The sequence below is a fragment of the Elaeis guineensis genome, chromosome 2, assembly GCF_000442705.2.
Source record: "Elaeis guineensis isolate ETL-2024a chromosome 2, EG11, whole genome shotgun sequence".
Classification (NCBI taxonomy): domain Eukaryota; kingdom Viridiplantae; phylum Streptophyta; class Magnoliopsida; order Arecales; family Arecaceae; genus Elaeis; species Elaeis guineensis.
This window is the reverse complement of record NC_025994.2, coordinates 104,007,810-104,063,813: the sequence shown is the minus strand read 5'-3', so window position 1 is coordinate 104,063,813 and position 56,004 is coordinate 104,007,810. Positions and strand designations below refer to the sequence as shown.

The following is a 56,004-nucleotide window of genomic DNA, read 5'->3' as shown; positions in this document are numbered from 1 at the left end:
ACTATTAGAAACGCGTAGGCTCAATTCTGAAGTCAAACAGGCTCAAACTGTAAAGAAGACAGGCATGCTGAAGATGAAAATGAAATCAATGCCATAATTGGACTCTGAAAGTTCGATTAAGTTGCATATGGATGCAAGGCACGTTTCAAAGATCAAACTAGTTCTTGGTTGGCTGTGTAAAATATGGTTCATAATAAGTGTCCTATTCTGGCTGAATATTTTACGTGTGATTGAAACTAGTTTACATGAAGATATTATATATGTGTGTTGCAAAAAATGGTTGTGATGTCATAGAAAAGAAAGAAAAGAGTTTGAAAGGAGAAGCAGGACTATTATGTGGGACGTCCTGCAAGGTATTTTGTCTGCCTTTGATGTTCCATCGCAATGGTGAAACTTCCCCCTCTTGCCCATAGCTAGGCGGGCGACAGTTCTACTCTTTATAAAAATCCCATGAAAGTGGTTAAACTAATGCCTCAGATGTAATCAATCTGTTCATAATGTAAGATGTGGTCGGTAAACTTAGGGAGTTGGTACTCATCATGAGAAGGCGCTCAACAAATACAGACACATAAAATAGGAAACTAGAATAGAACATGACCTGAAGCTAGGTTTAAGTTTCGTTCATAATCGAGCCATCGCTGCCAGCTTCTTCTTGTCGTCATCTTTTGAGTACCCTTATTTACAAGTTGTATGGCTGGACTTTACTTATATCTGAGTTCTACAAATTATGTATTGAAACTGAGATGTGAATTAAACAATAAATCGAAGGGACTGTAAGTGTCTCATGAAAGCTACACTATATGTAGCTAAATCACATTGTGACTTCATGGTTTAAACTGGTCTTAATTGTGATATGATTAGAATTAATGATTAATCTTTCCCTGAAAACAAGACAAGGAGGTGGTTTGGACCTGCAAGCTTTTGATAATCTTGTTATTTGATTGATCAATTGTTGAACACAAGCACTCTCGATCCAAAGAGAGAAAAGAAATAAGATCTGTACATTATATGGTGCCCCATAAATTGGAACTAAGAGTAAAATGATCTAGTGTAATGCATCAATAGCCAATTTTCAGATGTCATATGCATCACTAACGGCCCTCGTCCAACTACAACGCCCTGCAGGTCATGCCGTCAGGGCGCACTACATTCCTGATTGTCGTTACGTCAAACTAGCCACATCTATTAGCATCAACTATGGATTATTATTAAAGAGATGCTTGCTGATGAAAAACATGGCCTACAATGGGTTCATCTATTGGTTGGAATCTGACTACTAGCAGAAAGTTGACTCTTTTATGTGTTTATCTCAAGCCAGGATGCATCCCCATGATATTGCTCTCTTATTTGAATACCTTTGTACATAATTAGGTGGTATTCGGTCAGTTCCATCTGGGAACTGCGAACCACATCACGCTAGAGTGAATCTTTTCTTAATACATATGTAATGCTTCTTCAAGACTCCGAGAAGCTAAGGCAGCCCAACTACTACTATTATTTTTTGGTGACAAAAAAAAAAAAAAAAAAAAAAAAAAAATCATCACCAGTCTATATGTTTATGAAGAAGTCAACATCTAGGAGCATTAGGAGTCAAAGAATAGGACGGTCATGGATGAGCTCCCCAAATATACCTGTGATTAGATTAAAATGTTTTTTAATCATTCACAGCTTGAGAAGAAGGGAGCATTTTCTTGGTAATTGATGCTAATGATGGAGTACATATGCTCTTATTTCTTAATTGGGACTAGTTAATCAGCATATCGACTGTATTAAGACTTAAGCACGTCAAGCTAACCTTAGTGCATCTAGTATGTTCTAGGTCGTTGTTTTGCTATATTGTCCTGCGAGAAAAGGGAAAATTCTTCATCGTATGCCCAAAAAAAAACAGAAAATTCTTCCTCAAAAACAAATATTTCCCTTGGAGGCCTTGCTTTTTAATATAATCCTTGAATTTTTAATAGGAGAATTTTTATTTGATGAATTACAATTTGTATTTAATAGCAACTTATGGATTCTTCCTTTTTTTTTTCTTTTTTCTTAATTTAAGAATGATGGTGGGAGCACCATCTTTTTGTGTTTCGCATGGACCTCTCCGCAGCGCAGGTGCCAAGTAGAGGGATTCCAGGACAAGCAATGGTAGGGTTGAGACGGTGAGTTGGTCTAATCATGATAGGTAAACATCTTTAAGTCCAGACCGTGGAGGTGAGAATGACCCCGAGTCTCGTACCTTTATTATCCCATATTTTGTAATTCCCAGATTGTGAAAAAGGTGGAGCGGAATTTTGGAAGTGTAGCATGCCACTTCACCTCGCATGGTGAACGAAAATAATAGCAAATCGTGACCTTTTTTTTTTTAGGTAAGTTGGATAAATTAAATAATACAAGTATAAATATATAGTGATAATAAAAAAATAAAATATTTAAAATTGAGGAGGAAGATAGATGAAAGAATCACAAAAGATGGTCTCACGTAATTTGTCATCAGTTTACAGCATTATTTTCTTCCCTTAAATATGTGAAATCTTAGTAGAGAGCAAACATGCATCATCCACTAGCAGTTATATAAAAGTGGATAAAGTTTGGCATCAATAAAAGATGCACTTAAAAACCATCTAATAAATATCAAAGAATCCCAACCTAAGTGTGACTTTAAGGCGAAGCTTCGCTTATCACCTTTCATTAGCATTTTAGCAAAAAAGTCCTATCTCTCTAACCAGCCACACGTGAGCCTTTTTTTTTTTTGCCTACTCCATCCACCCATCAGTCTTATAACCCAAGGAGTGACAGAGATAACTACTACTTGACCCGCACAAGAAAAATTTGTCCCTCTGGTAATCATTAATCAGTAACAGAGATTATTAAAAATAGTCAGATAGGTACCTTTTTTTAACTTTTTTTGGAAAAAGTTATTTTGTAATTATGTTAGAACAGTCCAAAGCCACGTAATTATGCCAATGTGACCCTACCCAGTCGATTCATTTGGCAAGCATGGCTTAACTTAAATATATAAATCAGTTTTCAGTTAAAAATTGCTGAGACTAGGAACCGTGAGACCATTCCACTCCCAAAAAAAAAAAAAAAAGTGGCCTTACATCTGGCTGACATTGCACTTGATAAATGTCTGCTCACTTTAATTTTTTCGTGTCCTACACCAACCTCATCTTACCGCATCATATAAATACATCAGAAATTGCATTGCATTGTGCATTTTTTAAATAAATTTTTAAGAGACTTTTATAATAGATTTAACTTTTACATCACCACAAAAAAAGCAAGAATATTTTCTCAATTCATATGATCATCTTCGTCAAATAGCTAAAGTGGATCACTTGATCTCACAAACATTTGTATAAACCGTTCAGGGTTTCATATGCTTTCTTCAACAAATCCATTAAGAAATTATATAGATTCCATGTATTTTCCCACCTGTAGTCTCTACTCTCCAGTTTGTACTTTAAAAAAACCATATAAATTAAAACATGTTAGCCAGAAAACATAAAGCACAGGTACCTGCACATAGGGTTATTTATAGGAATAGCCAATGGTTCGCCGAGGACATGTAAGCGTGTTGGAAAGGAGGTAGGAGCACTCGATGCTCCACGCACATTCTGTTTTCAACGGTTGGAAAGAGACAAGTTTAAGCAACCACTCCCGATTGGTGCCGTTCTGACCTCCTCCCATTTGTTATTGTTCTCGCAGCTGCCCCTCCCTCGGCTCGCACTCCTTCGTCCTTTTGTCCTTGACGAGACGAGCCCCGTAATAATGATTTGGGCTCACGCCTTCTCCTCGGGTCCTGCGCCCTCCATCACGTCGTCCCCTGGACCTGAAGTTATTCATTACATTTGAACAATAAAGCATAAATCCTTTTAGGGTTTGGGTTGCACCTTTTGGCCTGAAAGAATGGCTGTTGTTGTTTATTATTATTATTATTATTATTATTATTATTATTATTTTATTTTTATGATACGAACCATCTGTCCATACAGTATATAAATTTTAAAGCACTCTATACTTTTTTTTTTTTTCTCGACTTGTATAGATCTCGTAATAGTTATTATGCAATTCAATGTTGTATGTTGCGGCAAAAAAGATAAATCATCTTTTTGCATGAAAAAAAAAGATTTGAGCTCATGCTTAATATCTTTGACAGGAGAAATAAGCTCCAAATATTTTTTTATTAAAAAAATAAAGTGAAAAATATTACCGACTCTATATTGAAAAGAACTCAAGTATGAAGATGCATCTCTTTGTATAGCGGCATGGAGAAAGATTACTATAATAATATAACAATCACTGTAATGATTTCAAAGAGACTTGTACGTTATACAATAAAAATTTAAATGATAATAATTATTCTATATAATAATAATAATTTAATTGTTGACCTTATCTTTTGATAAAATAATATTTTTGTCTGAAACAATAGATTAATCCTTATATCCATCGTTTGGACAAATATGCTATTGCTTTTATTATGGAGCAATTTTTGTTAGAACATGACTAATATATCAATCAGTTACAGTTTTGATGTAGGTTGCTAAAACCTTACGCTCATAATTGTCCATCTTTCTCTCTTTGTCACGCTTGGTGGGGGAATTCATATGGGAACAGCCTCAATTTGCTGGTGGCTATCATTATTGTTATATATTATGCCAACCAACCCGTAAATAAACAAAGAGAGAGGGGGAGGTAACCCAATGGGACAAAAGATATAGGTTTGAGCTGTGGGGGTCGCTCGCTTGGAAGTGAGGGCCCACAGTACCGGAAGCATTCTAAAATAGGCAACCTTCTGCCCCTTTGGAAATCAGAAAAATGGGTAATCCCTGCACTAACCGTTTATTTTTGTGGGTACCATGTTGGCCACGCCATCTTCTATAAAGTAAGATAGTAATTAATTAATCTCTTCTCTTTCACTGTTTCAACTCCAAAAGGCCACAGCACATTAAGATGACGAAGATTGTGACATTGGAGATGATATTATAATTTATAGAGGTTTAGTGTCGCGATGGTATGCGGCTGTCCAAGAAGACACCTTTTGGATAATACCATTTTTTTTTTCTTTTTTTAAATTCAATGTCTTCTTGTCCATACTAAGATGCTGAAGTGCCTAAGCTACTCATGCAATCAAGAACCATAGTTATTATTACCTTTAAGCTTCCTTGATGTAACAGTGGATGACACCATCAAACTCTAGTTGAAGTCTAACTCAATAGACTTGGACATAATTTATTGCAGTTGTAAAGATTCTAGCCTTTTAGTACATGTTTGTTGGCTCCATGGTCAGTGAAAGACCTTCCCTACCAAAAGAATATTAATAATAATTAATATAAAATGGTGTGTTGAAGGTTCCACTTGTCACCACTCTCTCCATCCCGGGAAGACTTGTGCCAATGGAAACTCCACTGCGGCTGCAGCCAAAAATTTTATGAAGCAGCAGAAATTTGCTGCAAACCGGTGTCAATTTACGGTCAACGAAATTGAACTTTTAAGTCCAGACTCTTCTGAACCATGGTACCCATCTCATGGACTACTTAATGCTCTTATATTAAAGCCACAAGTTATTTTTATAATCTTTGTAAGTCAAAGGGGACTTGGCATGACGCATTACGATGTAAGCATGGGTGCAAGAACATATAGTGATGAAAGTTGTTGATGGAACAATCGCTATCTTTAATCAGCATTTCAGCATTACATGGATGACAGTTTGCGTCCTTAAATTTATCTTGCCACGTAGCAATAAACAAGGTTAAGACATGTAAGCAACCAAGCATCACTTTCCACTGGTTGAATTTTTAATTACACTCTAGCTAGAGCATTCAAAGTTGCACGAGAAAACAACCAAGAGGCAAAATGTTGAAGGGGCAAAGTAATATGCATGCCATTTTATATGCAAAACTAACTCACCCCACATTTCATATTGTAGAAAAGTGGACAATTCTGGCATATATACATGAAACTGAAATCTGCGAAGTTAGAGTAATTATCAAATCTAATCGCATCATACAACAATCTATACAGAAACCGACGATTCGCAATCCGCTCTGTTCTTTAGCTAATCAACAGCATCCACATACGATATTTACTTTTGCACACCATCTTAGGACATGCAAACTTCCATAACAAACAAACAAACAAAAAGGATACCATTATAATGGACTTGATTGAAATACTTGGGCAGCATTCTGGAAGGGAAAGCTATATGCAATCTCGGGGTATTAAGGCTGGTATATGAATGTCATTTTTTATATGCAAAAATAATTCGAAGGTTTCAATAATAGCATGATTCTATTATAGTGGACTTGAATGAAAATGTTAGTGACTATTGCCGTGATTATATATAATAGCCTTTATTTATCTCAAAAAAGTAAAATTTCAAGGTTTAATCACTATTACAATGATTATTATAACGGAGTTATGACAAAAATGATGCCATTTTTCCTTCACCATTTGCTGGATGAGAAAAACATTATTTTCTGAATGGTCACTTCTGGAGAGAAATTTGACACAAAAAATTTAATTTTGTAATAATATTGTATTAATATAAATTTATAAGTCAAACAACAGCTGTATTATGCATTATAACAGATCATTATAGTACTAAATAATGCATTAGAACAGCTGTCATCTTTTCTCCTCTCATTATATATATATATATATAATGGTAGGAGGCAGAAATGTTATTGTAACCATCTAGAAAATGGACAATTCTATCATAAATGAAATTGAAACATGGTAAAACCTGAATTTTTATTGCATCTAACCATATCATGCAAAAATTTGCCCAGGAAACTGATCATCGCTATTGCTTTTCTCTCAAGCAAATCAATAGCTAGCATCCATATACGTCATTCACTTCTGCAACAAGTTCCAAAGAAAAGCAATGCAACATGCATGTTCTGCGAAGCTAATTCAATGCCGGTTGGAAAGATAAAATACTTAAGAACTAATAGAGCTAAACATGCAATCCACCAATCAAACAAATAAAAGGAAAGACTTGAGGGAAAAGAGATGAAATCAAACAATGTACTACTTTGGGAAAAGCGCACACTTTCTCATTCTCCATGCAGAAAATATTGCATCACTAGGCTCAAGCTTTTCATGTTTTAGGCAAGGAAAATATTTTGCCATGCCGCTTATGCACATAAAAAGTTGTTCAGACTCGTATAATGCGAGCATGTTAACAATCATGTTCAACTAATTCATTCATTCCACTAACAAGAGGAATTCATGTGCAACAAGCGAGTCTGGCAGGCAAAAGGCCAAATTATTGTTTATGATGACAAACTTGGAAAATTTGGCTTCATCCAAACTCGGGCAAAGCAAACAGTATATAAGCCACCTTCTTGCCAGCATAGCATGTTAATATATCTTGCTTGGATGGAGCATAAAGCAGGAGAAATTTTTGGTTCCGGTTGACTTCACATCTAGTAGAATATCACCTTAAAATTTGAATAACAGATGGCAGGCAAATCGCTTTGCAACGGCTTCTTATGAGGAAACTTGTATAATATCTTCTTTGATACAATTGGCATCAAGCAATAAATAGCCTAATACAAATTAATTTGAGTTGGAATAGGTTTTTTCTTTGGGGCATGATTGGCAAGAGCACAATCATCCATCAAAAATCAGAAAAAAAAAAAAAAAAAAAAAAAAAAAAAAAAGCTCCTGAGTCCTTGCATAGTAATCGTGATAGAGTTCCATTAATCTGACCTAATATCATTGATCATATAGGAGGTCACCCAATCTATCGCTCTATTACATTCATGATAAATAAGTGTAACCTCAAAGCTAGACAAACCAAAATTAACCCTCAAAATGTCAAGAAGTAGAGGACGAGACAACATAGAAAAAGTTTATTGACATTAAAAGCCAAAATAATTAAGTTGTACCGCCTCATGACAGGCACAAGTTAGGCCTAGCTAATTAGACCAGTCTGAGTTGATTTGGCTCAAACCTCGCCATGTCTTGCATATCCCTGCCCCGCCATATGCTTCCTCACTGAATTGCATTCCGATATTTTATTAGGAAGTATGTTTTCCATGTTGGGTAAGCTTCCAAGATAACAGAAATATCAAGTACAGAACTTGTGAAGTTTAGTGCGTGCAGAAGCTTTTCCTTGTCATTCCTGATGACATGTACATGTAGTGGCACCTGCACGATGAAAGTGTTTCTCGCCATATCATATTCAAAATTGGCAAGATCCATTGACATTTGGGCAGCTCTAAGAGGACTTCCTTATCTAAAATTCCTCTATAATAGAGAACTAAGGGTAAGTTCAGGGCAATTGAAGGACCATGACGACAACTACCATAATTAAGACACAACCAGCCATTTTAATTTCTCACTCCTTCACGTCTCTGATCAGGACACCTACAGCAACAGGCAGAATTGTCTATAATCCCCCTACTCTGGATTTTAATCAAGTTAGGTAGGTGGCATTCAACAAAGAAGACAAGTTAATAATCCAAGTGCACCTATTGGCCAATTAAAGCCTATCACATATCAAGATCTGGGAAATTCCTACAACTTGGGCTCCGAGGATCTGACGTTTATAAAACATCCAAGGTGTTTTTATCAAAAGTTCAGGTGACCTTGTGGTGTTGATTACTTGGCATTCTACAACGAAACACGTCTCCTGTTCGGCCTTCCTTTCAAATCTTTTTCAATAAGGGAGAATTGAGAGTTCTTTTTGCTTCATTTTCCGGACTGTTGCAAGCCATGGGTGAAATCTGTCGCTTGTCTGTTTTGTGTATAGAAGAAGACCTTTTTTCCCCATTGTACTAGAAAGCATGGTGGTTGTTAAAATTACGGATTTGGTGTCATGGAAGTAAAATATCCAAGCTTGAGCATTTTCAAGTTTTATTGAGGCCGAGGCCTAGTGGCCGGTGGATATCTTCATACCTAAAATTCTACATGTCGATACACACACGCACATACATACAAGAAAGGAAAAAAAAAAAAATCCACATGCAAATGAGATGCAGTCCATGATCTCCCCATATTAATTTTACTCATCCAACAAATCAGGTCACTTTCCCTGTGCAACATGCACAATAGATCGAGGAGCCAAGTTAGTGCATGATCATGGAGATCGATCAGGAGATTAATGAATTTTTTTTTATATCAGTTATGTATTTCAAATTATGGCCATTCTTTCTTGTTTGTTTCCCATTGATTTTTTTTTTTTTTTTGAAGTTTTGATTAACGTTATATATGCTTCTTCTGTGAGACTGTGACCGCTTCTAAATGGTAGAGACAACATTTGATGGTTATGGCCGTGCACTTCTAGTCATAAATGCACCATGTTTATTTTTGAAATTTATGTTTACGGACGTATATGTATTTTTGAAATTTGACATGTTGCCGACTTGCTACTTGTCGCAAGCATATTGATTGTCAAAGTGGATGTACTTGAGCATCATGAAGGGAACGTGTTCCTTGCACAAGGAAAATATCTAAAAACGTATGGTTTCCCTTTTCACTCTTTGTCGTTCTAGTGGGTGCCTTCGCATCTGAGGAATATCTCGAGAAACATTCTTTCCTTGGCGCCTTCTCAGAAAGAATCCCCTCCCTGAGACTAACCACCTCTACAACTAGGGCTATCTTGATCCATGACGAAGAAGAGTCACCATCCTTAAGGTAAGATGGAAGTTCTTGGCATCTTCCTCAAAGGAGAGCAAAGTAATAGCAGATAGCGATAACCCTCTCTTAGCTCCCTCCATGTCCATCACACTTCTTGTAAGGCAATCCAATGTCCCTTTCATCTCAGAAATGAGAAAAGGTCGAATTTAATCCGATCATGGGGAAAAAGATTCCAATGATTAATAAATCATAGATAAACCCCACATGTGTACCCCAACAAACACATTGATCGCCTCTCCGCTCCTACAAGCACAACACGAATGTCTACTTCGTTGGAACAGATCCACCACAAATCTGTCGCTGAGTTAGTAGACCAATTCAACTGCGAGGCAACATACATGGAAGTGTGTGTATTACGTTCTTTTCCAATTAATTGATCCCTTGTTGCTTCGTAGTTGGACTGATCCATCGGTCGAGTGATGGATCTGATCTAACCGGTGATCAAACCTAATTTAGTAGGATCTTACTCGAATTGAGCTTCCTCTTGGGAGTAGATACGTGCAAGCGAGCGCGATCTCTTCATCCAATTTCCCCTGGCCCTCATGCAATGATTGCCCGTGCGAGGGGGGGGGGGGGGGGGGGGGGGGGGGGCGTACATCAGCTTGTGGTGCAGCACCTGCCACAACCAACCAATCACCATATGGGCCAAGAGAAACTGCATTAAATGTGTTGAAACATCGTCAAATGCAATATTCGAATAAAGAAAATAAAGCAGCGACTCTTTCCGCACCTAAAAGCACAAAGCATCGTGGCAAAGCGAGAAAGAGGACCCATGGTGGCGGCAGGCTGATCGAAGAATACACGCAGTCAACCGGATTCCCTTGTTCGGATGAGGCTCAAGTTGGCCAACACTGATACTCACTACCTCCATGCTGGTCTAGTCAAGCAGTGGCCACCTGTGCTATTTGCAAACGAACCAAGCCCCCCATATTCCCAACCCTGGCCTCTCCCGCATTTGGGCTGATCCCACAGCACTGGGCATGCTCATTTTTTATGTTTCCACTTATTTTATCCACACACACATGTAAGCACAACATGAGCTTGCAAGGACCGAGACAAACTATTTAACTCCAAGGATCATGACGAGGGCTTGCTGATTTATCACCCTTCTATTATCTAGCTTCTTTTTTATATTGCTTCGGGAGAGAGGCAGGGGAAGAATAGAAGCACAAGCTGCAGAACACAAACCGATATTTAAACCCATACGCATGGTCTTCGAAATGATTAACCTAGAACTTAATTAAATAGATAGGAGAGGGGTTAGCTTTTATATATATATACACACACATATGTATGTGATGCCTGGAACCCGTTATAAAGAGTTAGCGTGAGCAAAACAGGGTCAGTGAGAAGACAAAAGGGAAATAGTGTGTGAGAGACCCTGGTCCATGGTCCAGAAGAACAACAACAAGAAGAGCATGAATTGAGATAGCTGGCTGCCCTCTGCTGCTGCTGCTGCGCTTATGTGAAATGGCAGTCCCTCTTTGCCCACCGTTTTGATTCCCTTTGTACTGAATGAGATCATTAGCAAACACTTGGCATTTCAGTCTCCCACCTCCACTACACGCTGTATCGGATTCTCTTTTCGGCTTCTCTCCTCCATTCTTTGTTCTTCTTCTCCTTCCTCCTCCTCCTCTTTACAAGATTATAGAAAAAGAACAAAAAAAAAAAAAAAAAAATTGCAGCCATCTGTTGACGGGTCATCACCAGTCTATATGAGAATTTTATTCTCCAGAAGCGGCGGCAGCACCATCAGCGCTCTTCTCTCCCCTTTACTCCAGGGTCTCCAGCGGCCCGTGGTGGCGGCGGCGAAGTTCTTATTCCGGCAGCAGAGCGTGATGACCGCGGTGGAAAGCCAGAGCAGCCTCCACCACCACCTCCTGTGCCTTCCCCGGAGGGCTTGCAGCGGTCGCCGAAATGACAGCGTGGTGGTGGTCATGGGTGCAACCGGGACCGGCAAGTCGAAGCTATCAATCGACTTGGCGACCAGATTCCCATCCGAGGTGGTGAACTCCGACAAGATCCAGGTTTACCGCGGCCTCGACATCACCACGAACAAGATCCCTCTGGCCGACCGCTGCGGTGTGCCGCACCATCTGTTGGGGGAGCTCGACCCCGCGGTCGGGGAGCTCCCGGCGCTGAAGTTCAGGTCCCTGGCGGCGTCCGCCATCGAGAGAATCGCCGCCCGCCGACGGCTCCCGGTGGTGGCGGGAGGGTCGAACTCCTTCATCCACGCGCTGCTGGCGGCACGGCACGACCCTCTGGTGGACCCGTTCGCGGCGGGGGATAGCCGGCGAGGAAGAAGGGAGAGGCTGCGGTACCGATGCTGTTTTCTCTGGGTGGACGTGGAGCCGAAGGTACTGGCGGAGTACCTCGACCTACGGGTGGAGGAGATGGTGGCGGCGGGAATGGTGGAGGAACTGGAGGCGTACTTCGCGGGGGAGGGAGCGGAGCCGGGGAGGCACCCGGGCTTGGAGAAGGCGATCGGAGTGCCGGAGTTCCGGGAATATTTCAAGAAAGGGAAAGGGGCGGGGGAGTACGCGGCGGCGGTGGCGGCGATCAAGGTGAACGGGCGGCGGCTGGCGGAGGAGCAGGTGCGGAAGATCGGGAGGCTCGGGGAGGGTGGGTGCGGGTGGGCGCTCCAACGGGTGGACGCGACGGCGGCCGTGCGGGCGCGGCTGGGGGGATCGGCGTGGGTGGCGGCATGGGAGCGGGACGTGGTGGGGCCCAGCGTCGCTGCGGTGGAGGGGTTCCTGGAGTCCTCGCTTTCGCCTCCGCTCGGTAGTTAGTTAAGCGAGTTCGTGGTTCTCCTCCCAGCTCAGAACGGCTTTTTTTTTTGAGAATTTGGAAAAAGGTGACTAAATATACCAAAAGGAACAAAGGAAGGGTTTTAAGGACTTGAGCGAAGCCTGTGATGTTTTATTCCTTCTAACTTCTAAATTTTTGCATCAGAGAGAGGGGGTGAGGGAAATATTGTTGGGATGAGGTGGGAGGAAGTGAGGGCGGAGGAGGCGGCCAATTTTGGTGCTTGAGGACGCCTCTGACATGAGCGTGGGGGCCGAGCGAGTGGTGGGGTTGGGGACAGAGAAGGGACAGAGTAGTGAAGGGCGGGGTGCAGAAGCAGGAAAAAAAAAAAGAAAAAGTTATACAACACGAGAAGGGAAAAAAAAAAAACAGGTTGGGTCTCAGAACAGGGAAGAGAGAGCAGTGAAGGATGGGGTGCAAAACAAAAAAAAAAAAAGAAAAGAAAAGAGTTATACAACAGGAGAAGGGAAAAAAAAAAAAGAACATGCTGAGTCTAGATGACGTTATCTTAGTTACTGTATTATTTTCTTCTGGTTCTCCATTTTTTTTTTTTTCATCTTTCTTTCCTTCTGAGTGTGTAGGTTTGGAAAGGGAATCTCAATCACATTTTGGGTGTGAGTTCGAGACAGATGCCCACTTAAGAAGCGTGTTGGGAGGCATGTGATGCGGGTGGAGGCAAACACCGACCCCAGCACAAGTGTGAATAACTATTTCTTCTCTACAATCAAATATGAAAAAAAAAAAAAAAAAAAAAAACAGAACTAGTTTTTGTATCTTTTGGCCTAGAGAGTATTGTCAACTATTATCCCTGTCCACGGGCATTTGTATCCTGGTCCATTGCATATACTAACTAATTTTGTTTAAAAAAAAAACGTCGCCTCTTTTGGCCTTGTCCACAATTATCTCTTTTAGTTCATTCTCTTTTGGACTTGATATATTTTGTATATTAAACTTGTACTTATTGTTGTGATTACTGCTGCTGGCTTGGCACCAAGAGAATGCCTTGGCGGTGGTTGAGTCAGTGAAATTCGAGCTGTTGGTGGTCTCTAGAAGTGGCAAAATCATCGTTGCAGCCGTGGGAGGGCTGCGGTAGTGCCGGGTCTCCTAGTTTGCTCCTTTCCCGGGCGTGGAAATTGGGAACATACCGGCAGTGGCAGTGCTGCTGGTTATTCCCAAGATGCCCACGCCGGTCCCCCCTCTCGCACGCTTTATGAGCTGGAGCCAGGCGGTAGGTCGTACCCGATGACGAGGCGCACTGGTGGGACCACGGGTTACCAGGGTCTGACGGCACCTGCGGCTGTGATCGTCGGAGCGTTTGATGATGTCCGATCAATCTCTTACTCCAGAATATGGCTGATGGATGGGACGTGACCTCGTAATCCCCCAGGCTTGCCGTGGAATAACGGTCGTTAGAATTCAATGACGACGGACGGTTGTTCTGCTTTCACGGCCGTTAGTACCTCGAGTCTAATATATTGTGCAGAAATTAATTAAACAGGTACTTGGAAACCTACATCATGGATGAAATATAGGCAAGAGAGGCCGCATAGAAGCTTCTATGTTGTTCCTTTACTTGCGATCTACTTAGCTTGTATTCCATTCATTTATGCTCCCTTATGGATATCTAATCAAGGCATCATCTTTAAGAATCTTTTTGATACCATACAATGTAATAAAAAAAATAAATAAATAAAAAATAACTAAATACGTGAATCAATCAAAAAAAAATTCGCTTCTACGGAGCATGCAAATTTCACTATGAAAAAAAATATTACAAGAGAAGATCTCATCCTCAATCCTCGTACATCTAATTTTTTTCTCACAGAAAGTTCTTCCTCATAAAAGCTTTCTCTAGAAAGACCCTCCTGAATCCCTAAAGCGACCACTGTCCGCTATCCAAAGCCTTCCTGCTCCTCTCAATGTCGCATGCTCTCTCTCTCCATGGATCCTTTTCTCTGGTTCACACACGGAGCCATCCGCACGTCCACAAAACCAAGCCACCGAACCACACGCAAGTTCCTGTTCATGTACAGGCCCTTTTAAAGGGCTAAAACCCAATTAGATGCTTATTAGGACTCCTAATCAAGCCCATATAAGGATCTGGACCGTTGGATCATGATCGAAAACTACCCATACCCTCCGATCGTGTGGACCGCAAGAAATGCGTGGAAAATATCCACGTAGTAGACACCCTCCTTTGTGCACCGCTTGGTCCACGGTGGACCGGGCAATCGGGCTCCCAGTGCAGTGCCCTGGGCCTGGGCCGCACGCACCTAGGCCTGGACCGCACCCCGCGCACCCGGGCCTGGGCCGGCCCATGCGCCAGGGCCTGGGTCGGGCACCGTGTTGGGAATAGTTTCCCAAAGCCAATCGTCAGCCTGTTGACGGTTGTGCTCCTTTTTGTATTAGTACATGAATTATAAATAAATAAAAGTTATTTTGGTATTTTTTTCATCACAAATATTTCATCTTCTAATGAACTCTTGTGTTGTGGTGAAGTCCTTAGGACTATTTAGACTCGACAAAGGAGGATTTGTCGCTTAGTCCTTAAACATGTTCGCGACCAAATGATACGTTGTTACCAAGGACGACAATGTTTATCGAGCATAGGTCGTTGTGTGCCATATGGGTTGGTTGTCCTCATAACCAAAGAGTGTGGAGACACTGGTATGGCATACAGGTGAGATGTAATAGTACATCTGCACTGAACGTGACCAACTCCGGAGCTATTTCTGCTGTCAAGATTTGCTCCGATGGGATATGGGTATAAATGTCCCTCCGACCTGAGACCGCCACGGTGACTTGCAAGTAACTCACTGCACTTAGGCACTGGACTACCTGAATTTCTAATTCAGTGACGGAAGGTTGCTGGGTGTAGTCAAGTACTTGACTTGTCGGTGCGTGTGTCAAGATGGGATTGACCACTCCAGTTTAGGAGCTGTGTACAGTCGTGTTTCAATTTAGCAAAATCTTGACCAGGGTAGTCCTAGTGAGGAGTCACAGGACTAATTGAGTTGAGCACGATTCGGATGATATCATCAGGGTTGACAGTTTAACCTTGAGTCGTCCTAAACACAGGGGTCAAAAGGGATGAATTATACGGTAACCATATTCATGTAGGTTCTGAATGTTGCGATTGCGATTATTCGACCTATCCGATCGTCGGGTACCATTGCTAGATGGTCACTTCGATTAGTACAGGAATTGGTTCCTGTGCTACCGGTTTAGGTTCGAACCTGCGGGGTCACACACATTAGAGGTTCCTTTCTGATCTGATGGCTGATTATGAGTCTTATCTATCTGGGACTCTATGATTGAGAATTAGGATTCTCTAATCATGAGTTCCATACATTTTGGGTATCGGGGTCAAAATTTTGAATTTCAAATTTTGAATTTGAAATTTGAACTCTTTGATCAGGGTTTCATATCGATGGTCTCTGATGCCTGATTGCCCATCGGATTTGGACTCAATATTTATGAGAGGTTTAATTAGTGATTTAATCACTAATTAACTCAATTTGATTGAGTAATTATTTTTGGATCAAGTCCAATTGAATTGGATTCAGTTTGGATTGACCCGATTAGGTTAAATGTTGACCTAATCGCTAAGGTGGTTTAGTCCCTGATTTGATTAGGGGTTAGATGTAGTTAATTTCTGATTTGATTAGGATTTTATTGAGCCTAATTAAGCCTAATTATGTTGGGTTTAATCTGGTCTAATTGTGCTTGACCTATTTTAAACTAGGTTGGCTCAATTTGAATCAAACCACCTTGTTTTAAATTTCCTGCGACACCCAACTTTCTTGCACCCATTTGAATTCACGAGAAGAAACTTCTCATGAAATTTTTCTCACGCAAAACCCTTCCCCACGCCCTCATTTGTGCGCCATATGGATGGATAAAATAATTAGTTAGCCATTCAAATTCAAAGCATGTTTGAATTTGAATGGATAACTTATCACTTGCCCTTTCATCCTTATCCATTTTGTGCGCCACATTACTTATACGAGAAAAGGTTTCTCGTGAAACATTTTCCACGCACAAAGAGCCACGCCCCTTCTCTTCTCACGCCCAAAAGGATAGGGATAAGTTGGTTTTCGTTTGAATTCAAATTTGATTTGAATTCAAATGTGTAACCTCTTATCTTTATCCTCTCACGCGGATAAGACACGTTCGACGTTGTTTTAAAAAGAGGAGAAAGGTGGGACGTGCGTAGAAATTTTAGGAGAGAAACTTTGAGGCGTGAGGAAGGCTTCTGCGTAAGGTGAAGGTCCAAAACCTTCTGAGAGAAAAAGAAAGAAAAGAGAGAAAATTGGGCGCAGGGTTTTTGGTGTGTACCCTAGGGTTTTTACCTAGGGTTCGGGAAGTGAGATTGGTGTGCCATGAGTGTCGTGAGTCCACCAAATTTCAGGGAGAGATCCATCAGCCTCTTAAGCAACTGTGCAGACGATCTAGAGCATCCAAAAAGTCGGCACACATCGATCGAAGGAGTTCGATCAACATCTGCCATCAAAAGGGTGAAATCACGAACTAGCATTCGTGAGGAGCTGATCAGACGGGAGCTTCGTGTGGACGATCCGCAGAGGTCAGACATTTGTGTGGCTACGACATGATGATCAGAGCCCTCCGACGGTGATCAGATTGCGGTGATCGACTACCCGCAAAAGGTGATGTGTTCTGAACACAGTACTGTAAAACGTTTACTGATTCAAATTTGAATTTCAAATTTAAATGCATGCTGTTGTATCATATTTAGATCCTAGTGTAGGATTAATTAGTATTAATTAATGAGATTAATTAATAATTTCACTGTAAAATAGTAATTTTGAAAAAGTTTTAAAATTACCATTTTGCCCCTGCACTAAATTTTCGCTTCAAATGGTATCAGAGCTCACCCATGTCATTAGGTAAATCAGTGTGACTGATTTAGGTGCTCCTAATGCCAGCTTTAATTAATTTTTTTTTTAATCTGACTTGATGAAGTCAGTGGGAGGATTGAAATTGGCTGGATGATTTCTTCTCTACTATTCTTTAATAAAATCTTCAAAATTATTAGATCCCTAAAATGATTAAGTTATAATGATAACTAAGTCATAGCCTCCCATTAAGTGAGTGATAATGAGTCCATTAGTTCAATGATCATTGGAGGCCCAAAGGCCTGGTGCTCATTGGCTAATGGAATTATTATTCATAATATGATAATTTGATTGAGTCTTTCTGATGGTGGTTAGGTTGGCCGGCCAAAGTCGGGCCTGATCATTTATTGGTCCGATTCACTAAATTAAGTCATGTTAATGGTTGGACCTAACCAAATCTTTTCAGTGGAGGCCAAAGCCTACTGATTAGGTTCTGGGGCAAAATCAATTACTAGAAGTTGTTTAGAGAAATAACTGGTTAAGAACCTATCCATAGATGCACATGGGTTGACCAACCAAAGTTGAGCTCGTGTGTAGTCTGTGTGGATTCTAGTACCCATTAAGGAATTAAAGTAATTCCTCGAATTGGAGGATGAGGCTACCAGTTCGTAAAAATATTGGAAAAAACTTTAGACTAAAATCTAAGTCTTTAGTATTAATTTATGTACTAATAGAGGTCTCGTTTTTCTTTAAGCAGCTATGGCCACTACCCTGTCGCTTCGGTCATTATTAGATAATGACAAGCTCATGGGACCCAATTTCGATAGCTGGTATCGAAAATTGAAAATCGTCCTTGAGCATGAGCGGATCCTTTATGTAGTAACGGATCCAGCACCTGAGGAGCCAGCTCCGAACGCTAGTAAGGCGATCCGAGATACTTACTTGAAGTGGCTCAATGACCGCACCACCGTTCGATGTATTATGCTGGCAGCAATGAATGACGAGTTCAGCCGAAGGTTTGAGAACGCCCAGCCACAGGAGATGCTTCAAATATTGAACGACTCCTTTGGCACGCCTGACGACATTGAAAGGCACAAAACTAGTTGTGCCATTTTCAATGCTCGAATGAGGGATGGGGCCTCAGTCACTAATCATGTACTGTACATGATCGAGATGATTGAGCGCCTAAACAAATTGGGCTTTCCTCTGCACGAGCAGCTCGATAAGGATGCGATCCTTAATTCCTTGCCCAAGTCCTTCCTCCCATTCTTTACTCATTTTCGAATGACAAAGCCTGTAGTAAACTACCACGGATTATTGGGGTTGCTGCAGAACTTTGAGAAGGATCACCAACTCCATAAGGAGTCGGTGAATGTAGTGGGAGGGTCTTCTTCTCGTCGTCAACCCTTTGGGAAGGGGAAGAAGAACAAGAAGAAGAAAAATAAGAAGGTGCAATCTCATGCTGGGACAGTAGCACGGGGTCAGACCAAGAAGCGCAAGCACGACCAGAGCCAGGCGGAGTGCTTCTTTTGCAAGAAGCATGGGCATTGGAAGAGGAACTGTCCTCAATACATTGCCTCCCTGGACCCGAACAGGCCAAAGAAGAAGCAAGGTAATTATATGATAACTCCTTGCAACTTTTCGATTTGTGATACTACTGCCTGGGTATTGGATACCGGAAGCCCTTATCATATTTGTAATTCGATGCAGGGTCTGCAGGTCAGTAGGAGATTTGATGAAGGCGAGAGGTTCCTGAATATTGGAGATGGAAGCAAAGTTTCAGTTCTAGCTTTAGGAATCATGAGTCTTGTAATCAATTCTCGTAATGTAATTCTGAGTGAATGTCACTATTGTCCAAGTTTTTTATTAAATATTATTTCTGTAGGCCTTTTGGCCATGTACGGTTATGATTTTTTAATAAAAAAATATTTGCAATATCATTTTGAATGGTGTTATAATATTTGTTGGACAATTAAATAATGGAATTTACTTACTATCACAGCCTGTTAATGTGGTTCAAAAATTTGGTAAACGCTCTAGAATAGATAATGTGTCAGAAGTCTACCTTTGGCACTGTAGGCTAGGTCATATCAATAAGAACAGGATAAACAGGTTGGCTCAAGAAGGAATTCTTGAAGTTAGTGATTGTGAATCACTTCTAACCTGTGAGTCCTGTCTTCTTGGGAAGATGACCAAGTCACCTTTTACTGGAAAAGGTGAGCGAGCCAGTGAACTCTTAGGTCTGGTACATTTTGATGTATGTGGACCCATGAGCTCAAGTGCAAGAGGTGGATTTTTCTACTTCATAACCTTCACAGACGACCTATCTAGGTATGGGTATGTCTATTTAATGAAGCATAAGTCGGAATCATTTGAAATGTTCAAACTATTCCGAAATGAGGTAGAAAAACAAATTGGAAAGTGTATTAAAACTCTTCGATCTGATCGAGGAGGTGAATACCTTTCCAATGAGTTTCTGACATATCTAGGAGAGAATGGGATTCTCTCTCAGTGGACTCCTTCTGGAACACCACAGCATAATGGTGTGTCTGAAAGGAGGAATCGGACCCTGTTAGACATGGTTCGATCCATGATGGGGTTGGCTGGTCTGCCGATCTTCCTCTGGAGATATGCGCTCGAATCGGCTTGTTACTTTCTAAATAGAGTTCCGAGTAAGTCTGTAGCCAAAACGCCATATGAGATATGGATAGGACGTAAGTCAGTACTCTCGCACCTTAGGGTTTGGGGGTGTCCGGTTTATGTTAAACGTTTAATTACAGACAAGCTTGGACCTAGGTCTGACAAGTGTAATTTTATAGGGTACCCAAAAGAGACCAAAGGGTATTATTTCTACCTTGCTGATGAGCAAAAGGTGTTTGTCAGCCTTAAGGCAATCTTTTTAGAAAAGGAGTTCCTTAGTGAAGGAACTGTTGCCTCTAAAGTCGAACTTGATGAAGTTCGACAGGTGAAAAAATCGACATATATTACTGAACCTGAACCGGATTTGATTAGATCAGATCCGGAGCCCATTGATTATGCACCCTTAAGGCGGTCTGGTAGAGTACCACATCAACCGGACAGATACTATGGTTTCTTGGTCCGGGATGGTGATCCTGTCGAACTTGATGAAAACGATGAGGATCCGATCACCTACATGGATGCAATGCAGAGACCTGACTCTGAGAAATGGCTAGAGGCCATGAAATTCGAAATGGAGTCCATGAAGGTCAACGATGTGTGGACATTGGTTGACCCACCCGAAGGAGTAAAACCCATAGGGTGTAAGTGGGTCTTCAAAAGGAAGAGGGGCGCAGACGGAAAGGTGGAGACCTATAAAGCCCGTCTGGTTGCCAAGGGATATCGTCAACGTTATGGTATAGACTATGACGAGACGTTTTCTCCTATGGCAATGCTCAAATCCATTCGGATTATGCTTGCGATAGCTGCCCATCTGGACTATGAAATCTGGCAGATGGATGTGAAGACAGCTTTCCTAAACGGAGAGCTGGACGAAGAGGTGTATATGATACAACCTGAAGGGTTCACATCCACAGATGAGTCTAAGGTGTGCAAGCTACAGAGGTCCATTTATGGACTTAAGCAGGCATCTCGAAGTTGGAATATACATTTTGATAGGACGATCAAAACGTATGGCTTCGTTAAGAACGGAGAAGAGTCCTGCATTTATAAGTGGGCTAATGGTCTAGTAGTAGTATTTCTTGTATTGTATGTGGATGACATTCTCTTAATCGGGAATGATGTCCCTGCATTACAGGGAATAAAGATTTGGCTATCATCACAGTTCTCCATGAAGGATCTGGGAGAAGCTTCCTACATCCTAGGGATGAAGATCTATAGGGATAGATCCAAAAAGTTGCTTGGCTTATCCCAGTCCACGTACATTGATACTATGCTGAAAAGGTTCAGCATGGAAAATGCCAAGAAAGGCTATCTACCGATAGGCCATGGAATTTCTCTCTCGAAGAGGGATTGTCCGACAATACCTCAAGAGAGAGAGCGTATGGGTAGGATTCCATATGCTTCGGCAGTGGGATCTATCATGTACGCCATGACATGTACACGACCAGATGTGGCATACTCACTAGGGGTAGTGAGTAGATACCAATCTGATCCAGGAGAGAATCACTGGAAGGTTGTTAAAACTATCCTGAAGTATTTAAGAAATACTAAGGACCAGTGTCTTATATATGGTGAATCGGACTTGAGACTTATAGGGTTTACAGACTCTAGTTTTCAGTCTGATCGCGATGATAGCAAGAGTGTGTCAGGATTTATTTTTACCCTTAATGGTGGGGCTGTCTGCTGGAAGAGTTCCAAGCAGCACACTGTGGCTGATTTAGTATGCGAGGCGGAGTATATGGCTGCATCAGATGCTGCCAAAGAAGCGGTGTGGCTGAGAAAATTCATCACCGAGCTCGGAGTAGCACCCTCCCTTGTTGGTCCAGTTCTGCTCTACTGCGACAGCTCTGGAGCCATTGCTCAGGCGAAGGAACCAAAGACACACCAGCGGACGAAGCATATTCTGTGCCGCTACCATCTCATCCGGGAGATCGTGGATCGAGGTGACGTCGACTTTCAGAAGATCGACGGGAAGGAGAACCTGGCCGACCCATTCACTAAAGCCATTGCGGTGAAGGAGTTCAACGACTACAAGTCGAAGATGGGTATTAGATACTGCACCGATAGGCTTTAGGCCAAGTGGGAGATTGTTGGAAATAGTGTTCCAAAGCCAATCGTCAGCCTGTTGACGGTTGTGCTCCTTTTTGTATTAGTACATGAATTATAAATAAATAAAAGTTATTTTGATATTTTTTTCATCACAAATATTTTATCTTCTAATGAACTCCTGTGTTGTGGTGAAGTCCTTAGGACTATTTAGACTCGACAAAGGAGGATTTGTCGCTTAGTCCTTAAACATGTTCGCGACCAAATGATACGTTGTTACCAAGGACGACAACGTTTATCGAGCATAGGTCGTTGTGTGCCATATGGGTTGGTTGTCCTCATAACCAAAGAGTGTGGAGACACTGGTATGGCATACAGGTGAGATGTAATGGTACATCTGCACTAAACGTGACCAACTCTGGAGCTATTTCTGCTGTCAAGATTTGCTCCGATGGGATATGGGTATAAATATCCCTCCGACCTGAGACCGCCACGGTGACTTGCAAGCAACTCACTGCACTTAGGCACTGGACTACCTGAATTTCTAATTCAGTGATGGAAGGTTGCTGGGTGTAGTCAAGTACTTGACTTGTCGGTGCATGTGTCAAGATGGGATTGACCACTCCAGTTTAGGAGCTGTGTACAGTCGTGTTTCAATTTAGCAAAACCTTGGCCAGGGTAGTCCTAGTGAGGAGTCACAGGACTAATTGAGTTGAGCACGATTCAGATGATATCATCAGGGTTGACAGTTTAACCCTGAGTCGTCCTAAACACAGGGGTCAAAAGGGATGAATTATACAGTAACCATATTCACGTAGGTTCTGAATGTTGCGATTGCGATTATTCGACCTATCCGATCGTCGGGTACCATTGCTAGATGGTCACTTCGATTAGTACAGGAATTGGTTCCTGTGCTACCGGTTTAGGTTCGAACCTGCGGGGTCACACACATTAGAGGTTCCTTTCTGATCTGATGGCTGATTATGAGTCTTATCTATCTGGGACTCTATGATTGAGAATTAGGATTCTCTAATCATGAGTTCCATACATTTTGGGTACCGGGGTCAAAATTTTGAATTTCAAATTTTGAATTTGAAATTTGAACTCTTTGATCAGGGTTTCATATCGATGGTCTCTGATGCCTGATTGCCCATCGGATTTGGACTCAATATTTATGAGAGGTTTAATTAGTGATTTAATCACTAATTAACTCAATTTGATTGAGTAATTATTTTTGGATCAAGTCCAATTGAATTGGATTCAGTTTGGATTGACCCGATTAGGTTAAATGTTGACCTAATCGCTAAGGTGGTTTAGTCCCTGATTTGATCAGGGGTTCGGTTTAGTTAATTCCTGATTTGATTAAGATTTTATTGAGCCTAATTAAGCCTAATTATGTTGGGTTTAATCTGGTCTAATTGTGCTTGACCTATTTTAAACTAGGTTGGCTCAATTTGAATCAAACCACCTTGTTTTAAATTCCCTGCGACATCCAACTTCCTTGCACCCATTTGAATTCACGAGAAGAAACTTCTCATGAAATTTTTCTCACGCAAAACTCTTCCCCATGCCCTCATTTGTGCGCCATATGGATGGATAAAATAATTAGTTAGCCATTCAAATTCAAAGCATGTTTGAATTTGAATGGATAACTTATCACTTGCCCTTTCATCCTTATCCATTTTGTGCGCCACATTACTTACACGAGAAAAGGTTTCTCGTGAAACATTTTCCACGCACAAAGAGCCACGCCCCTTCTCTTCTCACGCCCAAAAGGATAGGGATAAGTTGGTTTTCGTTTGAATTCAAATTTGATTTGAATTCAAATGTGTAACCTCTTGTCTTTATCCTCTCACGCGGATAAGACACGTTTGACGTTGTTTTAAAAAGAGGAGAAAGGTGGGACGTGCGTAGAAATTTTAGGAGAGAAACTTTGAGGCGTGAGGAAGGCTTCTGCGCAAGGTAAAGGTGCAAAACCTTCTGAGAGAAAAAGAAAGAAAAGAGAGAAAATTAGGCGCAGGGTTTTTGGTGTGTACCCTAGGGTTTTTACCTAGGGTTCGGGAAGTGAGATTGGTGTGCCACGAGTGTCGTGAGTCCACCAAATTTCAGGAAGAGATCCATCAGCCTCTCAAGCAACTGTGCAGACGATCCAGAGCATCTGAGAAGTCGGCACACATCGATCGAAGGAGTTCGATCAACATCTGCCATCAAAAGGGTGAAATCACAAACTAGCATTCGTGAGGAGCTGATCAGACAGGAGCTTCGTGTGGACGATCCGCAGAGGCCAGATATTTGTGTGGCTGCAACGTGACGATCAGAGCCCTCCGACGGTGATCAGATTGTGATGATCGACTACCCGCAAAAGGTGATGTGTTCTGAACACAGTACTGTAAAACGTTTACTGATTCAAATTTGAATTTCAAATTTAAATGCATGCTATTGTATTATATTTAGGTCCTAGTGTAGGGTTAATTAGTATTAATTAATGAGATTAATTAATAATTTCGCTGTAAAATAGTAATTTTGAAAAAGTTTTAAAATTACCATTTTGCCCCTGCACTAAATTTTCGCTTCACATCGCGCGCTGGGCCGCACCGCCGGTGGTCCTCCATCGCTTCGAATTTCGTGCAGTCTTCAATCGTGTATATCTTGACTGTCCGAACTTTGTTTGGAGTGATCTTAGTCTCGTTGGACTTTATTTTTCATCGCAGACCTCGCTGTGGGCTCAATATGGATCGAATCTCAAGATATCAAATCCTAACAATCTCCATCTCAACTCAATATTCGGCCTCATCCTGACTCTGAGAGCTTTTGGATCTCCTTACCCCCATGCCCTGGGCATTTGCCTGCTGAACATAGATGGACAAATATGGGAGTCGAGTCAAGCTGCTCGATTTCATCTCTGTCGTATGCTGTGCTCCTCCTGATCTGAGATCTGCTAAGGGCATCATCCTGTGACAATAGGAATCTCACCTTACGACGTCACCTCTCATCCTCCCGAGTCTCCTGTCTCGTGCCCGATCCACCTCCATCTGAAGCTCCACCTCGCTCTGGACTCCTCCTGGCTCCTAAAGCTCCATCTCGTACTGAGCTCCCTACTAGGTAATAATATCCTCTCCTCCTCTTCTTTTCTTTCAAAATAATTCTATCGCCGCATAGCACCTTCAAGATTCCTTCACCAGCTACCTTCCTGTAGCCTCTCGAATCCAGTCTGCTCAATGAGATAAGATTCTGCCTGAAATCGGATATATATCAGACCTCCCCCAATCTCCTCACTGCACCATCATGTGTCCTCCAGCTGACCGTCCCGATGCCTCTGATCGCACAGCTTGATCCATCCGACAGATAAACAATGCCCTCACTGTTCTCCAGGGAGTCAAACTGCTCCTCTCTATAACATACATGATACGTGCATGCGGAATCTTAAATCCACTATTGGAAAGAAGTAGATACCTCGTCAGATATCTCTAGGACATCTATCTCTGAATCGCTATTGACCGTCACCACAGCAATCATCGTTCGATTTTTGAGTTGAGAGTAATTTCTATCTAGATGCCCCAACTCGTCACACCGGTAATACTTGGTCTTGCTTAAGTCTCTCCTGGACTTGGACCATCCTCGTCGCGATCTTCTATCGCTCCATCTACCGTCTCCTGCTCCTCCATAAGCCACCAAGGCTGAGCTACCGCCACTTGAGCTCGAAGCCAGGTTCTCTCTCCTGAGAACCTCGTTCTAGAGTATTACTGCGGTGACTTCGTCCATTTTGATGGTGCTCTTTCTCACTAAAAGAGCAGTTACCAAAGACTCGTACGAAGGGGGAAGCAACGCCAGCAAAACCAGCGTCCTGATCTTCTCCTCAACATTCTCACTAATGCTGAGGAGATCGGTGAGGATCTTCTGCAAGTGACTTAGATACTCCTACACGCTCTGTCCTTCAGTCATCCGTAGCTGGTAGAACTGCCTCCAGAGGAAGAGAGTGTTGGTGAGAGACTTCGTCATGTACAACTCCTCGAGCTTCGACCATAGCACCATCAGAGAAGTCTCGCTAAGCATATGAATCACCACCTCATCCGTTAGGTATATGCGGATGGTACCCACCATCTACATCTATAGTCTTTTTCAATCCTGTACTTCCATGGTGGTCGACTTTTCCTCGCATAAGAGAGCATCAATCAACCCTTGTTGGATGAGCACATTCTTCACCCTTGCCTGCCACAAGGAGAAATTGCTCTTTCCATCGAACTTGTTGATTTCCATCTTGATTGATCATGTCTTCTCCATCTTCAGTCTTGCTCACTACCGCTGTAATCTACATCTTTGTACCGCTTTGCTCTGATACCACTTGTTGGGTGGATGTCTGGCCAGGACATCACCTCCCAGGACTTTTTCGATACCATGCGATGCAGCAAGAAGAAAAAAAAATAAACAGAAAATAATCAAATACGTAGATCAGCCAAAAAAATGCTCACCTCCACGGGGCATGCAAACTTCACTACGAAAAAAAAATATTATAAGAGAAGGTCTCACCTTCAACCCTCATACATCCAATTTCTTCCTCACAGGAAGTTCTCCCTCACAAAAGCTCTCTCTAGGAAGACCTTCCTGAATCTCTGAAGCGATCGCTGTCCACTGTCCAGAGCCTCCTTGCTTCTCTAAACGTCGCGTGCTCTCTCTCTCCATGGGTCCTTTTCTCTGGTTCACGCATGGAGCCATCCGCACGTCCACAAAACCAAGCCACAGAACCACACGCAAGTTCCTATTCGTGTACCAGCCCTTTTAAGGGGCTAAAACCCAATTAGATGCTTATTAGGACTCTCAATCAAGCCCATATAAGAACCTAGGCCATTGGATCATGACCGAAAACTACCCATGCCCTTCGATCATACATCGGTCCATGGAACAGTGCCATGGATCGTGAAAAATACATGGAAAACACCCACGCGGTCCACGCCCTCCTCTGTGCACCGCTCGATCCACGGTGGACTGGGCAATCGGGCTCCCAACGCGGCGTGCTGGGCCTGGGCCGGCCCGTGCGCCCACGCCTGGGCCTGGCACCGCATGCTGGGCACACCCAGCTACGCACTGCCGCGCCTGGGCCACGCGCGGCCACGTCGCCAACCGCCGGCGGTCCTCCACCGCTCCGAGTTCCGTGTCATCTTCAATCGCACGTATCTTGATCGTCCGGACTCCGTTTGGGGTGATCTTAGTCTCGTTGGACTCCGTTTTTCATCGCGGACCTCACTGCAGGCTCAATATGGATCGAATCTCGAGATGTCAAATCCTAACATGCTCTCTTTTTGTTCTAAAATTTCATTTAAGAAGATTGATGGGATTCTACCATGTGACCTATTATTAAATTTTAAAAGAAATTAAGTTCTTGCATATTATGTAAACACTTTGTATGGTGATAGCTATTGAGTTAATTGTTAAATCAATAAGAACTTTTATATATTTTCTTGAGAGCTTAGTGTTTAGATTACTTTCATATATCCAAAGGATTCGAACAGTGTTACTAATCATACCTTTAAACATAACCATGTATTAATGATTAGAGCACCCTGCAGTATTAATGATTCGATGTGCAATTTATTATAAAAGTTAGCTCTGTGTGGGAGAATACAGGGGGCTACTTCCTGCCTTCTATCCTACCTATCCATCCCTTGGGGTTGACACCAACCAGAATCCAACCCTCACCCCATTGCCTAGGTGATACCAAGCTACATGCAAGGAATCAATAATGCTGGGAAATATAGCAAAAATGAGTTACTTGTTTTGATGTAGCTGGGCTGGCTTTTGGGACTGTTGTATCAAATTAAGGAGGGCCAAATGGCTTGCTAGACCAATCTGGAGATAGCAGGGGCTAGCGTTTTCAAGCTCAAGGAAATGTGGGTGGGCCTTGATCCTAACCTAGAGATAGGAGGAAGAGCATTCCTTCTGCGTGATAATCGAGCAACACGCTCCTTCAGACTAGCCCAACGCAGAGCAGCCAGTTCAACCCGACACACCTGCAGCCACTCTATTGCGGCACCTTGCCCAAAAAGAAGGGTCAATCACTTAAAATAAAGTGCTTTAATAAAAAAATATAAAAATACAGATTTGAATAATGAGCATATGAGCTGGCAAATATGGATGGTAAGACCCTTGTCATCGAAAGCAGCATCATCATTGAGGTGTCAAGAAGAACTTAACTAGAAGCTAATTAGCACCTTCAAGACTAAAAGAAGGATCGTTCTTGTAAAGTGCTTGTAAAGAAGAGTTCCGAAGCAAAAAAAAGGGTATGGTAATCCCCAAAGCCAAAAAGTGACACTTTTCCGCTAAAAAATACAATAATCATAAAAAGGTCACGCAGCCACAAAAGTTCTGCTCATTACAAATTCGGTATCATAGGAAGGAGAGTCAATAGGCCAGATTTTAATAGGCCAGATTTTAATATGTATTTTTTATTTTATTTTTTCTTTTTTAACTGAGATGGGCAAAATTTTTTTTTTTTCAAACTGAGATGGGCAAATCATACTAAAGTAATATAAATATATCCAACAAAATTAAAAAAAAAAAATGTTACGAAGGGCCATCCAAACTATCACACGAAAGAGGCCATCCAGTCCACAACCTCATTAGCCCAAATGAAGTGTCCTCCCTCACCAATCTCCACAAATCTTGCAAAAGGAGATGAGTAGATGCCTCCCTAACCTATTTCTAGATCCATCCAACCACTGTAGTAGAGTTGCCCGCAACATAGATAAAAACAAGGAGAGGCCACCGAAGATTAGTTTTACCCAACTTAGGATGCACTACAAAATACTCGAACGTAAAACCACCCCGCATTAAAGAGCCACCAACGTCCGTATCCAGTTCATAACATGGCTATGTTGTTCATCATGATTTAATCACCATAATATGTTAGCATGACCAACAACAATGCTTAGTCATAAACTTCCTTTAGTATGTGATTGAAGAAAAAAGAAGCTACCCTTGGCATTTGATCAGAGGTAGTCATTGTCTGGGTCAATCCATGGCTGGTCCCACAACAAGTCCTATAGCATCTTTACATAAAAGCCTTTTGATTCATTAATTCGAGAAAGATGTTCATAAAACCTTTGTTCAGGTTGCTAAGCTAACAATAATTTGAGGATCTGGCTGCAAAGAGAAGCGCAACAACAATAAGTAAACTGTTTTGGTGTATGCAAATGTACAGCAGTGTAGTAACTGCATTTGCTCAGAGCCTCAAAGAACCATCAATCATGGAGAAGGCTACGGTGCACCGGATTACTTAGCAAACAGATCCATCATAATAATCTCCAGATTGAGAATTTTAGCAAACATAAACTGAATAGTCTAAAAAATAATGAGTGAATATAATATATCCAAGTAACAAGCAATGGACATTTAAGATTCAAAGAAAAAACTAAAGAAACCATCAAATTCGTTTGATGATAGCTTGGACCTCAGGTTGCCTTCCGATTCACTTTGAGGTATGGTAGTGCACCAATCACATTGTCATAGTCACTTCTGCTAACTGGGTGCTGTAAGCAAAATCCAATATATTTAAGAAAAGCATGTATTTGATCATATGGTGCAAGAGCAGTTTCTCAATAACAGGAATGCAGGATGACAAAGTACCTAATAAGCAAGAAAAAACGAAATTATGATTATGAGAAATTTAAAATTATGTCTAAACTAAAAGATTTAAAAATCTTTGTTATTTGACAATTGGTTATATCTTTCAAATGACAGAGAAAACATGTAAGGATGCATTAACTACATATTATCTTGAAGGAAAGAACAAGCCAATCTTCTCTGGTGACTTGCGGTAGCCTACACCAAAGAGATTTACAATCCATGCAATAACATGAATTAATCTTCTAATTATCGGTCAGACGGTTTTGATCTCATGACTCTAAGGTTTCCATGGCCAACCAAGAAATAGACCAAAAAATATTAAAAATTAATTATTCCATAAACCATGTCTAATTATCCCACAGGTCACCAACTTTTCAACCTTCCTCCTCACCTAGCATCCAGCAATGAACTTCCAAAATCATGATGACACCACATTGCCATTTGAAGATGGGCACAACCTCATGCTTTTGGTTAGGGAAGAGAGGATCTATTAAAATAAGTCAAAAGGAGTACAATCCCTTCTTCTTCTACATTAAGAACGATGGATAGTTTAAAAATAAAGATGCAGCTACTTAATTGAAGTATATCAAGATGCAGCTACTTAATTGAAGTCAAAAGGAGTACAATCCCTTCTTCTTCTACATTAAGAACGATGGATAGTTTAAACATAAAGATGCAGCTACTTAATTGAAGTATATCAAGATCTTCAGCATTTCAGTAGCAGAGACCCACACAACGTATTCAACTGGTTTTGAAAATCTGCACTGCTTCCACTGTCAACATAGTTCCATTAAGCAGCAACAGTACTATCAACTTGTGCCAGGAGTACTTTAAAAGAATTAGTAACACAGAATTGTTTCTTCATTTCTTACTCAATTATATCTGCTTTCAAAATAATATGATTCGAGCACATATAAGCAAAACATCCCGGACATGAATTGCAGATTATGTTTGTACAGTACTACAAACCTGAACAAAACTTGCAAAGATAGACAATGAGGATTTTGTCCACAATTTTCTAATCACATCAAATATTGTTTCCAAATTCAATATTTTGTGGGGAACATAAGTTTTAACTGCTAGTGGAATGTGTTGCATACTAAATTTTATGCCCACAAAGCTGTTATATTTTTCAGATATCTTCTTGATAAAAATACCATATATTTTAGACATCTCATGGTTCTATCATGCAGGTCTTTTAATTGAGTTTCTTTTGATCAGGGCAAGGCTTTCAGCCCCTTTCCCTCTCCTTGCACTACATTGCTTTTCATCGATGGAATTTTGATGGAACACTCACCTCGCCTCAAAGAAGACAGAAAGTTAATTTAACTATTATAGTTTTGTGTTTTGTAATGTTTACCACCACTCCATACAAGCCATTTCACTTCCATCCAAACCAAAATAACTCCTTCCTACTCCTGGTTTAGGCCTCCAAATTCTATTCTAAAGTATGCTGAGGTTAAAGGCCTTTATCACACTATAGCATTCAACGTTTCAGGCTTGTGAACGACTTTGAAAAAGTCCAAAGACCAGGGACAAAGGTAGATATATGGACCACATCAAAGATGACAATGGACGGCAGTACAAACGGAGACTACATTAGATGCATTAAGATGATAGATGCATTACATGAATAAAGCGGAAAAAACAGAAGATCATTGAACAATGATAAGATAGTTGCACTGAATCATATATCAAATTAGATGCAAAAGGACAAAAAAAAAATATCATGGATAAAGGCATTGAAAGAATATATCCCAATGCATTACAATAATAATAATTTTGCAGGTAAATATCATTGAGGACTTGATGACAAAGCACAGCTGATATGACCTACAAAAGCCAGTTGATGATAATAAGAGAGTAAACTCAGTAAAGTAACCCTAATTATGCACCATGTTATTAAAGGAACATCGACTATGAAACAGGTACTCATATGCCTAAGATTTCCAAATCTTGGTCAAGTAATGCCTATGGAATGCTGCTACAAATGACCTCATAACCTAATATATTCCTATCATAGAAGTCCCATACTCTAATATATTCTAATAGAGAAACCCCATAGTCTCTTTGACTGCCATTTGACAATTGGTTCCGACAAAATTGGCCACTTTTTATTTAGTCCTTTACATACAGTTAAGCCTTTTTTAAAACATGGAGTTGGGCTTTATATCACACAAAAATTTGAGTTGTGTTATACACAGAGCAGGGGTTAAAAATAATATGCTTAATATGGACATTGAAACCAAGGGAGGGAATAAGGTACCTAGGCGACAGAGGCTAAATATAAAATGTCAATCAATTAATGGGGCAGCTCTCAATTTCCTCAAAAAAAAGTCTCACCAAACCTAGCTTCAAGTTTGCTACATATCCAAGGATTGAGTGATCAAATGATAAAGTGCTAGTGCTTTCATATGTTTCTAGCCCCAGAAAAAACCCATTACTTTCCACAGCCACAGATACTCACAACACTTATAATCCTTCTCTTATGCTCTAATGACTTCATATTTACTATTTATATTAAAATTTTGTCTCACCGATTTTGTTTTAACATTTGTAGACTCACTATCAAACAGTATAAGGACATATTAACTCCACCTAAATTCTATTCATTTCTTACCATTTTTCACTCAAAGTACCATTTATTACACTTATCTCTCTCCTTGTGAAGCTCTGCAAGACTCATAATGTTTTCCTAGTTTAACTTAATGAAATTTGGTTTATGAAATATTTTAAATTTGTTCATGCTGTAACTGATCCCTCTTCCTATGTGCCATAAAGAAAATTAATGAACTTCCAAGTTGCTAGGAATGACTCACAGAAATCTCAGCTATAATTACAAAATCATAATATTTAACAACTCTTTCATGAACATTTTCCAGTGTTATTTGTCAAATTGCACATGCAAGAGGCAATCACATTACAATAATGCAATTGTTTCGTTATCCAACATCAGAGTAAGATTAACTAATATCAAATTACCAGAAGGAGCTGAACTATCTTAAGTATAAAAAACTACAAGAATCTTCATATAAATTTCTGATATTTTATTACAATTTAAGCTCAGTACCAAGAAAATCAAATAGGCATTCTAACAGCTAACATTCTGAGTCAGGAATAAAATTATTAGCTTTAGAAGTTATCAAATCACTTCTCTTCATTGACATTGTAATAATTTGTAATGAAGTTTTCTCGATTTTGGCATCTGATAATGGTATTCACATAATACTAACACAAAGTACCATTTCTGTAATAATGATGTCTTGGCAGAAAATCCAAGTTAAAACAAAACAAACATTTATGGTGAGAAAATTTTTCAATGTTTCAAGTTTCTTTTACAGGTTTTCTAGATCCTTTGCAAGGAAACTCCTAGTACAGTAATGCTTATATCTGTTTTTGACATCCTAAATCTTAAGCAAATGGTTTTAATCTTCTTTGGCTCTGTCTACATTATCCAATTCGGGAAGCCTAAACTCCTGTGAAATTTTCATCTAAATCCCTATTCAACATCTCTTTTCAGTTTCTTCAACAATTTTCTTCTTAGCTCTGTCAACACCATCCCATTTTGAAAGGGTTGCCACTTTTTCTCTCCTCTTGCCAATAGAGGAGCATAGACAGAAAAATCAACAATGATCGCTGCCCCTTCTTGCCACTGGGCGAGGGAAGCAAGGAAGGATTAGAGATACCAAGTACTTAGGCTTCTACCTGTAAGATTACTATGGATATATCCGCCCGAACTATACATAAAATAAATAAATAAATAAATACATTACGATAAAAAAGAAGGAATTGCAAATAGTTATGAACAAGCTGCACCACAACGTAAATTATAGTGTTTGGATTCAGAATAACTCTATTAATTTACAAGATTTCGATGATTTTGAATCAACAGCAGTAGTTGGTACTACCCAACAATCAAAAAAATTCAACATTAAAGAGGAATGGGGCAAAAGGAGTTCACCATTTTGGAGAGCCGGAGCTTCCTCTTGGTGTTCTTCTTCGCGAGCAAGTGCTGCTTTCCCGACCGCCGCCTCACTATAATCCCCTTACCCGTCACCCGAAACCGCTTCGCCGACGCCTGCCAACGAAGGAAACGAGAGAGGGCTTCTCCTCAGAAAAATCAAAATGGAGAGAAGGGTGGGGAAGGTGGTACCTTGTGGGTCTTCATCTTGTATCCCTTGGCAGCGAAAACTGTGAGATTAGAAGGCTTCTGACAGGGCGATGGGATAGGAGAGAGGCTCTTCTGGAGGACAAGAGGTGATCCTGATAGGGTTTTAGAGGAGCCGAGCTTCTTCTGTGGAGGGACCGCCGTGGGAGAGTGGGAGAGACGGACGCCATGGAAGCAGCGAAACGGAAGTGGGAGGGACGTAGATACCCTCGTGAAGCAGAGAGAAGATGCCATTTTTCTCTTCTGTTTCTTCGGCCGCGGCGTCCTCACGGTTCTCTCTCTCTTCTGGGCGGTTTTGGATAGAGAGTTGAGGGCCACGCCCACAACCAGTGGATGTTGTTCTTTGGGCCGCCGCAACAAACGTTACGGCCGAATTGGAAGGTGCTCCTTGATTACTTTGGATTGGCTTTCTAGACCGTTGATTCAATTAATTTTTAAAAGATTACTATTTTCTAGACTGGAGCTCTAGTTTTTGCGTCACACGTTACTGCTACTATTCTTGGTGCACTCCACTTGTTTCATCTTGGTAATAAGAACATGATCTCCTTTATACAAAATGGCTTGCCAAATGCTTAATTGATTGATGTGCATCGAACCCACTGTAGAATGTTCGAATGGCTCTAACATGTTACTTTCTAATTTATAACTTATGTACAAATTACATATCTTTTATTTGCATGTTATAATCATCATATTTTAGGCCTAGCACCGTTCACTTGTAGTATTTCTTTGTTCATATCATACATTCATGCAAGCACCTTGTTTTACGCAAGACTTCATCTACGTTCACTGATGTGGATCCACATGGAGTGTCTGGTGGATCTAAGATGAAAGGAACGTTAGAAGGCATCAAACGGACTATGGCTTTCAAGTTACCAAGAAATATATCTATATCAGTGGAATAAAATAATTAAGTACAAGGAATATATTGAGATTTCACTGGATGGAGTGAATAATTTGTTTCTGCCAATGCGTTTGTGCGATCCTTTATTTACCCTTCTCCCCATTTTCTTCCTTTCATCCGATATAATAATGACAGCAATAGACCCCCACAAGGGACATGCATAAGGAAAACAGAATATTTAGTTCAGCCTAAGTATTGTCTCTTTCCGTTGGTGCTTTGATTTCTAAATCACTATACAGTGCTTTGGGTCCTTAAGAGAAATTTGCCATGGCACATTGTAGTCAGGCAAACTGCACAGTTCATAAGTTATGTTTCCACACTCTTGTGTCAGTTGGTGCCAATATGAATCTTTCTATTTTCAACTTAGCAAACTCCAAACTAGTTGGAGAATGCAAAATCTTCTATTTCTGGAAGTGTTTGCTTCTCTGATTAATTTATTTTTTAATAATTTTATTTTTTTTTCAATTTAATATAGAATTAACTCTGTGGATTGATAAAATGTCATTTGAATTGATCAATTGAGATTTTTTTGCTTATCTATTGAGATTTTTTGCTGTTAATTAGGGTTCTTATCTTAATATTTTTTTTATTAGTTTTGTGAGAGATTTTTAGAAAGATTACTTTCAAGGAATGTATTTTCTTATTATTTTAGTTGAAATTGGATTGCCTTGATGGTGGTATCAAGTTATATATATCTTTTAAATCATACATCTTTCAAAAGATTAAATCGCTTCTTTTGGATTATATATCATTTAAGAAATCCGATCCTGTTTATTTTATCTTTTTTTTTTTGAGAACAAGATGAGGTATGTGGATTGTTTTTAATATCAACGCTTTTTTTGTTCACTATTTGGTATTTGATAGTCTGTTTTTTTTCTCTTGGATATTTTCTCAAAGGATGTTCCTTTTTTGATTTTATGTTTAGGTGTCGCGGCTGCTTTACAAAGATTGTTCCTCCACTTGGGCCTAGTGCTCAAGTTTGCAGCCTCCCTTGCGAACCACACTCCATACACGCACAAAGAAAGCGTTTGTTCTGTTCATGATCCATACCCAACGGGGTCATTCAGCGAGCGACCAGACCGGACGTTCCGGTCCATTTCGGATATTTTAACTCGGTTCAACATTCCGGGTTAGCCCTCTTTTTTTTGGTGATCCGGGTTAGCTCAAAACACCAAACCGCCACAGCCTCCCAGGCTTCCTCTAAAAAACCCCTTCTGCTTTAGTTGTCCTTTCGATCACCGACTCCACTATTCTCCATCGGTGGCCTTCTTCGCCGCGAAGGGAGGGGGCCGAAGGCGTCGTCTCTTCTCCGCTGGCTCTGATCGCTGATGAGACTGCATTCTCTCTTCCTCGAGAGCTCCAAGCGCATCGAATTCGGTAACATATCTAGGATTTTATTCTGTTCTTGCAAAATTTATTCATTTCTTGATTTTAGATTTTCTTCTTCTACCGGTTGCTCCAAGAATTCGAACGGGATCATATTTCTTCTCGATAAGGACAACCCTTATCAAGTGTTGGGTTTTAATCTATTGGGCGGTTCTCTCTTTGTTTCTTTACCATTATCTCTTCCACTTGTTCATTATCTTCTTGCACCAGAGTTGCCTTTGATTTTCTTTTCCTCATTTTTCGTTTGATGACTTCTTGATCTTCGAAATGAAGGTCGATAAAGCTCTAAAAGCTCTACAGACGCGTGGGTGTCTTGAAATTTTTTGAATGCTATGAGTCGCTGATATTGTGATCTTAAAGATAGTATCGTTCCGATGATTTCTTTTCGGTTTATCTTGAAATATTTCTATGATTTCCCCATTTTTCCGCAAATATTTTCAATTATTTCAGTCCTACGGCTACGAGTCATTGATATTGTCATCTTAAGGCTCGTATTGTTATGATGATTTCTTTTGTGTTTTCTCTAAATTTATATGATTTGCCATCTTTGACTCAAATATTTGAAATTACTCCAGTCCTAAAAGTCGTTGATATCATCATCTTCAAGCTTGTACATTTCTGGCCATCTTTGTGAGGCTTCTTGAAATTTCTAGGATTTCAACTTTGCACAAATATTTGCAATTACTTCAAGTCCTATAAGCCGCTGGTGTTGCTATCGTAAAGCTCGTATCTTTCTGATGATTTTGTTGGGTTTTCTTGAAATTTCTATGACTTACATGATGTGAACGATCCTATTAAACCCTTAAGTGTTTGTAACTCACAGTCTCGCTTGACCTGTTTACCCTCTTTCTGATGACTTCTTTTGGGTTTTTTTTGAAATTTATACTATTTTCATGATGTGAACGACCCAGAAAAAAGGAAAAAAAAATTAGCGTTTGTATGTCAGATTCTCAATCTACTCCCTCTTCGTGCCAAATGGGGTTGGGTTGTATCTTTTGTGCGAAAGAATGATTCTCTTCTTTCACGACATCAACGTCCGCTTCAAGATGTGTTCAGGCAGATGGAAGAAAGAGCTTGGATTGCTCTGCAATCTGTGCAAGGCACGATCGAACAGTTGATGTCGTGAAAAAAAGATCAATCATTCTTTTGCATGAAAGATACAACTCGGACCTGTGCCAAACTGCTTATATGTTTTCAAACTTTAGCATATCACAAGTTTATTTCTGAACCTGTAGATGGCCGATAGATATTAAATATTCCATATCAGATTCAACTTATCCTTTCTTATCAGGAGTTATCAGCCTGGTATTTACATAAACTATTTAATTATTGCTTGTTATACTGCATTAAACTCTGTTTTACAATGAATACACGGAAATATCAGAACAAACAGTTGTTGCCTATTTTGATATCTTGCTGGGGTGAATGTGTGCTTTAAAATTAGGTTGAGAAACAAAGTATGCATTAATTTAATGAAGATAGGTATGGCTCTGTCTACTTGGAACCTGCTTTATGAATACTTTCTCTCATTCAATTAATTATGGTTGTCTTCCTCCATCAAAGATACTGAAACCAAGTTTGATCCGTGTCATTTTATAAAGGGCATCTCCCATGAAATACTTAATGCTCATTTTTAATGCAGCATTTATACTTGTTGCCTCCTATCATAGCTGAATTGCTGTTCAATTCACATGATTTGCAGGTTGTTGTCTCACTTTATGTAATACTCACAACAGCTCCAAGCATGTATCCTGTTTTTCTGATTCCAAGGTAAGGTTGATTTTGATGCCTATAACTTTGTTACGGAATTTCAAAAGTTGTACGATTTATAATTTATAAATAGCAATATGCCCTACTTCAGTGGAGATATGTTATTATTTTCTTAAGAAAGTTCTATACTTGACTCCTTCTGAGTTAGCTAGTGATTTTACCAATAATATGAGTATCTATTTGGCTGAATTTGACTGGAATTTCTGATCTGCACTTTAGAAGAAGTGTTACCTTCAGAGTTGAGTTTTTCTGAATATTGGAGCTTTTGAACTTATGACACTTGGATGGTTGGATGTGACAACATAATCTGTGGTACTGCATTCATGTGTGTCCCATGCTTTCTTTGGCTAAAGTTCTAACACTTGGAGTGCTATATCTAAAACATTTTAAAGCAAGTGATTGCACTTTAATTCTTTACTGTTTTAAGTGTTAAATGAAACTAATGTTTCAAGTGATTTATCGAACATTTCTTCCATGCACATGAAAATTGTGATCTACAGTCATTGTCCAAATCTGTTGATGAGGTAAACTGACACTTTCATCTAACTAAATTTGTAATTACTGGATAAATGTGCACGCAAGAAATATATTATATATGTCAGCATGAAAACTATAGTATTTGGCTAGATGAATGACTGAATGAAGGAGAATGAATTGGTAGAAACTCAAATGCATTTGTCATAATAGGAATTTCTTTTCTGAGAGGGGTGGACAATATCTGTTCCCTTTATATTGTTTATTTATTCAAGCAAGCAGAGAAATATGGGATTAGATGCTATATGATGAATATATATCCGTGATATCCTTGCATACCAGAATTCTTCGATCAACTAAAATAAAAAATTTTGATTATTGTTTGAAGAAAGATATGTTGCTAGTATAGTTGACGGCTTTCTTATTTAAGTGAAGTGCATTTGTGATCGTTAGTGTGTTCTTTTCTTTGCATTTGTAATTGTTAGCATGTTCCTTTCTTCCTCTGCAAACATTAAATAATTATGAACTAAGATAACTTATCTTAGCGCCAGTTGGACAGCTGAGCAGCTAATCTATGAATAACTTTCCCCACACAAGAAAGATCTAAGAAAGAGAGGTCCTTATTAATATTTTTGAGCAATTATTTAGGGGTTGATGTGGTTTCATTATCCTGATTTACCAGGGATACAGTTAATTACATTTTTTATCAAAATTCTTTGTTAAAATTTTTAGGGATAAGGTGCACTGCAAGCATCTTCTGATCCCTCCAACCCAAGCATCTCCTGATCCCTCAAACTCTTCTTTCACAACTTCCCTCCTCTCAACTCTACTCTTCATGGTGCAGCATTAAGTAGATAATCCATTGGAAATCTGACCTTAAGGACTTTGTAAATGCCTAGCTATCATGACCATGGTTGATTTCCTAGACAGTTGGAAAATGGCTGAGGAGGATGTGAGAGCAAAGGTAAAAGTTGAAGGGGCTATAGTGGTAGTTGATCCCACAACTTTTGTGACATTTCAATGCCTGCCTAATTTCTTCCACCTCTTCTCAACCAATTCCTAGTTGGGAAGGAGACGTTGGATATTGTATCTGTGGACCCTTACAGCCCCATATGACTGAAAACCTGTTAGGCCCTTGATGAGTAAGAATCTATCACTTCTAAGTGTGGTAGGCATGTTGGGCTAGTACCAACCTGAAGAAGTGGATTCTATAAATGATCCATCATTTCTAGCAAGCATTCGTGGTTGATGATTGTGGTTATTAGCCAATGACAAGTTATCCTTACTACTATTAAAAAGTATCAATAACTTCGCCGAGTGAAAGTTTTCACACTTTTAATCCCATAGTAACCCTCTTGTCAAGATACTCCTATATTCCCAAATTACATCAAACTGATGGTTAAAAGATTTTTACATTTTTAATCCCATAATAACCTTCTCTAAATACTCATATATTCCTAAAATACATTGGACCCACTGACTAAAAATATTGCATTGACTTTTTTATGGAGAAAAGTGTTGATTTCTTTTTTCCCGCATTTTTGTGCATAATTAATATGGCTACCACTTCTACTTGGGTTTTTGTTTCCCTTCTTGGAGTTTTAAAAAAGGTTGGAAGACTAGATCACCTCTAATCCCAAAATACTATCTGTAAACCTAATCGGTTTTCTATATTTCACACAATCCCTTCCCCCTCATATTCTTGTAAATTACAGATGTGGGTGTCCTATCTACTCCCATTTCTGTGTCCTTGTTGGAGTCCCATTAATTGAGGGACTGCATCTTGATTGAAGATGCATTTGACTCACTAAAAGCCTCCTCTTTTCCTATCAAAACCATCCAAAGCTCCCTGCTAACCCAGCAGAATAATAACCGCGATCTGATGCACATATATCTTCCCTATACTATACATGGCTCTTTGTAGCCCAGCACTTGGTAGAGCCAATGATGCAACAGTAAGAAGTACAAGCATGGATTGGAAAGCATGTAGTTCGATGATATGCCTCGCTGAAATGTCAAGCTAGTGAGTCTAGACGAAGGGTAAATACTTGTAAGCAAAATTGATGTTGTCACAACGTGAAATATGATCTCTTCAATTGCAAGCCCAAAGTGGCATGGTATTCAGCTTCTGCTCCATATCCAAGGGGCTTCTTGGTTGCCATATACAGGTTTAAAATGACATCTGACAGTGTTTGAGGTAATATCTGATAGAGACATAAGCACATGGATAACACTAATCAAGGGACAACATGCATGAAAGGAGAGTACGTAGCCTTTGTTGTAGAAAGTTTGAGCTAACTGTGATTGCTAAGATGGTTTGCTGGAAACTTACATGCAGGCCAGTTGGCTTAGGCTCAGCAAGTATGCATCCCTGTTCATTCTCTTATCTCTGTGCAAAGCTTGCATTATGGGTGTGAGGACCTAAGAGTGATTCACTACTGAACTGCTAAGAGATTGGTTTGTTTTCTCTTCTACCATTTGATATCTCCTCACTGTGTTTCTGTTTTCTTTCATTTCTTTTCTTTGTTTGTACCATATTATAGCCTTAAAGCAAACATCCTTCTACCCTTGTTGCTGTTCCTTCAGAGCAGTCCCTTGCAACCATCAGTCAACACCTATTTCAGCCTTAATCTGTCTAAAACTTGACCTTTGTGAGACCAATCAGATCCACACAGCCCTCTTTCCTTGATTCTGCAACCTGTTTGTTTTTTTTATGATTCAGCTCTAGAAACCTAGCAGCAAACTTGCAAATCTGAAACCTGGTTCGTGGAGGGTGTCGATTCCTACCATCGCTCCAAAGAAGGTATCTAGTCCTAACCTGTTGTACATAATCCACAAGCAAGAAAAGTTAACAGACTGAATCTGGATGGCTATTCAAGTGTATTCATCTAGGCGAATGAAGATCCTTTGCTTTCTCTCTTCCAAAAGAATTCTGGTAACCTTCTAGATCTTTTATTCTATTCATGAACAGCTATTGTTTGAATCTGATTTTGGCACATTGCATTTAGGGATCTTTATCAAGCATCTTCTTTGCATTAGAATATGTTGTAGTTTGAAACCCAAGCCTAGCAGTTTCTTAATTTTAATTTTCAGATTGTTGTTTAGTGCTGCGTAGCATTTTTTTAAAGATGTTAGCATTCCATAGCATTTAAGGTTTGAATGAGCTTAAATTAGGGTTCCCTAAGGTTGTCCTGCATCAAATATACTCTAATAAGTTGCTGAAAGTTCTCCTTAAATTATTTGCTAAGCTTTGTGCGGATGATGGCGCATCTTATCCAATGATAACATATGCTTTAATCTACATAGCCAAAAATTTAAGAGTCCGCGGAGAAGTTATGCAATGGAAGGCAGTACATAACCAAGATGGATAACTTTCATCAATAGCAATCTGTATAAGAAAGGCACTTTTTAGAAGGAACGCAATCTCCTATTTTTAGGGGGGATGAGCAGATCAATTGCTTACCTGGCCGTCTATGATCCTTGTCCTTTGCTCCGGCCCCTTCCCTCACCCTTGATTATATGACATTTATTTCACGAACATCTTAGATCCTTCTCCTTTGGCCCAGCCCCTTCCCTCACCATCAATTATGTGAGAGATTTATTCCATGCACAGCTTATCGAGGCTTCCAAACGTGCCCTAAAGCTTATCCCAGTTCAATCATATTGAGTAAAACTAGTTGAAGTTCTTTGAAATCAAAACTTATCTACGATTTGTTTAGGTCAGGATTTAGGACTGTTGGAGGTTTTTGAGCCCATGATTGGATGTTAAAAGCCCACCATTTGAATTTCCATTTATCAGGGGTGGCAAAACTTGACCTGAATCTGCCAAGTTTGGGTTGGCTATTTTTAAATTTGGGTTCGTCTTGGGCTGGTGTATTCAAGTATGGCTCCCAAAGCCGGTTGTAACTTAAGTCGAACCAGCTGGAAATTAATTGATTCCTATGCACATGCATTGTGTTGACCGTTCTGATGTTTAGCTTATGCTTCAGTTCATTAATAAAGAAGGGAGCTGGGTTAAATAGGATTGACCTATGGCATGATTCGGAGGATAGGTTGGAGGTCAAGTAGCCACAAGATTTGGGGTTTGGGGACCTGAAAATATCTTATCGTTCCTTTTCTTATCTCTCTTTTAGCCGTGTTCTCATTCTCAAACTTAAATCCTTATTCCACTTGCATGAAGATACACTAACCATGATGGCAACCATGGAGCTATTGGCCCACAAATTAGCAAGTTCTTATGGTCTATGCTTATTATTGCATTATGGTCGGTTTATCATTAATTAGGTTTTGATTGTCATATATCTTAAATTTCTAAATTTTTGTGCTTATAATGATAACTTGCAACTTAAATATGATTTTTCTGTCATATTTTCATGCTATTTTTTTTTTTACATTATATATATAATTGATGAGTAAAAACTTAAACAGGTTGATGGTTGAGTGTGGGTTTATGTGAAAACAAATGGGTTTGGTATGGGTTTATATTTTCCAACCTGATAAATGGGTCAGGTATGGGTTGAAAGTTTTTTCCTCTGAACTCGTTTCAACCCTACCCAAACCCAAGTTGATCCATTGCCACCCATACTTCCTACTCTCTTTGCCATTTCTCTTATTTGTCTTGTACTTAGCTGATGTATTGATGCAGGATTGCTCTTTCAGTCTTTAACCTATACACTACAAGGTTTAGCAACCTGATCTTTTTTTTTATTCATTTAGAGACAAATTCATTTTAGGGCTTTAAGACTCCTCTCCATGAAAAGTAAATAGGGAAATGAAAGGAGGCCGGCCTTGCTTTTTCTTATGTCTTGGCTGCCAGTACTAGTGGGTATCAACTAGTCCCCATCACCAACAAGATTTACATTGGTTGTTATAGACTCATAGCAATCGAGATGATTACTAGGGTCTCAAACCTATCCTAGGATCCAGTATCTCGAAGGTTCGATTTGAGTTGCCCAAGATGCCTCGTTAGTCCTTGATCCACATATTTCTTTGCCATGAAAATCTGCTACAGTTCATTTAGCCATTATTTCCATCTCCACTATTTCACATCTATATCCCTTTTTTTCTTGCTTGCTACCCTAAGATTGCCCTTTTAATCTCTCAATTTTTAGTCCTTTTCATCGTGCTAATAAATAAGATGATTAGATTTTTGCTAAAGAAAAAATTATTATGCATGGAATCTTAAGAAGATAAATTATATCTATAAATAAATACTTAAAATATTTTAGTCATCAATTTCAAGCTCTATTTGTAGCAAGCCATATAATTTTTTCTTAAATATTCATTAAGCTTTGGAGGCGCATGTGAATCAAAATGAAAAGCACACAGTTCAAGGATGCACAAGGAATTTGAAGCCAAAAGTTTTCCATTCAAATGATAACAAATAATAATTTTGAAAATTTAGATGTAATCTTCTGTCATGTTCAAATAAGACTACCTCCTATCCTATAACAAGTTACATGTTAACCAGACCATCAATTCTCAAATTATTTTTTGCAATGAGTTTCAATTACATATAAGCTAGATATTAATTGCACAAGAGTTCTAGGAAAATAATTATGCAAGATTTTAGTGCAGCTAGCCATTTTAAGTATAATCATCATGCTCCTTTGCTATGAATAGCCATCACAAGATATTTAACAAATCAAGCAAAACAATAGCAATCAACTATATAAGTTCTCCTAAGGGGCAAGAATGAATATCATTTGCCTAGCTGTACTTACAGTTTTTATATATACATAATATGTGTATGTGTAGACAAATACACTTTGCTCCTCTTAGAAAAAAGAATTTCTTAGCTAGTCTTGCATATGCCTTACTCCAAGTCTATGCCACCTCTTAGATCATGTTCCCTCCCCTCTCCAATCAAGTTAACCCACATAAGTTGACCTCTTTGATGGCCCAAACTTGACAGTGGCATCAACCTCCCTATCACACTATGCTGCAGCTAGTGGGGGGATCAAAGGGCTTCTGTTGGAGGTGTGCATGGATCCCACTTTGGTACACCAGCAAGAAATGAGTTGGATGTAGGCTGGTCTGCATCCTTTGCTATCGAAAGGTCCTTCACCGACCACTGGACCACTCCCATCAATTTGTGGGAGTATGTGCAATCACAGCCACCTCTCAAGATCTTTGGCTGTCTTAAAATTTAGAAAAAATTTCAAGAATAATTCCTCAACTTTAACTTAATTTCATTTACACCTTCTGTACTTTAAAAAGTATCAAACTGATCCTTCTAGTTATCAATATGTTTCAATGTGGTCCAACCGTTCATTTTATCAATAAACGGTGTTAAATGGGCTTGGAGGAGGAAGAAGATGAGAAAAAAAAGTGGATGAGGAGGAAGGAAAGGGGAGAATGGTTGCGGATAAGGAATGGATTAAAGGAGGAGGAGGAGGATAAGAAAGAGAAGAAAGTGGGGAGGAAGAATAGGGGAAAGAATGGGTTATCGGAGGAAAAGGGTGGAGGTGGAAGGGGCTGTCATGAAGGGAATGGCTTATAGGTGGTTTGGAGAAAAAGAAGGATGAAGAAGTGAAATGGATGAAAAAAAAAAGGAGGTGGAAGAAGCGATCATGGAGGAGAAAGGGGAGGGGAAGGATTTTTTTACTGATGAAAAAGGACAGACGTAGAGGGGGCCATCTAAAGGGATAGGGCTCATAGATTGGTTTGAAGGAGGAAGAGAAGAAGAAGGGGAGGAAGGAAAAGGGGCTGTCGGTAAGGAATAGGATGGAGGAGGAGGAAGGGAAGGAGAAGATGATGGAGAGAAAAAAGATAGGATGGTAAAAATGGATGAAGGTGGAGGAGGCCATCATAAAGAGGGATGGTTTGTGGACGACTTGGAGAAAAAGGATGAGGAGAAGTGTATGGGAAGGAAGGAGAGGAGAAAATGGAGGAGAAGAATAGGTGGAGAAAGTGGAATAAAAAAGGGAGGAGGAGAATGGGTGGAGAAAGGGGGGAGAAGAAAAGAGGAGTAAGAAAGAGGAGGAAGGAGAGGAGAAGAAATGGGTGAGAAAGAAGAAGAAGAAGGACAAGGAAGAAAGAAGGAGGGAGGAGGAAGGAGATGGATATTTTTATCATTTTAAATTTTTTTTTTTTACGAAGATAGATGGTTGGACCACACGGAACATATCGATAACTAGAAGAACCAGTTTGACACTTTTTAAAGTACAGTGAGTATAAGTGAAATTGAGCTAAAGTGGAGGAGATGTTCGTGTAATTTTTCTTAAAATTTATTGTTTAGATCAGCTGTAGGTCAAATTGTGGTTAAAGCTAAATTTATGACCAAAAAGACTAAGGTATGAACATAAATACAACGATTGTTGCGGATAACACTTAAGCATTAAACCACTTCCATTGCATTCAACTTCAAATTAACTTCTTAGAACATTTTAATCACCTAAACTGAAGCCTGGATGATAAAGATGTGGCCATACTAAAGCAGTTGTAGTGCTACTGAACAAGTTCAATTGGCAACTGGCAATATAGGGTTAGATGGTCATCTAACATCAATCTACACCACTGCCACTTCAATTTTGATAATGTTAGTCTTCTTGTCAGTTGCGAATTGGTCTATATTGAGTCTAATAGGTTTAGCCAACTAAGAATACATAATATCCAAAAAAACTAAGGTATGAACATATAACTCGAAAATAACATAATGACAACCAAAATTTAATGCAGATAGGCAGCTGAATATAAGAGCATGCAATTAAATTAAAATGACTAATTTCAATTTCTTCACAAATGCTAAAGAGAATTAGTATTCATTAGTAGTAATGCCCCATCGAAAATATGGATTAGTGCATATACCAATTGCACTAAAATGTTCGTCTACGGTACTTTGGTACTTGTTTGCATAAAATTATTAGCAAGGGCTACATGCCCCTCAATAATAAGGTTGATTGCTGCCTAGCACATGATATGCATGGGATCTCGAATATATATTGGTGGACAAGTTAAGAAGGGCACATGATGGATGAGGCAGTTAATGAGAATCATCTTAAGTTATTAAAACTGATTGTGGAGGTGGTTGTAAAGGAGTTTCTAAACCTGGCTACATATGAAAGGGCAATCCAAAGTAACGATATTCCCTTTCTTGTGATGGCTATTTATGCCCAAGTACCATGATGTTTACACTTAAAATGGCTTGCTGCACTAAAATATAACACAATTATTTTCCTCGAATTCTTGTGAAATTAATGTCTAGCCTATATGTAATGGATACTCATTGCAAAACATAATTTGGGAATTGATATTCTGATATTAATATGTAACCTGTGATAGGATAGGAGGTAATCTTGTATGAAGGTATACAGAAGATTACATTTAAATTGCCAAAACATTATTTGTTATCATGTGAATGTGAAACTTTGGGCTTTGAATTCTGTGTGCATCCTGAATGATGTGTGCTTTTCATCTTGACTTACATGCTTTCATAAAGCTTTATGAATATTTAAGAGACACTTATGTGGCTTGCTACCAAGAGAGCTTGAAATTAATGGCTAAAAAATTTTTAGTGTTTATTTATAGTTATAATTTATCTTCTTGAGATTGCTTGCATAATAGTTTTTTCTTTAGCAAAAATCTAATCATCTTGTTTATTAACATGTTGAAAAGGACTAAAGGTTTATAGATTAAAAATGCAATTTAAAGGAAACAAGCAAGAGAAGAAGTGATATGGATGAGAAATAATGGAGAGGAAAACAATTGCTAAATGAATTGCTGCATATTTGCATGTTGAAGAAACATGTGCATTAAGAATTGAGGACTCATCTTGGTCAACTCAAATAAGACCTTTGAGATACTGGGTCCCAGGACAGTTTGAGACCCTAACAATCATCTCAATTGTTGTGAAGCTTGTAGCAACTAGTACAAATCTTATTGGTGATGGGGACTAGTGGGTACCCACTAGTACCTGTCAAGACGTGAAGAAAACGAGGCATCGGCCTCCTTTTATTTTTCTATTTACTTTGCATGCCCTAAAATGGATTTATATCTCTACATGAGTCAAAAAGAATCAGGTCGCAACCCTTATGGTGAGTTAAAGCCCATGTGTGTTGAAGCTTAAAGGAGCAGTCCTGTGTCAATACATCTACTAAGTACAAGAACATTAAGAGATGGGGAAGAGGTGGAAGTATGGGTGGCAATGGGTTGATTTGGGTCTGGGGCAGGTTGAAATGGGTTCGGTCAGAAAACTTCCAACCCATACCTGACTCATTTATCAGGTTGGAAAATAATAACCCATATGCAAACCCACTCAACCATCAGGCTACTTAAATTTTAACTCATCAATTATATGTATAACCAAGCAGTAAAACAAAACATAGCATGAGAATATTACATAAAAATCATATTTAACCTACAGGTAATCATTTTAAGCATGAGAAATTTAGAAATTTAAGATATATAACAGGCAAAAACTAATTAATGATGCTGACTATAATGCAACAATAAAAATAGTCAATAAGAATTTACTAATTAGTAGGTCAATAGCTCCATAGTTTCTATTATGGCTAGTGTATCTTTGTGCAAGTAGAAAAAGGTTTTGAGTCCGACAGTAAGAATAAGACGAGAAGAGAGAGAAGAAGAGGAATGATGAGATATTTTCCAGTCACCAAAACTCCAAATCTTGTAGGTGCTTTACTTCCAACCTACCCTCGGCGTCATGTTGTGGGTCAATCCTATTTAACCCAACTCCCTTCTATACCAATGAACCAAAGCATATGCTAAAAACCAGCAGGATCAACATGGTCCATGGGTTTGGGAGCTAGTTAATTCCCAGCTGGTTTGACTTAGGTTACAACCAGGTTTGGGACAAAATAGCCAACCAAACCTGTTTATTTCATGTGGGTTTGCGTTGGTTGGCGGGTTCGATTCAGGTTTTGCCGCTCCTAGGGTGAAGGGACATTCAAATGGTGGGCAATAAATCCAATCACGGGTTCAAAAACCTCTAGTAGTCCTAAATCCTGACCTAAGAAAAGCCATAATTAACAATGAATAAGAGAAAAATCTTAATGAAACTAGGCATCCCAATTAAAGACCAGGAGCAAAGCCATCCCAAGTGTTGATATGACGCCAGTTCCCTAACTAATACGGGCCCCAAGACTCGGGATTTCAAACCTTGCTATGGATCTTTACCTGCAGAGCTTGTTGATTTTTGCGATCTTTCGTCCGCACACAGCTCAACGGTTTTCCCCATTTGTACCTCCAGTAAACCATGTTTTTTAGCAGAGCAGGCAGTGAGTATGATTTCGGGGTACCCTTCAAAAAAAGAGTATTATTTCAAGGCCTGAGTAGAGCTAGCTTTTTTCTTGTCTGATCAGCAGGTATGAGGTTTCCTGTGACTTGTTGGACCCATGTATCAATCAAGCCGGTGCTCCAGCCCATCATATTGCAAATTCAGCTTTGGTTTCATGATATTGATGGATTTTTAAGATTCGATTCGGGCAACTCCATTAAGCTAAAAACACAATACACCTTGGTGCTGACTCCAGCTTTGCCCGTAGGCTTTGGGGAACTATCAGCCCTTATGTTCATGGGATTATTAGATTGCAGAGCGATTGGTTTAAATGCCTGAAAGATTGGTCTTTCTGATCCGAGGCTAGTTTTCCATTTGCAGTTCTTTGCTTTTGCTTATTAAACAATAGACGAGTTCCCATGAGATATTAGCAGCCAATGTGGCAAAGGCCTTGTGATTTCTCATATGCCAGTACCATATATCATATCAATTATTGTCTATCTTGGAATTTAAAGGAATTATGCTCAAAAAAATTCCATTCTTCATGGCTTCTTTGGTTGATTGAAACTTGTTTTTTTTCCTAGTCATGTCCGATAATGACTCTTGACCGTATTGTAATTTTCTTGATCTTTTTTCACTAGAAAAAGAAATTTTCTTTGTGTTGCTAAATTATTTTCTAATGAGCAGTATTTATCCGATTGAAAAATTTATTCATCTGAGAGGTGGATAAATTATTTCCATTAGTTGGTAAAATATATATATATTTTAAATACCCCTAACCTTAAACTAGGAATGGCAATCGAGTTGGGTCGGATCATAGACGAGTCGGGTCAGATGTGGGTCGGCTCAGAAAATATCAAATCTGAACCTGACCTGTTTATTAAACAAGTCAGATTTTCAAATCCGAACCTGACTTATTTAATAAATAGATCACCTGATCCGATCCGTTTAACCTGTTTATTAAACAAATAACCTGTTTAACCGATCCAACCTAATCTATCTAACCTGTTTACTAAATAAATATCTTATTTATCAGACCCAATCTGACCCGATCTGTTTAACCTACTTATTTAAGAAAATTGATTCTTTTTGGGCCTTTAGCCCAATACTATTTGAATTTTAATCTGTTTAGTTTAAACTTAACAACAAACTTAAATATAAACATCAAATCAGACATTAAAAGCAAATAAACTTAAATTAGGAGTCTTTGCTTTTGATTTTTTTTTTTTAGAGTCGTCTATGAGGATTGTTCATAAGCTAAGCTACTGCATAACATCATTGGACACAATTAATAGATAGACTTTTAACACCTCATATCAGAAACTAATGTAAGATTTTTATGACAAATAGTCAAAACCGTAAACATTCATATTGCAATAAAGCTTATTGGAGGTCAAACATCAGGAAATAAATATCAAGACTATTAACATTAGAAGATTACAGCCATGCAGGGTTCTTCAATGCAGTTCTTGAGGCTATGGATGCCCTTGTCTCTTCCGTGCCCACTCATCTTGTAGCCACCAAAAGGAATTGCAGCATCAAAGATATCAAAGCAATTGACAAATACTGTTCCAGCTTCTAGTGCATGCATCAATGTGTTGACAGTGTCCATGTTGTTGCTGAACATCATTAGAATAGTAAAAAATGGAAAAGAAAAATCATACAGTAACAGCCAACCAACGGATTAACAAATAAACACAGAAGAAAGAATTGATCTGTACCAAGAAAAAAATTCAAAAAACTTGAATTAAAGGTTAAGAAAAATATACCTTGGGAAAGATTAAGGAAGCACGAAAGAAGGAAAATGTTAAAAGGGGGAAAAAAACCCTTGATCTCAAACGGCCTACTCTCTCAGCACTAGCCATCAAAAGAGAAAAATGGAGAAAATCCTAGATTAAAGGTTAAGAAAAATATACCTTGGGATAGATTAAGGAAACAGAGAAGGAGGAAAAGGTCAAAAAGAAAAAAAAAAATTTTGATCTCAAGCAGCCTACTCTCTCAGCACCGGCCACCGAAAGAGTAAAAGGGAGAAAACCCTAGATCTCGAGCGGCTAAGGTGCCAAGCAGCAGCTGCAGCACAAGCCCTCCCTCAGCGATGGCCGAGGCCTAATAAGCCCTCCTCTCAAGGATCGGCGACCAAGGAGGACCGAAGGAGGAAACCAGAGGAAATCGTGGGAGGGGAGGGGCTTCACAGTTCGCTCAGCCGTTGTTGGGAAGGAAGCTGAAAATCGAAGGAGTGGAGGAGCCCTAGCCATTCTTGGGAGGAAGTACTGATCGAAGGAGGAGTGGAGCAGAGGAAACCTTAGATCTAGAAGTCGGGGAGGAAAGATGAAAGACTGAAAGAGACCAGAAAGGCAGAGCGAATGGCGAATGGATTTCGATTGCTTGAAGTTATAGGTTTTATATTTAGTCCCCTGTAGGTTTACGGGTTACAACCTGATCTGATCCGATCCGTTCCAACCCATTTATTAAACGGATTAAACAGGTTAGGCGGGTCAGCTATCTGAAATCTGAATCCGATCTGATTAATAAATAGGTTAAACAGATTGACCCATTTACAATCCGAACCCGTTTAATTCAAACCCAAATCTATTTAAGACGAGTCGAATGTGGGTCGGATTGGCAAGTTGGGTCGATTTTTGCCGCCCCTACCTTAAACCCCTCCCTACCCACTCCATTTTTCGATGTCAGACCGATCCTATTCCAAAGTTTCAGCCCCTATTTTACTCCATCGGCCCGCCCTCCCGCTGGCCCCTCCTATCGCCGACGTCCTCCCCTTCGTCAGGTGGCCGTGCTGGGCCTGTGAGTGTCGGCCTCCTTGAAGCCCACTGCGGCATCCCGTGGTGGTCCTGCAATCTCTCCTCCTTTATGGTTTCATCATCTTTCTTCTTTGCATTCTCTCCCTTCAAGCACTCTTCTCCCTCGGTTTGAAGTTTTTTCTGTGTGTGTGTGTTTGATTTTTTTTCTTTTTTTTTTTTTTTTTTTTTGAGCAAGCGGTGTGGAAGATCCACCAAACATAATGAGTACAAGAGTAGGGGAGAGGGAAGAAGAAAGATAGATCAGGTTATCGTTCGCTTTTCCTTATTGAACCGACCCATTTACATACTGAGTTTAGAAACCCCCATTCCTCCTGTTCATAGAGATTTGCATCACAGGTATTTAATTTTACTTTTATCATCTTCATGATTAAATTTAATGTTAGTTTTGGCATACATGCATGCGATTCTTGTAATTGGTTTTCTGTGTTTGCCATATGCCATGGCTCAACTTGGATTTTTTATGTTTGTTGTGAGGTTTGATGGATTTGAAAGAGATAATATTGTTCATCAGTAGAGAATTTTGCGTCATTTTAACAAAAAGGAGGAAGGGATGCTGTTCTACTGAAGGGGTTTTTAATTTTTTTAAAGTTTGAGATTGTGTTTGATTTTATTGGGACCTTTACTTATTTATTTATATATAGGGGCCAAGCCCTGAGCAGAGCAGTAACCAACTCAAAGAACAGAGGAAACAGAGGCTAGAGCATGGGAAAGGCAACTTCCTTGCTCTCAGCAACGGTGAAGTAGAGAAGCCCTGGTAGGAAGTTGTTGGATTGGAGAGTTGTCAAGGTAAAGGTGGTTCCTCATTCTACTTTCATATGTGACCTGATAATAACCATTAAATCTCATGATATCTTAGTTATCCTCTATTGAAACACTGATGTATTATTGAGATAAATTAGTTCTTGACACAATATTTTAATGGTTTTTCATATTCATTATTAAATGAATTAAGGATGGTTCTCATTATTCTTCCCTACCTTCCCCCACTCTAGGCACTAATTTGAAATTCCTTCTAGATGTTCTATTACTTTTGTCATTGCCTAATTTGATATTCCACTCCTGATTGCCAAAGTGTGCACTAATCTGGATAGTTTGACATGATCAATATTCTAAAACTAATATAATCAATATTTATGTATGCTATCCTTGGAAATATTGTATTATGCTTGCAAAGAGGACCATGTATTTCTTTTTTTTTTTTAATTTGTTAATTTACCATTGTTTTATCATAAGGCTTTATTCCTCTTATGCAATCATCAATTTGGACCATGCCTTTAAGTATAATTAATTGTATGTGGAGAGATGGCCATTGATCGTATAGATATGAATAAGAGAGAAGAGTTGCTATGGCTGTTGCAGGGATATATTATGGCATGATGATGTTCTTAATGGCATAGTATATGGTTTCACTAGTCATAGTTGTTAGGAGTAGATTAGTGCTTAAGTCGATATCGGGAGAAGGTGAAGATAACAAAGATGATTTCCACGCTAATTCACATTGTACTAAATGTTATGTCTCTTCTTATTCATTAAACATTGTTATCATTTGTCCTGGTGATATGTATGGCTTGTCATAATTTATTATGGGCTTGTTGTCTATCAATGCTTACAGATTGCTTTTATTCTTAATGAAAGAATTGTATGTCGTATATTCTAATTTATATTAACTAACTGTGTTTTACAAATCGTATTGTAATTGTTATATGCATTGCATAGAAATGAGCATTTCAACTGCTTGGACCTCTAAAAAGGTGAAGGGAGCATCAAAGCAAAATAGAACTTGAGGTCCTTTGAGGAGGCCAAGTTGGTTGAGCGATTGTTGGATCTATTAAACTCTGGACATTGGAAGAGAGACAATGATACTTTTAGAAGTGGTTATCTTAGGCGATTCGAGAAGTGGATGGAGGAAAAGCTTCCTTTTTGTGGCTTAAAGACTAGCCCACATATTGAATGAAGAGTGCAACATCTAAAAAGGCAATAAACTAGGACTTCAAGCTACAGGATTTGGCTGGAATGAAATAGACAAATGCATCACATGTGAGGAAAATATCTTCAATGACTGGATAAAGATAATATACATTCTTATTAGATGTTAACATAATTTCTTTTCTTCTTTTTTTCTTAAAAATTTCTAAGTTAAACACCCTATTGACACTTGGTTGTTCGCTTGTTCTCATCTTTTGCTTCTCAAAATCATCCATATGCCAAAGGGAGTAGAAATAAATCCTTTCTCCACTTGAATGAGTTGGTAGTAGTGTTTGATAGAGACAAATTAATCGGAGGGGCAGCCAAGGCACTAACAAATGCGGTAGAGACTATGGAGCGAATGAAAGAGACGGCAAATGCTACTAAGTTTGTTAAGAAAGAGATAGCGGATGTAATTTGCAATAATAATATAGAGAATATCCAAAAAAATTGAGTTGGTTCTGCATCTGACACAGAGTCATCTAGTAGCACCCAACCTAGCCAAGCAGCTAATCCATCTTTTGGCTGCACAAGTCAAAGAGATCAACAAATAGTATTAATAATGATCCATTGATAAGAGTCTTCTCAAATGAGCTCTCTAAGTTGGGATCATACCTTCAAATGACTGGAGAGCATATCAAACAATTGGCTAGGGTATTCAATGTGGAAAGGGAGATGAGGATGAAAATATTTGATGAAATTCTTAAGATTGAAGGGCTGACTCAACATGAGAGGATGATGGTGGGAAAAAAAATTTCGAGTGATGTATTAGACACTGATTATTTCTTTAGTCCATCTGAAGATTATAAACGTGCTTATGTTCTTGCCATATTGCATTTGTGACCAGTAAGCTACAGATTATGCATTTATGTGACTAATATTATATTTGATGTGGGTTGTTTTTTAAGCTTACCTATTGTGTTACTCATATTTACCTTGGACTTATATTTCAGTACTTATATTTAATAATCTTTGTGATGAAGTTGCAAAGTGTTTTGGGGTAGACTATTGCATGTGAGCGGAAAATTTCTTTATTATTCTTAGTTATTAGTATTTGGGAAGTGCTTTTCGTGATGTACCTCCAAAATATTTTTGATTATGTTGGCAATTATTCTGAGTTGCATAGCAGATGTTCTTTGTCCTTATGTTAGTCATGGAGGGAAATGGCTTGTTCATTTTGACTTTGCAAATGCAATTCCAATATCGGCTGCATTCGTAACCTAGTAATATTAGTGGTGTTCAAACGACCAGCTACCATTGGACCATGGAATACTTGTGGCATCCACTTCCTAGTTCAGTACAGGTGATCATTTAGTTCATGGTGCAATAGTGATGTTAGTAATATCATTTATGGAGATTGTCATAAACTTAGACCTAGTTGTTTCAATATTTGGCCATTTGTCTCATTGGGTGGATGCTGAATGTTTAGATAAATGTTCCTAGAGTAACTAGAGTAAATGGATTTGATGTGATATACAGGAATGTGAAGATGTGGCAAAATCAAATTTAGGGTTCTTCAGGCTAGGGGATATGGGCAAACAAGACATGCCATAATATATAGACACTGATTACGCATTAGTTTTGGAATCGATGGAGATATTTCTATTTAAAAGATGAACAATGATATGATGTTTAGAGTTCACATTATCTTAGTTTACATATGGATAATATGAACGTTAACAAATATAAGTATGTGTTTGCATGTATCGGAAGAAATTAAATATTACTTTGCCCTTGTATTATCTAGCCTCTCTCTAATTTGTATGGGTTACAAGCCTAATTTGGTATGCGGGAATTGGGCATTAATCACAAAGGACTTATCAAATTAGGCTTGGAGACATGAGGTATTATGAAAAATATGGATAGATCTTAACAATTTATTTGAAAAAATAAAAATATAAAAGAATGGGCCCTTAGAGTTAAGGGCTGCACTTTATGACCTCATCTGTCAATCTAACATGTGAACAATTTATTTTAAGCAAGTTTGGATTTAACATAAATGGATTTGGACCATAAATAGATTAACTCATCTAGATCTTTTTAGTAAATAAATTAGATTCAAGTTAAGATCTTTGATCCGTTTAACTTATTTAATAATTGAGCAAATTTATAATCCGACCTATTTAGCCTTTCTATTTAAAATCTGCTTAATCTATTTTTATCCTTTTTAATCCAATTTGTTGAACCCGTTAAATCTGTTTAATTCATTAAAAATCTACTTAATCTATTTACTCATTTAACATAACTTGATCTATTTAATAAATGGGTTATACGGTTCGGATCGGATTAGTTGTTTCATAAATAAGTCAAATTTAGATTTAAATTTTTGATATATTTAATAAACAAGTTGGGTTAGTGTTGATGATTTTTGACTTGATCTATATCTAATCGGCTCATATCCAATCTGACCCAACCTAGTTGCTATCTCTACTTAGGATGTGTTTAAGTATGATTGGAATTGGTTGGAATCGAAATGTATAGGAATGGGAATTGGAATGCGGTATTTCCTTACCCATTTAGTTTGTAACTAGAATTAAAATCAAAATCAAAATGAGATTTGAATACTAAAAGAGAGATTGGATTTGGTTTTAGATAATTGAGATATTCTCATTCTCGTTGAAATTAGGATGAGAATGGGACTCTCTGCAAGCAAATAGATAGAATGGGAATCA

At 39.2% G+C, this 56,004-nt stretch overlaps 2 protein-coding genes across 4 annotated transcripts; one reads left to right on the top strand and one right to left on the bottom strand.

Moving 5' to 3' along the window:
• The first annotated feature begins 10,897 nt into the window (after nt 1–10,897).
• LOC105049138 (adenylate isopentenyltransferase) lies at nt 10,898–12,614 on the top strand. Its single transcript, XM_010928706.4, has one exon. It carries the CDS (start codon nt 11,358–11,360, stop codon nt 12,429–12,431), a length of 1,074 nt encoding a protein of 357 aa, XP_010927008.1. The 5' UTR covers nt 10,898–11,357; the 3' UTR covers nt 12,432–12,614.
• Nucleotides 12,615–29,259: 16,645 nt separating this feature from the next.
• Nucleotides 29,260–34,109, bottom strand: LOC105045120 (large ribosomal subunit protein bL35c). 3 transcript variants are annotated; one of them, XM_010923279.3, is made up of 3 exons: nt 33,763–34,096; nt 33,571–33,687; nt 29,260–29,512 (listed from the first exon to the last, which is right to left on the bottom strand). In XM_010923279.3, the coding sequence occupies exons 1-3, from the start codon at nt 34,009–34,011 to the stop codon at nt 29,435–29,437; spliced, it is 444 nt and encodes a 147-aa protein (XP_010921581.1). In that variant the 5' UTR covers nt 34,012–34,096; the 3' UTR covers nt 29,260–29,434. The 3 variants fall into 3 exon arrangements, with proteins under 3 accessions (XP_010921581.1, XP_029122331.1, XP_073108539.1); XM_029266498.2 differs by having other exon boundaries at nt 29,416–29,609; nt 33,763–34,106; XM_073252438.1 differs by lacking the exon at nt 29,260–29,512 and adding an exon at nt 30,075–30,382 and having other exon boundaries at nt 33,763–34,109.
• Between the last annotated feature and the right edge of the window lie 21,895 nt (nt 34,110–56,004).

Bases quoted from the DNA above. Each gene is read 5' to 3' on its own strand.
- LOC105049138 (XM_010928706.4), top strand. From the start codon at position 11,358: ATGAGAATTTTATTCTCCAGAAGCGGCGGCAGCACCATCAGCGCTCTT.
- LOC105045120 (XM_073252438.1), bottom strand. From the start codon at position 34,011: ATGGCATCTTCTCTCTGCTTCACGAGGGTATCTACGTCCCTCCCACTT. The intron at 33,688-33,762 runs GTACCACCTTCC...CTTCGTTGGCAG, and splicing joins ACAAGATGAAGACCCACAAG to GCGTCGGCGAAGCGGTTTCG. The intron at 30,383-33,570 runs GTGAACTCCTTT...CTATGTTGACAG, and splicing joins AGCTCCGGCTCTCCAAAATG to TGGAAGCAGTGCAGATTTTC.